The sequence below is a fragment of the Amblyomma maculatum genome, chromosome 1 (assembly GCF_055883805.1).
Source record: "Amblyomma maculatum isolate TAMU_Amacu chromosome 1, ASM5588380v1, whole genome shotgun sequence".
Taxonomy (NCBI): domain Eukaryota; kingdom Metazoa; phylum Arthropoda; class Arachnida; order Ixodida; family Ixodidae; genus Amblyomma; species Amblyomma maculatum.
In genome coordinates, this window is record NC_139344.1 from 22,728,161 (window position 1) to 22,800,249 (window position 72,089).

Sequence of the window (72,089 nt, forward strand, 5' to 3'; positions counted from 1 at the left end):
CCGGGCAAACAATGCCCCCGCCATCAGAATATGCGCCGAAAAGAAGAGCTGCTTTCATGTGGCCCGGATTCCGGGCGTGTGTTTTGGAATTCGCTGGCATGTCTCAACATGAAGCTCGCCGAAACTTCTTTCCAGTGCACATCTTGTCTTGCGGCGCAACACCGAGGCTTGCAAAAATGGCGTTACCCGGAGAAGCTTGACGTTCGGCTCAGCCGGAATTCAGCTGGCTTGCCCGGGCACAACTAGAGGGAACGCGTAAATACGTAGACAGAGAGAGAGAGAGAGCACGGGAGTAGTAAAACACTTGCTTTTCAAAACTCGATCACTTTTTCTCTCGCATAATCAACTCGACCCACATTCTGTCGAGTCCATGCATTCTCTGAACTTGAAAACGTAAGATAACATTGCAGAAGAGCATTTTGTCGTAGTGACATTTTGCACTGAGAAACACCGCATCGCGATATACTTAGCAGTATTATGTGCAGTAATATGTAAGCATGGCAGCCAGTCACAAATGTAGTGTCCCTGGTTGACAATGAACACAATTTCATGAAATTTTTCATTTATAGATGAAAACTGGCTGTTGGCGCTCTCTCTGGGTATGTTGAAAAGGCGCATTCATGGCTGAGAAATTGAAATTTAATTAATTTCCCGTGCGCAATTCAAACTCGCGATCCGTTCACAGGAAAGACTGGTTGCTATTGTATTGAAGTGGTTAGCCGTGTAACTTATGCTGCGGGATCAGCATCCTTAAATTTGTGTCCACACATGAATTTTACATGTGCAATCTGCTGGTAAAAGAGATACCTGTATTTCGTTCTCTCACTTTTTCTATCTTACAAAACCTCTGTTTTCGGAGAGTATTGACCTATCTGCTATTAGAGTGCTGCATCACATTGATACAGGCAAAAGTCACTTTGTCATCATTGTCCCTTTGTATCGGCAAATGACGCCCGTTTTGCGTCAGCTCGTTTCAGACAGTTGAGAGGACTGCCTGACCCTTCTTGGCACTGCAAATAGCGGCACACCTCGCGGAATATAACAGTTTGGACGAGATACAAAAGACAGCTCAAAGCCTCCGACATGGTCCGCGTCATCAACAAGCTACGAGTAGCATTTACGCAGGTAATTCTGTTAAACTTATCAGCAATTGGTAACAATGGTTTTTACTATTCTGTTCTGTATTTGCACAGTTAATGTTTACTGCTTGTTCTCACTCCGTTGGCATGCTTCAACAAGGCTATTAAATCCGCAACTAGGTGACGAAATCAATATTGCTCCAATTGTGTTATTAAGTTGTATACCGGCAGTTCAAAAATCTGCCACAGTGGCCTAGTGCTTAGAGCGCTCGTCTGTGAACGGGAGTATATGGGTTCGAAGCCGGGTGCGGCGGCCGATTTTCGAGGGAGGCAAAACGTAATAGACGGCCTTCTGTGATGCGATGCCAGCGCAAAGTAAAGATCCCATGCGGTACAAATTGTTACAGCACCCTTATCTACGGTACCTCTTTCTCGCCTCTTTCCCTCCCGCCTTCCTCTAATCTCTCAAGGAACGGTTCAGGTACCCTCCGACATGTGAGAAAGTTACTTTTCAGAAATTTTTGACCACTTCTTTAACCTCCTGTTTTGTTCAGCATCTCTCACTGTGGATAGACCGCTATTTCGCTTGCGGTCTATCGGTTTCATCTTCAAGAAGTGAAGGCGCAACAAATGTCGAAATATTATTTCTGCTAAGTACATGCACAACGGCACCTTCGTTCCTCTTCCTAGCTGCTGCGCCATCTTTCCGTGGTCACCTCATTCAACAAGGCTTCGCAGCCAGCGCCACCTACATAAAAGCAACCAAGAAGACTCAATAATGAATAAGCCTTACACCTCAGTTCCTTTCTCTTCACAACTGGGCTCGTTCCGGTCTTCAACTCTCCGACAACAACCAAACATAAAGTCTGCAGCGTTTAGTTAACGTTCTCACCAGGACCTAATGCATCGTGCTTACGTGGTCGAACAACGCTCACAACAGACGCCAATACGGAGACTGAAATAGAATGCTGCTACTTCTAATCACAGTTCTTGCGACTGAAGAAAGCACGAACGCGAAAGTGAAAGTGAACGGTTGTGTCAACTGGCTCCTACTGAGTCGCTACCACTGTCAAGTGTACAGATGAGAGTTTAAAGATGTGAGAGAACGGGTTAAAAGAAGAGACGCGCATAGCAACAGCCGCATGCGCTGAAACGATGCGGATGACTGCGGCTTTAACAAGAGATATCGAGTAGCCTTTCTCTTGATTTAGTGTCGACATCTTATAGAAACCGCAAATAGCGCTAAACAAACAAATACAACGCTGCGTACTTAACTTCAGTCAACACATGCTTATGTTTAGCTTTTTTTTCTTGAAAGTGAATCATTGCATGCAGTCACTGTACCTAAGCTTACGTAAATCAGGCCGCACCCAGATAGGCCTGGTGAAACCGCAGCCATGCTACTTTACGATTTAAAGCCGCCTGTGTATCCTCCCCTAAAAAACGAGTTGTTGTTGTTGTTGTTGTTACTGTTGTTACATGTAGTGTCTGCAATGTGCTATTCTTTTTCAATTCTCAAATGTTTTATTTTTGTACTACTTTTTTTATGGCATAATCAAAATGTGACACTGGCGCAGTAGCTAAAGGCAAGAATTACCCAGAAAAGTTCCTTAGAGCAATCACTTTCAAACTCAAGATGACAGCGACAAGGCAAAAAATAACAGAAAAAAATCTGACTAAACCGCATTCACTGACTTCTGAATTAGAACAGCGTGCTATCAGCCAAATATTATCTCAAGATATGAGAACCAAACTATATAAAACTATGCCAGCTTTCCTCGAGCACTAACATGACGCACGAAATGATGCTCACGAAGATTATAACAAAAAGTAATATCCGAAATATCTAAGCAATCAGCCACAATCTATCTGCTGTGATCAGCACTTCCCTGTGCATTCGGTGCAATCAATCTCTCAGTGGATGCTAGCTCCCCTAGAAGTGGAAGATAATCTGGTTTTACAGGATTTCTGTGCTTCAAAAACTTTTATGAGCACCTGTACTGTCCACAGCCAACGTGAATACTTTCCTCGGATGGCAGCTTGTGCCATGGACTGTTAAACAGGATGCCCAGAATTCTGCGCTCGCTAGGTTGAGTTTGCATGACGACTATCAGTGAGCGAAGGATAGCACGGAGCGCGTGAAAGCAGCAAACAAAAAAATTACAGAGCACTGCAGAATCTGCATTGGAGTAATGCGAAAGCACGGATGCTACTGTTGGTTACTTCTGGTTGCTTCTAGTTGTTTAATTCACTTCTTGTTTACCCATTTTAGTCTTTGGTACTTTCAAATAGCGCGCCAATATCTTCCTATGTCCTTCTTCGGCTCTGCTTCCGGTTGCGTGACGTCACATCATCTACGTCATATTAAGTCACTTCTTGTTTATTCATTTTAGTCTGGTACTTTCCAATTGCGCGCCAATCCCTTCCTATGCTCTTTTTCGGCTCTACTTCCGGTTGCGTGACGTCACATTCTCTACGTCATATTAAGTCACTTCTTGTTTATTCATTTTAGTCTGGTACTTTCAAATTGCGCGCCTATCCCTTCCTATGCCCTTTTTTGGCTTGACTTCAGGTTGCGTGACGTCATATACTTGAAGTCACCCTAGCTGACTGATTTAATTAACTATTTTAGTATTTGATACATTCAAATGTGGCGCCAGGCCATTGGCTAATGAAACCGTTTTCGCATTTAATTTAGCATTTTTTGCCTCTAAATATTTACCTAATTAACTTATTGACCTAATTATTTTTCGTACACATCACGTCACCCTCTATTGATTGACACCACTCATTAACATCTACGACTTCTCAATAACTCACAACTGCTGCAGACACGATTTTGCAAATTGCGCGCCAATCCCTTCCTATGCCCTTTTGCGGCTCTACTTCCGGTTGCGTGACGTCACATCATCTACGTCACATTAATTCACTTGTTTATTCCTTTTAGTCTTTGAGACTTTGAAATTGCGCGCCAATTCCTTCCTACGCCCTTTTTCGGCTTTACTTCCGGTTGCGTGACGTCACGTCCTTAACGCCACCCTAATTGACTGCCTTAATTAACTACTTTAGTCATTGGTACTTTGAAATTGGGCTCCAATCCCTTCCTATGCCCTTTTCTGGCTCGACTTCAGGTTGCGTGACGTCACATCCTTGACGTTACCTTAATTGAGTGATTTATTAAATATTTTAGTATTTGAAATATTAAAATGTGGCGCCAAGCCATTGACTAATGAAACCATTTTCGCCTTTAATTTATCATTTTGTGCCTCTAATTATTTACCTAATTAACTTATTGACCTAATAATTTTTTCGTAAACATCACGTCACCCTCTATCGACTGACACCCCTCATTAACCTCTATGACTTCTCAATTACTCACAACTGGTGCTGACACAATTTTGCGTGTTTTGCTTCAAGTTAACTACCTAATTACCTTATTGGCCTAATTATAATTTCGGACAGAACATTACGTCACCCTCTATCGATTGACACCACTCATTAACCTCTACCACTTCTCAATTACAACTGCTGCGGACAACTTTTACATTTTCTGCCTGTACGTAATTGCCTAATTAACTTATTGGCCTAATTATTTTTTCTGCAGCAACATTGCGTCAGCCTCTATCGATTGACACCACTCATTAACCTCTACCACTCCTCAATTACCCGCAACTGCTGCGGACACAATTTTGAGGCCGCGGTCTGCGGACACGGTCTGCGGACAGAAATCTGTGAACATAGCGAAGTAACGCTCTCGCGTTAAAAAATGTCAAGATGTCAAATATACCCACTCATGTCAAATGTCAAATATGCACACTCGAGCGCACCCTGAGTGGGCCGGGCCGCTTTCAAGTTTCAAACGCAGCGCATACTGAGCAGTGCAATGCGCCAGCGCAGCCTTTCTTAATCAACAAAATAGCGGATATCGCAATGACATCACTTATCCACTATCTTCTCATACACTCGCCGGAAAGAGTTCGCCACGCTTTTTCCGGCAGAGTCAAGTTGGTCTCCCCCGTTTCGAGCATTGCATATCCATCCGTAGTGCGAGGCTGATATAGCACACGCGATGAATTTATGTGCCAACTTTCTCCCTTCTTTCGAATACGTTAATTGATAACATGTAATAATATGAATATTTCATTTAAGTAACTAAGTGATTTTAGTTTCCAATGCCATAAAGCTTCAATGCTTCATGCGAAGCATGTGCGATTGTCAAAAATTGAGCATTTCTTATATGAGTAGCGAAGTGACCCCCATAAATGCACAACTTCTTTTACAACTTACTTTCACACCTAAGACACTCGGCAGAACGATAAACAAAAGAAAATAAGGCGCAAAGGGTGTGACTTGTACATACTTCATCGACCGCCCATGACTCCCGCGAGTTGGCGCCCAAATGATTATAGCCAAAAACACAATGAAACTGGAGGCAAGCTGAAGACTGATTTTAGTGCTGATGCCCTTTCATTTATATGAGTCCGTCGCCAGAACACTGGCACATCCCTAGTTTCGCCAAACTCGGGCCACCCTGCATAGCCCCCTTGGTCTCGTTTATGTCAAGGCAGTGTGAACTTGATCACACCTATTGGAATCAATCATGTTCCGAAACAGTGTGCGGAGTGTTAAAATCTCCATGTATTAGCCATGGAATACCAAGGTATCACTGACGAGTATGACCCATCCGAGATTAACTACTGTGTTTCTGGGATGATCGAACACAGACACTGGTATCAGGCACGTTTTGTTTCTTAGCGCGAGTACCGCAACTGCTTCCTGCTGAGTGTTGCACCACTTTCTCAAGACAAGGGGAGTTTGGGAAAAGTTGGCCATAAAATCCACGTCAGCTTTTCCTAAAGTTTTCGTCTCTGTTACTGCTCTTTTACCCTGCAGGAATGGAAGGGCTCTAGTAGCATATTCTGTAATTGGACACAACCAGTTATGTTCCTGTAATAAAAATGTTCATGAATGTAGCATGTCGTATAATATTTTCTTCATTTCCCCAACTTTATTAGAAAGCCCTCCGACATTTCATTGGGTAATCTGTTGCCATTTTTTTTTTCGACTTTTTCTAGCAACGATGTACACTGCAGTAATGAGTTGCGTCAGTTGCATAATGGTGTCGTGTACCGAATCCCATATCATTGTATTAAGGGAGGTTTACATTTCGGAACATCCACTAACCTTGCTGCCGCACTGCCTACAAGCGTGTCTGCTTTTATGAACTTTCCGATTACCGTTCAGCAACACACGCTTTCTTCTGTCGCAGCAGTGCAATTCGCGCTGCAAGCATCGCAATTTCTTCCTATATAGCATCCTGCTAGCGTGTGCATTCTTCAGGTTACGGAAATTCATCGAAAGCGAATGCCGGCGTCATGAGTTTCTTGCATCGACCAGACGTCAGCGCTGAAGAAAACCATGCGCTGGTCTATGCATCCGCCGTGACAGGTTCGCCTTCTTCAGTCCTATCATCAAACAGCTCTTCCCACCGAGCAGCAAATCTGTTTTTAACTACAACCGGCGTATATTGTTTCCGTCGCCCTGTCCTTGCTAGCTCGAGCAGATTTTTCGTAGGAAACTGAGATGGTTTGGTTTCGTTTATGGGATTTAACGTCCCAAAGCGACTGGCGCTATGAAAGACGCCGTAGTAGAGAACTCCGGAAATGTTGACCACTTGGAGTGCTTTAACGTGCACTGATATCGCACAGAACACAGGGCCTTGCGTTTCGCCTCCATCAAAAAGCGGCCGCCGCGGCTGTGATTCGATCCCGCATCCTTGGGCACAGAGTCGATCGCCCTAAGCACCGCGCCAACGCGGCGGGATTCGGACTCTGAGAGGAAGTGATATCATGATCATTAGAACTGCATAGGTCCCATTTCAATTTCGTCTCGTCCGATTCAGTTACACAGTCTGGGTAAACTCCGTGCGGAAAGTTTATCCAAATCAGTATTTCTCTAGCGCCTGTGTTAGAGAGCCGGTCTAGGTTTGTACGTTTGAGGTCGCACTATGACCATTGTTGTATAACTTATCCGCAAAAGTGTATGGCCCCTGTACTGCGGCCAGAAAAGAGCCTCTGTTCATGTCATGCGGCGTGCGGACAACATAGTATGCATGCCTGATATGAGGTCTCTTGCCGTCGTCTTCGGGGAATCATGTAGTTCTAGGTCATAGATGACACTTCGCTGAGTGTTTCGACTTAACGCAAAGTCCGTAGCGGAAGATACTCCTGGGCGGTGACTAGAATTTGTGTTGCTGCACACACGTGCATCCTCAAGTGTGGCTAAATGCACTATGATAGTGTTAGACGAACTGTATCATACAAATCCCTGGTAGCCTATGGTACCAAGTCCGGCCTCTATCACTCTCTGCGTGGTTCTGACGGGTACATGGGTATCTTTGTGATACCCAACTGCACTGTTAGTCTGAAACGTACTCTGAAATATTGCTTCAAGGGGGTGTTGGATAAGAAGAAACTGGCCTATCCCAGACAACCCTTACCTTTGCCGCAGCCCAGGTAGTTTTACCGGCCGGGATGTCCGTTTCGAAGTGTCAGTGATAACTTGGTCCATAGCACAGGCTCGAGTGACTGCTCGTATTCGAAGCGACATCCACGTTGCTCGCTCCAGGTATAGGCTCGTTGCCGCATCCTGCAGTAATAATGTAAATGCATGATCCGATGCTTGCCGTTGTGCATGCAGAGGTTGTATCGACGACCCTAGGGTCAGTGGAGTCCTTATATTCGGCACCTCATCAGCGCTGAGACTCATGCAGCCCCAGTAAGTCTAGCAGCAAAGCCGCGTCGACATTTGACAGCTCCCACATGGACGGTAGCGTCCTTGGCGGTTTTCCTGCCACGCACGGATTGTTGGGCCTTTGTGCTCTACATCAGGAGTTTGATGGCCACTGTCCGGACGCGGACGACAGAAGAAGCTCGAAATCTTGCTGGGTGCGATGTAGCCACCAATGTTTGTACTCTCCAAGAAAGTAAAAAAAAATGATAAGGGTTCGACGCTGCTGAACCGAATATGGAGCGAAAGGATTAGCTGCGGGTGACCGAGCGTTCTTCTTCTTCTTCTTCTTCTTCGCGGCTGTTCAAGGTCATTCGTGACTGCGACCACGGACTACGCGACGGGCCGAAACCTGGCGTAGTATTGCTTTCGCAATAAAATCATGTCACACCTCATCAAAAGCTCTCATCAGATTCCACTTGCTATTCTTCTCTAACACTGTCTCCAGCAATGAACGTGTAATATGGATATAGTTTTGGATACTGCTTCTTCTGATTCCAGACATTTCGGTGCGGCCCTAATAAATCTAATACTTCAAGACGCTTGTGTGTGTGTGTGTGTGTGTGTGTGTGTGTGTGTGTGTGTGTGTGTGTGTGTGTGTGTGTGTGTGTGTGTGTGTGTGTGTGTGTGTGTGTGTGTGTGTGTGTGTGTGTGTGTGTGTGTGTGTGTGTGTGTGTGTGTGTGTGTGTGTGTGTGTGTGTGTGTGTGTGTGTGTGTGTGTGTGTGTGTGTGTGTGTGTGTGTGTGTGTGTGTGTGTGTGTGTGTGTGTGTGTGTGTGTGTGTGTGTGTGTGTGTGTGTGTGTGTGTGTGTGTGTGTGTGTGTGTGTGTGTGTGTGTGTGTGTGTGTGTGTGTGTGTGTGTGTGTGTGTGTGTGTGTGTGTGTGTGTGTGTGTGTGTGTGTGTGTGTGTGTGTGTGTGTGTGTGTGTGTGTGTGTGTGAGAGAGAGAGAGAGAGAGAGAGAGAGAGAGAGACTGGGTTTCGAGCCCTGGGCGGTGCGAGCTGACCCGCTTCGCCGGTGAGGGCTCTGTGATAACGCCACTGTGATGATCGGCTGCGGGGATATCACACTGCTAAATAGACTGTATTATCACCGCAGCTGATCATCTCGCATTTGTAACTATCACTCTCTCGTGCTGGGCACTGCATGTCGTCGTCATCACATTTCATCTGTGCGAAATTAATCCGAACACACTGTTACCTCATTGCCCTCATAAGGTCCGATGAGCGGGTAAAAAATTGCATAATGCGCTACCATTATACACCGACTCACAGACTATTTGGAACACTGCAGAACCTACGGGTAACCTGCGTCATTCAGGATTGTGCGCACTGAGCACTATAAAATCGTGTTCCCACACGGATGTCGCTTCTGTCAGTTTGGCAGTTTGCTCGATCTATGCCATAAAAAGTGTACTTTAACTATAATTTCTCATTTGGCATCTTTATCTTTGTAGCAGGTGGTTCTTGCCATCCTTTTATTCTTTTCTTTCTATTTTTGGACGCATGGACTGCCACCAGTCTAAAGAGACTGATCCTAATTTTGTATTTATTTTTTTGCCAATACCTGGTTGCATCAGCTCATTCGCTGCCTCGTCACAGTTGGGTTCAATGTTTCTGCGATGTGCAAATACTTGATTTACTCAAATGCAGTCACATACCAAAGAAAGTGGATGGAGTACAGGCCTTGACAGTTGTATGCGATGGAAGTGAAATGGAAGACAAGTTTGTGTTTCCTGTGATTATGAATGCACAACACAAGCGGTCAAAATCATCCAGAGTCCTCCGTTATTGCATCTGGAATAGCTCATGAGAGACGTTTCCATCTTTATTTTCGCCGTTCTTGCTGCGGCAGTACTAAATGATGCCGATTTCAACGCACACATTTCATGCGCACGCGTTAGCACGTTACAAGGTACTTTCAAATTGCGCGCCAATATCTTCCTACGTCCTTCTTCGGCTCTGCTTCCGGTTGCGTGACGTCACATCATCTACGTCATATTAAGTCACTGCTTGTTTATTCATTTTAGTATGGTACTTTCCAATTGCGCGCCAATCCCTTCCTATCCATCGTCCGGGCACGTCCTCATGATACCTCTAATGGTTGTCGTCCTCCACGTTGACTAAAACTAATTATCGTTAGTCAACAAGATTGTAGATGATGTAATCATGGATAGGAGCCGCTCAATAGAAACACGAACACAAGGCACACGGAAAAACAGGAGTTGTGTCTTGTGTCCGTGATTCCATTGTGCTGCTCCTATCCATGTGTCTCACCGACTGGGCCACAGGAAGGTATTAATTAGTAAATGATGTGGTCCAGTTTCCTAATTTCTTCTTCGTGGCTGAGAGCGTGCTGCACATAAGTCTTTCATCTTTAGGCGGTCACTTTCTGACGTCTTTCCAAACCACAGGCTAGGCATCTTGAAGCTTGAACGTCTAGCTGGCACCTGCCACAAAACCTTTCACGTCACACCATACGAGCTTTGTCTGGTTCAGTTGACAGTGGTAGAGTGGTAGCCGCACAAGCAGGTGGCCTCAGTAATGCAGTATGCGCGGTATCGCTCCCCACTACTGTTCAATTTGTCGACAAGCTTCATGAGCTCTGTCTTCACCATGTCGCTGCTCCACGCAACACCTTTCCCGCTCAACCAAGACCTTATGCCCTTCTAAAGGATACTTGTGTGCACCACTCCATCCTTTTTCACACAGTGGTATGGCGCACTGTTCACCACTATAGTGCTGCCTAGTGACAGCTTAACAGAGATAATTTTCTGCAAGAACTAGTATTCGCAGTATTTCTCGCTCGTTTACGCGCGCTAATCGCCGGAACTTTTCTTACCTCGGAAAAATTGCACTGTGTTTTCGAGCAAACCACGTTCAGTACCGCTAGCATCCCAATAAGTCTGCCGCCTTTGCTATTCAGAATCCTTTTTTTTTTTTAAGACCAGTCCGAATCGATGAGCTTTGTATGCAGATTGAATAGTGCCGTCTATCCACACTAAACCACGCGTACGGCCAGCGTTGACCCACGTTTAGTCGATTAAAAAAAAAATGGCGTATACCGTTGTAGGACGCAGTGATGAGCTAGTTAGTACATTTGAAGCGAAAGAGTAAAACTACGCAAAAAAGGGACGAAAGACACACACAAGCACAGAAAAGGCACGGACTTCCAGCTAAGTTTATATATGAATCAGGTGGCTTATAAGGCATCTGAACACAGCAAGAAAGACAATATCGCAGACAATGCTCGACGATATGACAACAGCACATACAGCAGAATCAAAGCGGCTGTGAAACCCGAACATGTCCTTCTAGAAACTCGATCTCTTTTCTTGATAGCGATATCAAAGGTGAACTGACGCAGTCGTCTCCCCTTTTGGCAATAAGAAAGGCTTCGATAACCTCCCTTTCATTTTTGGTGCACGCCTTCGAGGGGAATGTAGTTTTGTCCAGATAAGGGACGCAGCCGCAGCTACTGAAATGCGTCGGTAGACTGCTGCCTGTACTGGTGCGCATCGATCTGTTGTGTTCAAGGGCCCTCTCTATGAAGCACCGGTCAGTTTGGCCGACGTATACCCGCCCGCAAGATAAAAGGATCTGATAGATAACCTCAGAGCCACAATGCTCTGCCACGAGATACGTACAAGAGGAATCGACAGTGAACAGCTAGGCGGCAGTGTTATACGATACGGCACCAATCAGCCTACAAAGACATCCTCCCAAAATAACGTTACAATTCGTCCCGAACCAGGTGGAATTTTTCTTTAACTACGAAGTTTTTCAGAACGCTGTGTAACTTTCTTTGTTGCCGTTTGGCTGTGCTTGGGTGGATGTCAATGAGTAATTACTTCCTTATTAAAGTTCCTTCATGGTACGTTATTACCATGACACTTGAGGCTGTTGAACTTGGCCTGACGATTTATTCTGCTCGGGCTGCGCTTCCGTTTTTTTCTTTCTTTTTTTTTACAGCAGGGGACAACCTTTTTAAGCATGTTAAGCTGAAGCTGTTAAGCACCCACCATACGAGCATTTCGAATGGCAACAGTGATATTGTATTCGGGTCGAAACAGATCAACGGCAGCTTCTGTCTCTTCATCATTTGATAGTTTGGCTCTCAAATCAAAGTTCTAATCACGCTGTATCTTTCATGGCAGCGTTCAAATAGGTGATTTAACTTGTAGTGGCGCAGTCGATTCCGCAAACTTCTAACATTTACAGTAGCGACTTCAAAAGCTATGGCCCTCATCATTTTAGTGTATACTTTATTCAACTCCATTCGCCGATGCGGAGAGGACCGCCTGTGAACTGGCGGCCTTTGAGGCTGTCGTTGTTATCTCTTGAAACCCATTTTCTCTTTCCCTTCTGCCTCTTGCCCAGATCTTCGCTGACACCAGGCTCCTCATTCACAGCACACTTCAGGGACGCTGTTGTACACGGAATCCTCCAAGGCGGCTAAGGCTTCCGCACATGAGATTTTTTAACACCATATCACTGGCAGCTTCAAGGATAAAAGACAGCTCTTTGCACGCATTGATGGTTGACTCCATACACGGGACAACAACTTCCAACGACACACCACCGAAAGATAATCCTGGACGTACATCCACTGTCTTTCCGGCAGGCTCTGGTCGCAGATTTTGTGCTACTACCGCAGTTGAACGCCTCTGTCCAGCCAGCTCAAGATTAGTTATTTATGTTGAGTTTTACGGCACATAACTGTGGCTACCATGCACCAAACACAATGTTGAAGCTCAACATTAGGTGTGCCATGATCAGGTGGTTCAGAATCCGAAGGCTTCGGCTCGGGAGATTCAGAAGGTTGCGACCTTTATATACCTTGTGATTTTCCCATGGGGGTGTCGTCGCACGGAATCGCGGTGTTGAGCTCTCCAGAAGCGTCCAGAAGTTCTGAAGAGTCCATAATATGAACGCACAGTACGTCATCGTCATTGGAAAAGTGACCCTGACGCAGTCTATCAGCATACGTCATGACCTAAATGTCGTCTGTGTGACCAAAGCCACGACACTGGCTGCACCGAGGAATACGGTATACTGCCGCCGCACATCAATCCCAAGCGTCGCTTTCGACGGGCCCTGCTGCACCGAAGACGTAGTGAAGGCCTGTCTGGTATGGGGGGACCAACAAGGCCCATCCCCAAATACATTGAGAGTATGAGAAATGTTAGAAGATGAAGCCTCATCGTTCAACGTGGTGGAAACTTCACGATTATCTCTTTCCATGCGTTTCATCCCAGGTAGGCGCGACGTTTCAGACGTTTTACTATTCAATGAGCGGACAGTGCCTATAGCTTCAAAGATTTCACTGCTCGGTGCTGTTGCAGCAAATTTAGAGCTGCATATGAATGATTACGAGGTGTCACTATTTCTGGTTTGCTGTGCCTACGGCCCTAGCATAATTTTTATCTGCGAAAAAGAAAGGGCAGGTGATTTAGAGTGATTATGCCGAAAAGCAATTTAGGTAAACTAGCACTTCGACATTAACTACTGTTTCGGGTCACAATTTCTCATTATCATACAGTCGTAATCTAACAACTTATGTGAAACATAGCCTAAGGTAGATATGAAGCCCTGGTTCAACCAAGAATTACAAACGCGCCTGCATGGCTTACGAGTAGCGCGTCTGACTCAAGTTCCAAGAGTCCCGGTGAGTTTGAATCCGCAAAAGTGCTTCCCAAGTTGGCAGCTCTGACCTATTCGCGGCCATGGCATATAGTCTCGTCACGACACACAAACCACCGACGCAGACACGAGCGTGTCGCACGAGCGTCGCTACTGCACGAGGTTGGGGGCTTCATACTTTGCACAGCAGCTGAATGACTGCGTGAACCACCTAGTGCTAGCGCACTAAAATTATTTGTGCGCGTTCAGGCAACGCAGATAATTTAAAACCCTTGAAGAACAAGCAGCTGTGTATACTGTATCATCTGGATAAATGTAAAGTGAATGATTGCCGAGGCAGCGCAGAAATCTTTTTTTTTTTTTTTCAGAAATTTTTACCATGCATAGTTTTGTCCGTGACATGCGCATGAGCTGTCATAAAACACGTTGTTGCGAAAGCAACACTCCGACAGCCAAAGCGAGACCTCGGGTGGCCGCAGCTACGTCGTGAAGAGGCGTAGCTATACGGTCTCCTCAGCCTGCCATGACATTTGAATTCCCGTTACCCCTATGCCACAGGCAGAAGCTGCCAACTCGGGTCGCTCCTTTCATATGGGAGGGTGATATCAGAATCAGCCTGCCGGAACCGTTTGCATTCACAATACCCCTAGGACACGCAGGCAACTCCATAAGGCTTGGCTGAAGCGTGACTTTATATGTGGGCTAGTAGCTCACGCTATCGCGTCATACCCTTAAAGGATGAGCTTAAGTGTCCCCGATAATGTAGCACCTTACACTAATAGGGCGTGGTAGAGGAATAATTTAGCAGGCAAAAGAAGCTGCCGCCGTTGCTTTCGCAATTCAACTAGGGTTAACCAGAGCTAAAACTACAGCCAACTTTTACGGAATCTTTGCAATACAGGAAATGTACTTGAAGAAATCGCCATCTCTGTCTTTATCATCACCGCGCTTGTCATTTAGAGATATTGATCTTTTCCATGAACGAAATAAAATCAAAGTGGAGTAATATTTACAAGTCAAATTTTAATGCATGGATAAGTAAGTGGCCCTGAAGAATTACAGTGGGCTTAAAATTCATTTTCAAAACTTTCAACACGTGTTGCAACCTTTTCATGTAGAAGGGACAATTGTAATCATGTCTTTATTCAATCTCTGTTAGAACGAAAAGCAAAACTCGGAATACAAGAATACAGCTTACCAGTACTCCATGCCTGTCGTTTAAGTCTCTCCTATGAACTGACAAATTTGATTCTGTTTATAAACGCGATCTTATTTTGCAGCTAAGCCGTAATACGATATGAAGGAAAATTTTAGTGCGAACTCCTTCATGGTGTAAAACCAGGAGTACGTGGAAAGCCTCGACCCTCTTCAGAAAAGAAAAAAGTCTGTCGGAGCGGACTGGAACACAATAATTTTTCGTGAGAAGCGAGTACGAAACATCGTAGATATATATCGACGAAGCTGATCACCTTTGCGTTTAACTACCCCCCCCCTCTCTCTCTCTCTCTCTCTCTCTCTCTGCACTGCATGTTGTTTTCATCCATTGCCATCTGCCCGCAACGGATCCAAGACACACCTCTATCGCATTGCCCTCTTAATCAAGTGCTTTAAGCGGTCCCGAAATTATATGGTACGCTGCCCTGTAAGGCTCCCAGCCACCGATTTCGCCACCTTTGCCTGAAGGGTACCCTTTAACCACGAACCAACCTCGAACTGAAAGATGAAACGTCAAGTGCTTGCACATGTATTTGCATCTAGACAACTTAGCTAAATCGGCAAAAAAAAAAAAAAATCGCGCCTCTTTTTTTACACAGATGTCCATTTCACTTGCAGTGCTGAGCAGAATATTTGCAGCTAATGTTCGTTTCGAGACGTTAGACCCCACTTGTTTCTTCTTCTGATTCTTTTTTCACCTTATGCTTCGTTAGAAAAGTTTTTTTTTTTTATTTTTTACAAGACAATATTTTCCAAGCCTGCCCACTAGTAAGTGAAACTAGTAATCTTGCAGGTACAAGCAGCACGAAAAGACTTCCCGTTTATGCACAATATATAATTATGATATCATTACTACATTGGAGTTCAAAAATGTCTTGTGAATGTTATTAGTCGGTATGAAGACTATTCAGAACAAAATAAGATAATATCTTGCCGTTCGCATTAACTGGACGACCTTCGATCGAATTCTCGTGATGCGTTCATTTTCACATCGCCGCTACCTCTACGCGCACAACAAATAACTGTTTTAGCTACGAAAGCTCGTTAGCCTTGAAGTGAATAGGCACTTGTTTGTGGGCTATACTTAACCGCATTTTTATTTTCAAGCCAAATTTTGAACTCTTTCTGCTACACATATACGCAAAAAGGTATGTGATCCTTGTGTTTAGCCAAAGGAAATACAGCGCTAAAATTTTGTCGAACAAAAAAAAAAAAAAAAAAACAGGTTCGTAAAAAATTTTGTGCTGTATTTCCTTTGGTTAAACACAATGTCACACCAACTAGCCCAGCAAGAGATACTGTTGAAGTATGTGATCCCAACCATAATTTTAAGCTGCATGCTTGAAATACCCTTGCGCCTTAATCAAAGATATCCCCTGAAGCGAAAACGATAAATGCCACTTTCATCGTACCCAGAAATTTTGCACATTTTCTGAGAAAAAAAGTTTGGACGTTTTTTTTTTTTTTTTTTCACATCATTATTTCACTATTTCGCAATTGATATATCTCCGCAGACCCTGCCTCGGCAGGCTTCTGGTTCTTTTTGCTATCAATTTTTAAAAAGCCCCCCCCCCCCCCCCCCCCTTGGTTTTCTCCGGCAATCTTATTTACTCGTGAACGGAGGGCTAACTTCACAAGCAAACTTTTGGTGCACATTGGAAGCGTAAACCATTCCCATCAATATGTGCATCATAGTATTTTACAATATCCCACAGTTGCCTCTTAGTCCTTTCCAAAAACGCACTCCACTGATTTTTATGGCAATTTTTGTACTTGGTGCAGGCAGAAAAAACTTAAAAAGCAAATTTTTGCCAACGTGCGCATAGCGGTATCTCTGAGTATCCAGCATTATCATCATCATCATCATCACCACCAGCCTAACTGCGCCCACTGCAAGCCAAATAGCTCTCCCATATCCCCCCCCCCCCCCCCCCCCCCCCCCCAAATAACACGGTCATGTGCGAGCAACATCCACATCACCCCTGCGAACTTCTTAATCTCCTCCGCCCAGCTATATTTTAACTTTCTACAGCCCTTGCTACGCTTGCTTTCCCTTGAAATCCAGCCTGTCACGCTGAAAGGCCATCGGTTATCTTCCCTCCAAATTACATGACCTGCCCACGCCCATTTCTTCTTGATTTCTATTATATTATTAACTTGCGTTGGTTCCCTTACCCATTCGGCACAGTTCCTGTCCCATAACGAACATCCTACAGTTGTCTTACAATTGAATGGTGTCCCAGGATCATGGACTTGTAAAAAGAGCATAAACATTCGTGGGGAATTGCACAAACATTCTTGTTCAGTGTCGCTAGGCTAGAATTCGTAGTCGAAAAGTACAACTCCTCGAGGAGCAAGTTGCTCTGTAAGAAGCATACTTGGGCCCCTATCGTTTGCCATAGCGTTCTGAGAAACGGCAGAATTTGAAGTCGGCTGAAGAAAGTGGGCACATGAAATCCCAACAATGAGGAAAATCGCGGTTGACAGGTGCGCAACACAATGCTGACGTAAGGTTCGGCAGCTGCACAAGGCGCTTCTTCGGGAACACGGAGTGAACTCGCTGCCCTTCGGAGGGGGCCTCACCGGCTGTGCGCGCCGTAGAGGGCAACAGTGCCGAACAAGGGAAGAGCGTCGAACATGAGAACCACCGTATTGGCCGTATTCTTGGTGCTGAGCGCCATCTGCGTCGTACATGCCAGGAAAAATCGACTTCCTTCATTCTGTCGTAAGTGCTCCGTAAAGGGTGAACGAAGTTTGGCCGTAAAATCATATGACATTATTTAATTTTTAATTTTCTCTTCTATTCTATGTTTTTTTTTTTGTGTGTGTGTGTGTGATTCTACATTCATTTCACCTCGACCTGTACGCTGTTCTCATATGATATGGAATAAGAAAGCTGATATATTGCCATATTCCCTGCAAAACGTGCAGCGAGGAGAATGATGATGCCAACACAAAAATTCAATTTCACGAGCGTTGTGCATACGTATATACGAACGGCCAGTGACTGATCAACGCCCGTGCTGTCTGACGTATTCTTTACTGCGGCATTAACCTCTACCCGGGCGGGGACAGACCACGAACCGTTCTTGCGCATGAACAGCTCTCGAGGCCGTGGTTAACTCAGTTAGTCTTAGCTTCCAAACGCTGCTTGATGTCAGGGGCAAAGTAAGCAACGTTATGCTTTGAACGAAGGTGGCTGACTTCAGTTTTAATTACCAAACTTCCGAGAGTGATTGCATCGTCGTCCGCTGACCCCTATACCGTTATCCCTATTACCAGTTTCTGAATCAATCTAAGCGGCTAGGCTTTGTTTGGTAGGCCTAGTGGCCACCCTTGCAACGAATGCCAGAAGTCTTCCAGGATTGTTGCTGCTGATATAGCCATGCTCAAAGCGTTTGAACACAGGGCATAAAGTCATAGAGTTCGCCTTCTACAAGGCAGGGGAGCGAGTATGGCATCCCGCTGCGACTATACTTTTTTTTTCTCTCACAAGATGTTTGCAGCACTGTGAAAGGCAGGGGCACCCCAGTCCAATCAAGGCTACGCGTACTACAGTAGGCAATTGTGCTCCTAAGCGCCCCTCGCCCCCCAAATTGGCAGGGGTGACAGTAGGAGCACAATTCTCTATTTTAATGCGCAGGGGCGAGAAGCACTTCGGAGCACAATTCCAAGGGCTCCTCTGCCTTTTGCATTGCTGCAGATATCTTGTGAGACGAAGTATACTTTCTGCTTTATATCATGTACTTCCTTTAGAGCACGGAGGCACTTCGCAGAAACTTTATCAGTATTTGTCGAATGTTCTAATGGGAATGTCCCAAGGTGGAGTAGATTTGGAGTAGCAAATGAGCAATTACTCCCTTATTAAATTTACTAGTAGGCACGGCATTATGGTCAGAATCCACTAAAAGTGACCTAGAAGAGCAAGATAAATAGACCTTCGCGTGGACATGTTCGCGAATCTTCTCTCCTGCCGCTGTTTGTCTCAGTAATATGGCCAATGATTCTTTTGTACAGCTCTGTGAAAATTTGTTCCAATTAAGAATCATTTGCTGCTATTACGATATTTTCTAAAGAAAATTCACAGACTCAACTTATTCGACAAGTAGCAAGAAAAAAAACGACGGTACATTTTTTTTTTTTTTTTTTTTTTTCGGGTCATGATCTGCTGCGTTTCCCCCACGGTACACTGCAGAGTCAGCCCTCGAGGGGCCGATACATCCTTGCGGAGACGCATTTAGCACATCCTGTGTTACTATATCGAGCGCAGACAGCTCAGTAAAAGTACATGAGCTGCATTTTTTCTTTCTTTTTCAGCATGTTTGTACATAATTTATGAACGAAGAACTCGCGAAAAGACGCACTCTACCATTTATCTTCGTTAAGTGCGAATAAAAAATAATAATCTTGTCATGTCATAGGTGCTATTCAGACTAGCACTTGTTCGGTAGAGCTGCTGGCAAGAGCCGCATGACCCGCTTTAGCTGTAGAGCAGTTCTCTTCTCATCAGCCGCCGGGTAACGCTTTGGAGCGCACCTTCGGTCAAGGAGGACACTCTTGAAAGTAAGCGTCGTGAAGCGAGACGTGAGCATAGCCGGTCGGACAGGCACAGGAGGGACGGAGTCGCAAATCACTCGAGGCATGTCCACAATGCATATCATTCACAGTAGCAGTCGCGCCTGCTTTGAGCACGTGGATGCAGAGGGGGGACGGACGCTCACGTGAGAGACACGACCTCACTGTACTGACTCAGGATCCTGAATGCGGACTGCCATTCACTGCGGGCCCTTTGCATTTTGTTGCCTCTTCTCCACACTTCTTTTGAGGCATAACGCTGGTTGATGTTTACTGTATAATGAAATCATGGTAATAATTCGCGAAATAATGGGCTGCCTATAGGGGTTGAACTAGAGGAAGCAGTCAATACGAGACACAGGTGAATTTTAATTCAATTTCTGTAATGAGAAATTTTATCGTTTTTCACCACTGAGTATAATAAAGAAAGTAACAAATTCTACAAACGTAAAAAAATAACTATCTAATCTGTGCTAAGCTCAGGCTGAACCCAAACGACTCCCACACGCATATCTGTGCCCGAAGTGCATGCATACATACAAAGCCAGCTTCAAGTTGTCCCTTACACTAGACATATATGAGCGAGCGAGCGGTGTTTACAAGTCTTTTTCTAATAGGATAATGATAAATATCCTTAGATTCCGGCTGTCATGTGGCGCTGGTGTCAAGAAGCAAATGTCACCTTCTACACTAAAACCCCCTGGGTTTTTGTCCGCGAAACTACTTTGATATTCGATTTTCATTTTGTAGGAGCAGTGCAACCGAAGTAGATACTACTGGAATGAGCTTCATTTTGGCAAACCTGTCATACAAACTAAATTCTGCAGCATTACCCGCCGAGCAGCTATTGCACCCAACAAGCGATGCGAATGTATTTCAGTTCGAGCAATTGCACACTGCGCCTTTCAGTTAAATAACCATTTTAGAAAACAATAACGCACTGCTCCGCGGTCACGACGCGTCCTTCCGGCAAACGTAGTACATGCAGCAGTTATCGTCAGTGAGGTGCAACACAACAGCATCCCCGCTGCGAACGAAGCGTGCGAAATTTTTCGGTATCGTACTTCAGTTTGCGGAACTGCATGCAGGATACCGTGTCGGCTTCAAGTTTATACGTAGTTGGCTCGCAGCTTGAGTGGTAGCTATACCCACGGGCTAGCGCACTTGCCTTAATCGCAGTCACAGAGGCACAGTTCGATCCAAGCGACAATCGCGTCTTCTGCAGCGGTGCAGTGACTTTCGCTTTTAATGTGCCGAGAAGTGCACTACTGGGATCAACCAATCCGAGAATCGGGATTGCATGTGCCGTCACTCTGATTGGCTAAGCTGTTTCATGATGTCGCAACCACGTGGCCGCAAGCGGGTAATTCAAACAAAATCCGGTATACCCTAGCCCATGACTGACCGATGACTGACCATGACTTGACCTTTGACCTAAACCACGTGCCAAACTAATGCTTTTAAACAGCTGTCTTTGGCGTAACCGGGTTAAGCATTTGCTAATTTTCGCGCACAACACAAATGCGGAAGGAAAACCTCTTGCAATATACAATAAACGAAATATATGCAAAAAAAAATAGAATTCGGCCAGCAATTGGTGCGCATTGTAAAAGAACGTGTAACTGGTCCTTCGTGTCAACCTACAGTATCCAGAGAGGGGATAAAGAAGGCACCCGTGACTGCCTATCTCGGTCTTAAAAACCTAAAGAGGCTGTGCGGTAGACAATTAAGGCAAACATAGGCGGATATTTATAGAATACGATCACTGTAATTTATCAGATGTGCTATTAAGTACCCGATACACGCCTGCAGTTTGATGCAGGCGTGTATTAAGTGAAATCAATGCTCAGAAACTTTTAAATGCCTGATTATTTCTCCGGTTTACAAAGCAAACATTCATTTAAGCAAGTGTTTCCTTAAACTGTAACGAAGCTTTTCAAGTGTTACTTCACTGTATTAGGTGACGTCCTTGATCGTTTTTAGATACGTAGCACCTGTCTCAACAACTAAAAATTCGAGAATCTAGTTGGTTGAAGACAAAAAAATATGTTCCGCTTGCGATGGATCACATTTATGTCACACAATTTTCGTTCGTCGACTTCACTAAATGCATTCAAATTCAGGGCAGTAAATCGTAATCACCATTCAATCATAAGCGCAGCCGCAAGGATGCACAGTAAAGTTACAGAGCTTTCTCAAGTTTTTCCACTAGGAGAAAAAACTCATTCCAGTTCGAGATTCTACTAACTGAGCTAACCAGGCCTACATCTGAACGCGTGTCCCTTTTTCGCCATGCGGCAAGTTGTCAAGGAGTGAAAGCATGACAGATAAGAGACATCTGTCCTGGTATGGGGCTCTAATCCGACTCCGCAACCTATTCGGAGCAGTCGCTGTAGGTACAAAGCTAACCAGGGCAGCGAAACAAACGACAGTGCGGTAAAATTTACGAACACTTGGAAGAAAGAGCTACTCTGAACACATAGGGCTAAAAGCAATGCACGTAGATACAAAGCTTTCAGATTTCCACAAGCTTGTCGGCTTCAAAATTAGTCTGAATGCCATCACAGCTTCCATTTGAAGCGAGCCCTAATGTATCACTGTAGAATTTACTGCAAGCTATGGAGGCAGCGCGTAGTACTACCAAAGGTGCACCTTTCACCTCACTTAATAACCCTTCTCCTAAAACCGAGATGCATACAAGGCGTCCAAAATTAAACTGACCAGTACGACCTTTCACTGAGCAAGTTGATTCTCCTGACATAAGGTGCTAAAGGCGAAAATTTCTCGACACAAAAAAACAATGTTGGCGTTTCCAAGTTGCTCTAATAGCATTTTTGTAGCATGAGCGATGCAGGTGCGAAATTAAGCAGTCATTGCAAGAATTTTTATTTATTTATTTATTTATTTATTTATTTATTTATTTATTTATTTATTTATTTATTTATTTATTTATTTATTTATTTATTTATTTATTTATTTATTTATTTATTTATTTGGCCTATCTAGGACGCCAGTTGGGCATTATTGTAAGTAGGTTAATTAAAACCACAGAAGGCCAAAGAGAAAATACCTCAATATAGTTACACCACTAAAGCACAATAAACTCCTATTTTCATTAAAAGGAATACCAACACAATTAGTACAAAGAATAAAATACCTAATTAGAAATTACATTACACGTCAATGCAAAGGAAAGCTGGAAGTATCGTGTAAAAGATTCATGTAAAATTTTCTATGGCAAATGGAGAATTGATTGCACACACTATCTCATCCGGTTGCAAATTCCATTCTGCATTAGTTCGCGGTAAGAATGAGAATTTAAACACATCGAGACGACTTTGGTATGGTCTAATCGTATTTGAATTGTCGCTTCTCCGTGAGCAATAATTAGGCTGTTTAAATACATGCTTTTGTCGATTCCTGTGTTTCGTTATCATGGCAACGCTCAATACTTGCCGTATGCCCTTCTTCAGGCTTACATCAAGGCACACCCGACTTTAGGAAGCGCACTCAAAAATTAATTGCCTTCGTTTGCTGCTTTGTTTTCGTATAATTGTTACATAATGATAAAAAATAAAAACTAAGAAAACAACGCAGTTCTTAAATTTTGCACTCGAGCGATACGTTGCACACTTCGCGACATTCTTCGCTATGTTTCGTTTTTATTCTGCCGTAATTAAGAACATTTATTCATCGCTTAACGATTACAAGCTAAGCATAGCATTAATTGCGCAAGGCAGTTTAAAGCGGTGTGCTATATTCGCATTTGCCGGTTGCACCAATATTATTTTCCGAGACGTTCCACCTCTTTAAAGGAGTATAGACACCAATTTTTGAAGCGTCGGAAGGAATACGGTTGCTTTCCACAGAGATGCTCCCCAAGTAATCCCAACTTCTCATTTTGCCATGAACATATTTTGATTTTAAATACTAGCCAGGCCAAGACTCCGTTTTTCAATACCCAGCAACAGTGACATCTCCGTGACGAAAACGTGTATATAGGTAAACATAATGACGTCATCAACCAACTGTGACGTGCAGTAAGCAGAGCAAAGAGCAGTGACGACACAGGATAGCTCACCGTGTCTGCCCTGTCTGTATCGACTGGGCACACCAGGGAAAGCTCTGCGTTTCTGCTCGCTTGACTCGATGGCTTTTCACACTGTCTTCGTTGCTGCATGTTACAATTACTTCACTTGGCGTCGATTTCAAGGTCGGCGTGTTTTTCAAGCGAAATGCTTGGGTACACTTTGTGCGCGCGCACGGACACACAGATCGGACTCCGAAAAGGGGGAGCACAATTTATTTACTCGTTTCATTCACGCCGCACTCGTGCAACTTGAACCTGGTGTACGTTAAGGCCACCTTCTGTACTCGGATTCCAAGAGCATTCCTGCACAAGTGCACAGTTGTCGGCAACGGCGCCGCCCGCTGGCGCTCCGGGCGACGTCACGTCACTAGACGTCACTGGGCCTAGCTGGTTTCACGTTGAAGCGGCAGCGGACGGCACTTTGGAATGTGTTAACGCTATAATAAACGTTGGACTTTCGCGCGGCTTTACTGGGAAGCCTATCGAATAAAAGATACATTCTTGATTCGCAAGACGCCTTCAGCAACGGAGCTAGCAGACGCCAGGCGAGTCGCACCGGACAGCAGCAGCAAAGTGAATGTGGAAAAAAAGCTAGCATGTATCGCTGTAATCACTCTACCAGTACCTCAGTATTGGTCAAACAGTCCTCCCAATTTATTCGTTACTCATAATCCTTTGTATGCAGTTGTTATGCACGTGAATAAACAGTGATCCTCATGAGATTACCGATTACGGCTTTGCATGCCCAGATCGCTTTTACAGCTCCAGATGGCGCCACATGCTTGAACGCGTATGTCGGGACCAATCAGAGCGTGATCAGGCGTGAGCATGGGCACCATGAGAGTCGCGCCTAGTCACGGTGGCTGACGTCTGATCGGGCCATGCTTTTTGTTTTACTGCTAAAACTATTTTTAGCGCGTAGCACTACTAGGCGCAATCACGGATTTCGCCAATGTCTGTCCGAAGCCGCTCACTCTCTCTCTTTGTGAACTTGAAGTGGAGAAGGAGAAGGTGGCGACGCGCGCGCGCTCAGCATTGAGGAGACGGAGCGGCCGCACCGCAGCAGCAGAAGCCGCTCTCTCTCTCTCTGTCCATCCGTCTCAGCGTAAATTAGAAGACGATGAAGGGAAAGTGGCGACACCCGCATCATGCGATTTAACACTAAGGGGGTCGAGCGGCGCATAGATGCACCCAGTGAGAGAGTAAGACAGTGAGAAAGGGGCGTGACTGTTGCGGGAGTGGCGGCCGTCACTGAGCAGCGTTACACAAGCTTGTGTTACTCCGGAGTGACACAAGCTTTCGTGGCTGGTGCTGGTTCCTACTTTTTCACTTGAGTCGCTGGCGAGCTGGTCGAAATCAAAGTGCGAGGCAATGTCAATAACAACCGCGCCTTCGGGCGAAACAACATCGGAGAACTAATTATGCTAAGCTGAAACACTGCTCGACGGCGATATTATCTTGCACGTGCGATCGCAAGTAGATGAAAAACGCTACCCGTGTGCGTCATTATATTGTGTGTGTACGTGTCGCCAGCCTTGCCAGCAGGAGGCGCTCGTGTGGCGCGCGTTCTGTTGCTAAAGCTAAAGTGTTTAAATACCTGTACTTAAAAAGCATGGACTCACAATTGAGAAAAAGAACTAGGAAACTAACTAGTAAGTATGCTAGTCAAAAGGACGGAGAAATAAAGAGCGTTAAGCAACAGGTGAAAAACACAGAAGGTGAAAATTGGATAAATTCGATGGAAAAGAAACAGAGTGTGGAATTATACCGTAAGCGGAAAATGCAGATCAGGAAGGAAGATTTCTTTGATAACTCAAGAGGCAGTGCCCTACTTTTGTGATCTAGACCAGGGTGCCTAGAACATGCAGCTACAAAAAGAAATTTAACAATGGAGATGACGCATGTGCTATATGTGGAAACTCCAGTGAAACAATTGACCGTATTATACTCGAATGTAATGGTATCCATCCGGAAGTTGATGCAGACGCAATCACTGTTCCTGAAGCTCTGGGGTTTAGAGATACCAGTGGCCGGGTGAATAAACCGGCGGTGGAAACTAGCAAAAAACGACTGGAAGATTGGTGGCTTAAAAGAAGAGAAGTGACATAATGTTAGTAATGTAGGAACAAAAATTTAATAAATAGAATGTCGGTTTAGGTAACCATTCTAAATCAATAATTAAGATATATGGAGAAAAATGAGCATGATAGCTACTGCTACCACCCCGTTTCAAAGGGGACGCTCCTATATTTCATCCATCCATCCATCCATCCATTCTTGCGCATTGGCTTAAAAGCAGAAACGGGACATAATGTCAGTAATGTAGAAACAAAAATTAAATAAATAGAATGATGGTATAGTTAACTGATCTAAAACAATAATTAAGATACAAGGGAAAACACGAGCATAATAGCAACTGCTACTACCCCGTATCAAAGGGGACGCTTCCATATTCCATCCATCCATCCTTCTGCCTCTTTGACGTCATCGCACGCTCGTGCTCGAAGAGCTCGAAACCGAAACTGGCCCTGATAAATGCGCTGATAATTAATTAATTGAGGCGTATTGGGACCTTTTGGGTCGCAGTCCCTCTGTTTTGGAACATCGTGGATCATTTAAAGCAAAAATTCCGAAACAGAAAATGTACGTGCCTATACTCCTTTCAGTTGGCTGTTTTTTACATGCAGGTTTTCTGAAATAAAAGAGGCAGCCAACTTTACGGGGTTGAGCATTTGGGAAATTAATATCGGTACGACCTGCAAATGCGAATATATAGCACACCGCTTTAAACTGCCTTGCCCAATTACTGCTGCGCTTAGTTTGCAATCGTTAAGCAATAAATAAATAAATGAATAGAATAAAAAGACGCACTAAAGCTAACTAGTCTCAGCACGAATAGTGTTCAGTCGATTGTCAACTGGTGTTGCTTATAATAACCGTGTTTGTTTTCTATGTGTCTTGTTTCAAAGGAAGGAAGAACCGTCCTGGTTTTATATGAGCTCAGTAAAGTTTATAAGCTATTCAATTAGAGTGTTCTTTAAGGTGCCGAAGAATGTCAAAAAGCGCTTGCAGCAACGTATATTCTGCATATCTTTTCCGCGGGTGAAATTGAAATTAAAAACCTTCGAAGCATTAAGAGTACCGCGACAAAGTGTCTCCATACTAGGACTGCACAGCAAGTCTTGCAAACTTCCAATAACAGGCGCATTACCTTGCAAGAACCCTTTCGCTTTTTAGTTATCTACAGGCGTGATACTGTCTGTTATTTGTTATTCTTGAGGCGAGCTCGAAGAATTTGCATAATGTTTGATTTAAGACAGAATGTTGGAAGTATTAGTAATCGGCTTTTCTACACAGCGCCGGGTTTCATTGGACCGAATATAATACTGTATTCAATGTTGTTTGTTTGTTCTTCAGTGTTACAATACGCGCCGCCAGTTCTCTTATACTCTTGAAATGCCCCTAACACTGACCCGCAGCGGTGCCTCAATGGCTTAGGTACTTGGTTCCTGGTCCCAATGAAGTTTGGTCGAATTCTGGCTGTGGCAGTCGCATTTCGATCGAGGCGCAGTGCAGAAACATTCGTGAGCTTTGCGTTCTAAGCGCACAAAAAATAACATGTATGGGGGGGTTAAATTACTCGAGATCGCTCCATTGCGGCGTTTCTCATTGTCCATATGTTGCCTACACAATCAACCTTCATAATGCTAACATAACGGGAACAGGTCGGGAGGCGGCCCTGTCCATCTCCGACCTCGCGACTCAAAGGGTCTTGGTCGAGGGAACGCAGGCGCGGCCTCAGCCCACAGAGTCTCGGACTGAGGACTCTGCCAACCCCGCCCTTACCGCCTCACCCATTATCATTCAATAAATATTTTGTACGACTACAATATATTCGCGGACAGCTTTCTGTGGTTGTGGGGCGAAGGCTACGGGGGCGTAGCTTTCCCTGCGATGTTGCTACACCAAACAGTTGGGGCTGCACAAGAATGCAGAATTGGGCGAGTTGGTGCGGTTTCATTTTAGGAAACGCAGCGCAACGAAGACAAGGACAAAATAAGGAATACAAACGTAAGCGCTCGTTCTTGTCTTTTTATTCTTGTCTTCTTCGCGCTATACGTTTCCTAAGTTGGGGCATATCTGGCCTGAGTTGCGGTTTCGATTTCTGCTCTGCCTTGATGGTGAATTATTAGTTTTCTAGCAGCCAACTACGCAGAAATATGATCCTTTAGGTCCCCGAAGGCCAATTTGAGCGTAAATTCGCGACTACACAAATCAGTAGTTGACACGACGTACGTTGTGAAAACAAGAGCATGTTTGGAAAGCTATACTAAAAGATACGACCACAGAAGTCAAAGCGCCATTTTGTCACCGAGCTAAAAGCCTGTTCTTCAAGTTTTCCAGGTTCCACTGAAACTTCTTTTTGTTTTTACTCGTTATGATGTTAATAAAAAGACATTAAGGGTTGACAAACTTTCAAGGAAAATTTTTGGAGAAATCTCACCTTTGTTTCGTTCCCTTCCAGCACTGAGACTCAGGCAGAGAATGAGAATACTGAAATGCATGCTAGACTCCGCGAATCCACATGTGAGTATAACGCTTTAAGCTATATATGCCATAAATATCTGTTTGAGCCTCGAGCTACTGAGTGCATAATTCGTCAATAAAAATCTGCTCGTAGGCGTCCCTGCCGGGACACGTGCTATTGGCGTTAACAACCCTGTGAAAGTAATTTAAACTTTAATGTTTCAGCTTATGGATCGCCTCAAGAAGGTCATGAGATACAACCGCTTGAATCTACGAGGGCTAGCACGATATGTCTGCTCTCCGGTGAGTTCTAACGTTATGCTACTTTATAGCAGTTCAGGGCTGTCTCCAGTCATAATAAGGTCATAATTCTTCCTAATGACACAAGCGTGAGAAAAAACGGGGAAAATCTGTTATCAGACTCACATGAACAGAAAAAGGCTTCATGTAAAGTGACACGACTTCGTACCGATTGTTTAGTGCAACGACATTTCTTAGCATGAGAAACGGCCTTTTCTCGCGACAATGTCAAGCTGAGGCCGGTGGCGGCGCGGCGTTGAGCAATCCTGGCGCAAGTTGGAAAAATGCGTCCGTTTTGAGCAGTGATTAAAATGGAAGTGACTGTTCAGGTGCCCCACTTTCGCTGTCAGCAACGTTTTCGACCAATATTATTATATTATGTTCGGATGCGCGCTAGTCATGGACGGCGTACACTGCAGTTAATGTACCGTAAGTGATTTATTTTAGCACAATCCATATCGAGAATGACACAGGCGCAGATTCGAACACTACTGCGCACCGAGTCCTAAAGGTACTTCACCCACATTGTTTTGTTTTTTCTTTACGTCTACGGCAAGCTGAACAAAGTGGGAATTCGCAATGCACCTGTATCAAGGTCGGTTTTCCTTCCAATTCAAATGAAAAGTTCTGCACAACCGAAGGCAAAGCGAACGGTAATCCATCAGAAGTTTGTCTTCGCGGGTTTCGTGAAAAACAATGCGCTTTCAGACAGGCGAAGGCAAAGTAACCTGTCCGGAGAGAAAAGACAGTTTTACCCATCTCTCCTGGGTCGTACAAAGCTGAAGTCGTTTCACGTCCTTAGCATGACGACACGGTGGTAACTGGAGGGAGAGGTACTTTAGATGGTGGTACGTTTCCCATGCCGTCAATGAGAAAATTATTTCTTTGACCATTACCAAATCACTGTACCAACTCGTCTATAACAAACTTCGATTATAGCCAATCATACCTTGTAGACCCTTCATCCGCAAAATCAGTAGTTCTCAATCTAAAATGGATTGCATGTGATGAATAGGATGGTGTATACATCATACACGGAGCGCGTGCGGATGCCATCAAATGATGACCATCACGGTCTAGACGGGGCACCTGTGACGAGGCACGAGTGAGGCTATAGTGCTTTTGCGAACAGTTTTTGTAGAATTACACTTAATTTTCAAATGCAAGATCTAATTGCGTTTTGTGGCGTTAGGACTACTTCCTATGTTTTTTTTTTTTTTTTTTTCATTCGAGAGTGCAAAAGAATAAATGAAAGAAAAGAAATGGTCGGTTCGTTTATCTCGACCATGCAAGAGGAACTCTTTCGAAGAATTTTAGATCGATGCCACTCACCACAAAGCATTTGTGCAGCGGAAAAAATTAACAAACTGCATATCACTTTACCAAGTACCAAGCGGCTTTAGAAGTTGGCCCTCTACGGTCACATGAATTTTATTTATTTATTTTTTTTGCAAAGTTATGCGCTGTTATATTCCGCCGTGGCGATGAATTGCAGTAACTACGCACGCCTTTTAAAATATCTTGTAATGTGCGTACACGAGCAAGAACTCAATGAATTTCTTACACTTCCAGATTATTATATTGCCTAAAAGGCGGTTTGCGCGCAGTTGCCCTATTCCTTATTGTTAGTAAACATTACAACCAAGACGTATAATGCAATGTAAGACCAGTGTATGCAACAGTTGTTTTTTTGTTTTTTTTCTCCGATCCTATCAGCATATTGTCATCCCCTCGTCTGACTACCTGGCGCCAGTGACGCTGGGTGTGCGCGTTATCAGAAAATGGAGCGAAAAGAATGAAGTCAAATTCAGAAAATGTCCATTCCGGCTGCGACCGTGATGCAATGTTGCGACCGTTTCGACCGTTTTCGCCACAAATGGGAATGTCCCGTCCATGCACATAAGACGCCTTATGTTTATTTATATTCTAACTCCAGACAACTCATCTCTTTATAAATATACTTACCCTGTGACCAGAGTAACTCGGTTGTATTTTTTGCAATGTGCAATAATATTGTTTACGAGTTTTATAGTGACACTTCGGGTATAAGGACGCCGTTTCACATCGGTTATCTGTGGTTTTTAGCATGAAACGAAATATCAGTACTAGCCGTCGCGGCCGAAGTCGAGCCTGTTACCATCAGTTCAGCCGCAGAACGCGATGGCTTCAAGCCAACGCGGCTTCTGCGACTTTACAAAAGAAATAAAAAAATATACGTGAGGAAATCTGTTCAGCGGTAAGGTTCGCAACAGACGTCCCAAGTAAAGCGATTCTTTGACTGTACGCACGACTGTACACTGTACACATGTTCAAATTTAAAATTTAAATAATTTTTAAACAGATGTGAAGGGTGAGTAGGACACGAAACCTCTTTCGCACGCAGGTTGTGCAATCAGACGGACGAAAGTGAGAGAATAATTACTGCAGTCTATCACCTGCTTAACTGAAATCAGTTATTATCGTTTTAGTAATGCACTTAGCGGACGGCCTTGCATTGGAAAATTTATTGCAAGGGCTCACATCCGAAGCTTCATTTTCGACTTTTTCATGTAGTATAATTGTCTCGTACCACGCACCAGTTCGAGATACTATTCCCATCCAAGTTTTCAACCTAACCCACGTAACTACACACAAAAAAAAAAAAAAACAGTGACAGCTTCCTCATTTGAAAACTAAGTGATTACAAACTGGCGTAAAAATTTTCAAAAATTCGAAAATCCTAGTCATTAGCATGGTGCAACTTTCGTCAAAATGCGCAGAAAGAAAAAAAAGCAGACCGTTTTAGTTCTATCGGAAGTTTGTGTGGCGGCACTACAGCATCACCTGTCGTAGACAAATTGGGCCGAAAATTTTTCTTCCTGAAAAGGAAGAGTAGTCATGTGGCTTTCTGTGCACTTCTGTGAAAGCCGCGTCGCACTACTGCTGGTAGTGCTTTTTTCTTTTTAGTTAATGAATTTTCTTTTTTTTTTCTGCGATTTTTGGACTACTGTACATAAATGTCGTAAGATTTTTTTTTTTTTTTTTTTTTTTTTTTTACGGCGGCATTTAAAGGTTCACCCGCTGCAACTGTATCAGATGCGTCAAACCCTGGGCTTTCTTCTCAGCCTTGGATGAAGAAAGGGGCTTCAGATGAAGCATATTGCCTTAGCGGCAAAGGTACTGGCCGAATAAACGAATGCTTGCCGGTAAGCAGTGGCAGCGCAGCTCTTCGGGGCATATTTGCAGAGCGAATTAAGCCGCTGCTTACACAGGTAAAAAAAAAAAAAAAAAAAGAAAAAGAAAAAAAAAGAGGGTATTTTGAAATCAAGCTGGCCTTCCCGAAGGCCCAAGATGTATCGAAGGAAAAGTTGGAAACCTTTATATCGCATGTCGACATGCCAGGGAAATAGTTCGCCTCAGTAAACCTAAAGACCTGTGCTAACCAGGTGGGCTCACTAGACGTCAACCATCGCCGATTAGGCCAGTAAATGCGGATGGAGTAGGTGGTGCGTTATGGCAGTCACGAATGCCGTATAGGCGCGGTTGCCGGGTGGATTCCAGGACCTACGAAGGGGCACATCCATCAAGACATTTTATACTTATTCAGAAATCTATGGTCCAGTTGGATGTTTCAAATAAATACCTGCAAAAAGTCACAGGAACAAATTAAATTATTAGAGTATAATTATTGTTTTGAGATATAATAGTTTCTATGGCTCTCTCCTCCGATGGCTAGAATTTAGTTTCATTGTCCTCCGTTTAAGTCACAGGACAAGAAGCAGATGGTAGGACCGTGGGCATTCCTGTTCATACTGGGGAAAGGATCCTGTCCAAAAGCCCTAATCTGTGATCAAACAGTGTCTTTAAATGACAACTGAGACTGATTTGAAAGCATCTGCTTCTCTGCTTGCACCCTATTGCCATCAAGCCTAAGCAGTTAAGCTATGATTTATTTGCTTGTTTCACTCCTGACATCCTTTCGGCATCAAAAAAAAATTAAAAAATTTTGTTCTGCTGTCTCTACGTTCTCACTTCTCATTCGCATTTCTTTATTCAATCTGCATCGCTTTCCAGGAAGCACGGTTTCGTTTAACCAAGGTATTCAAGGTAAGTAAGAGCGCATTTACATCATTTACCCAAGTGTCAGCATGCACCAAAAATTTATGAGCTCACGTTGGAGATAGAGGGAAAACGCATAATGCAACGCTGCGTCTCATTTTAAAAATCTAGCCCTAATTTCCATCAATACCTGCGTTACTCAACGGCCTAGTGTCTATCAACTTTTAAACCCGCAACATATTAAAAGTAATCTGATTTTTTTTTATTTACCCTGCGTTCCTCAGAACCAAGGTATTACAGTAGAGAAATACGCTTCCCAATGTAACAGATAACATAAAGTAGCACAATTCAAACAATCCGTATGAAAAAGAAGGGGAATGCAGATAAATGTATGAAATTTCAAAATAGACGAAAAACAAAGTTATGGAATTACGTTTAGCTCAGCAAAGAAAAAAGTGTTGCTGTTCGCACGTGCCGCATGCACTGTCAGCGCACTGCACTCACTGATTATATTCGGAAGGAAAGCAAATTGCATGTGATTACCTTTAAAATTAATTTCGCAATTCTTCTTTCCATGGGCCCTTCTAATAAAGAGGTATTGGGGGTGGGGTTTAATGTATTTATGGCTCTCGAATTCAGTGAGATTATAATATATAAAACGCATCAACTTGGGCTTTTTTTTTTGCTTTCCTGTCCATGGTTAAATACGCTTACATTATGACCGTGCTAATCTTACTAGCCCCGCTACGCGAAACTTCGTCTGGCGTTGTTGTGGTCGTAGTTGCTGTCGCCATTATTATCCTGTTAATATGCTGGTTGAATGTAAGATATTTCGTGACCGTCACAAGTAAGCACATCTTCACATATTTTCCGAAGTGAACCCAAAGTGAGGCCTCAGCGATTGTTGGCATAACGTGAATGGCTTCATTCCTGAACTTAGAAAAGAAATAATTTTCATCCTTTACAGGACTCATTGAAAACCATTATCACTCAGAAAAATACCAGTAGTAATCTGGCTACGGTACTCCATGCAAATATAATGCCTTCGTGAATGTATATTTTTATACTAATTCAATTGAAAGCACTCGCGCTAGTCATGAAATCAATGGGCAAAATTGTTTGGCGCACGTTTTTTTTTTTTGTTTTTTTTTTTTTAAGACCGTTATACTAAAGCCATATCGACTCATTCAACTTAACGAAGGAGAGCAAACGAGAGGCTCCTTAAGGACAACTTTAGAAATGTTTTAAATATTTTGAGTTCGTAATCTCATCAAATTTTTTTAAAGTCTCTTCTCTCCACTGCAAAAAAAAAAACTATACAAAAAAAAAAAACGGAATATATACATATTTCACCAAGTACCCCTTAGAAGCATCTTAAAAGAGCAAAAGCGATGAAACAGAAACGGAAAGTAGGTTTCGGCTAACCTATGACGCCTCGACGTAACCTATGACGTCACGGGTACGGCCGCAAAAACAATCGTGCCCGCGTCAATTGACCAAACTGGCTATTGTAAGTGACAGCTGGGTTCACTATGTCTCTGATACGACCGAAAGCAAGCTCAAAATGTTTGCCTGCCGCAAACTCAGAGAGAAAATAGACGGTCATGCATCCAGCTACGTCACGCACCCAAATTTTCTCGTAGAAATCTCCTCGACTGAAGGCACGAATTGGAAATTTTTAAAATTCATTTGTGCTTCAAGACAACATTGAAGCGCTGCGAAATTTCGTGTGAATCTTCGCCTACGCAGCGTCAGCATGTCATTGCGGACAACATGACATTATCGCGTGGTCCCCTGAAGGAAGAACTTAAGCGCCTCCCTACTTTTTACGCGGTAGCATAAGGCCCACGTGTCGCAGAAAAGCCAGCGTCACCGTTCATGCTGACGTCAGTCTAGGTATGCATCAGTCAGCTCAGATACAGCCAGTCTATGATGCGAAGCGTACGCAATTGCCACAAAGCGGGCACAAACTAAGAAATTTGCAGCCCACAAATTTGGTCCCCCTCTAGGAAAAGAGAGAGAGACAACTCTTTAATGAAAAATAGAGAATTTAGTCGGCGTCTAGGATTCGCTGACATGCTACTGTGAGTAGGAAAGGGAATTGGGGCGAGAAAGGCAGAATCACAGAGGTGGGGGGGGGGGGGGGGGGATTGAATGCGACCATTAAATGCGTATTAATAATGTTCATCCTCGAGTAATATTAAATAATGAAGTGATGCGATGCATAGTCCTACAAATAGGCTACAAAATTCACAGCGTGAAAATGTGTGACAGTGACCAGCAAGCGCACAAAGTTCATAGCTTGAAAATTGCATGAAACTATAATAGCTTGTAAAGAAGACCGATGTCTTTTAAATATTCAAACAGAAAGCTCGTGGCTTGTCTCTGTGGCCCAGGGAAGGCTAAGGGACTTAAAATACTGTCCAATGTTAGATGCACTGGGGAGAACTCCTCCGTGCTATAATATTCATAGTAAGCACGCCCGTCAGCATATCTACGCGGGGCACTCAAGAAGTTTTGTACAGTTTCGATCGCGCCACAACTGTCACAATGTGGACTGCTCGTCTGACCAAAACGGTATCGCAAGTCATTTGTTAATGCACAGTTCAAGCGAGGTCGGTGGTACTGAGTCTCCAGACAGCGAGGAAATCTGAGAGGAAATCTTGATCTTAGATGTGGGTCTACTGAGTGAAGGAATTAGTGATGCGTTGATAAGCTCCAGAGCCGATGATTTTCTTCAAAAGCAAGTCTTTTTAGCCAGTTGGGATGCATCAGAATTCGTGAAGAAGGTCCGAATATATCTCTGATGTTGGTGACCTTTACGAGCAGCTTCATCTCTTTTTCCTTGGCTAGAATGCCACAGCGTGCAGGTATCCACAGAAATGTTATGTAGTGGTCTGCGGTAATTTAGCCAAATGATGTAGGTTCAAGAGCAGCCAAATGAATATCCTCTGTCTAATTAAACGACCTTATTTGCAAACAACGTGCCTTAGGTTCCGAGTTTTATCGAGCGGGTTCTCTGTTTAAATTAAATTGTTCTTTAAAATCGGGAACATGTTTTTTTTTTTTATTCGTGTGTGAATTTTTACGAGAAGCGGCCAAAACGTAGCGTGCCTTAATTTTTTTTTCTCCGTTTTCAGTATAGTCATAAAGTCTCTTAGGTCAACAAAATGATGCTTCCCGTGTATGTGGGTTAATTTTCACCTCCATCGCGCAGGTGGCCCCATTACACCAGTCCACAAAAATAGCGTCGGTGGCTGAGGTCTGTTAGAAAAAGTGTCCCTGCAATGAGCGTTTGCGCGCAGCGTATAGAAATTCTGCGACAAATGGGAACGCCGTTGTAAACAGCGGAACAGCGGTAAGGCGGTAACAGTCTCAAAAAGCCGCTCCACTAATTCGCTACGCATTTTTCTCTCCCATGACAACGCCCGGCTTAATCCCAGCCTGAAAACAAAGGGGCTCATTGCTTAACTCGGCTAGATTGTACTTCCCAGTGCTCTCTGCTTGTCACCGTAACGCCCTCATCTCTCCTAGGCATTGAAGCATGCTTTCTGCGCATCCGGATTTGAGAAGCACAAAGACGTCATTCGGGGGGGCGTAGAAAGTCTGGTTACGTAAGAAAACAATCTGTTACAAGCAAGGCATACATAAAGCCCCCAAGTTTCTAGCACAGAAAACTTCCACGGTAGAAAACGGAAAGAGAAAATTCCGAACAGAAACAGAGTACAGAAAACTCCACGAATAGAGAGCGGGAAATATGCGCTTCGCGCGTCCGGATTTGAGAAAGGCAAGAATATCATTCGTTTTAGAAAAGTCTGGTTACGTCAGAAAACAATCTGCTGCTAGGAAGGCATACATAAGACCCCTAAGTTTCTGCCGAAGAGAATTTGGAATTCTACGAATAGAGAAAAAATAGTCTGCAATCCTTTGTGAGATACATCAAATATTTATGTTTTATTTTAAGAAACGCCCCGCATACGATAAGCACACATTAATTAACATCAAACGTAGCCGTTTCAAGCCAACGCCAGGCAGCGCTTGGTATCATTTCCATTGGCATAGTGGCCCTTGCACTTGTTACACAATGCGCCGCCCCCAACACATGGGACTGAATAACCTGTCTTAATGTGTCCCGGTGCCCATCCGTGTAGTGACCTGCATAGAGCAGGCAATGAAACTCATCCCTCAGGTCACCTGATTGAGAACTCGGACTTTGCGTTATGTTTAAGGAGCTCTTCGAGAAAGTACAGCGACCTTCGCCCCTAGGCGCGCCAGCCGCTAGAAAAGGGTGGCTTTCTGAAGATATGACGCAAAAGGGCAAAGCGGAGGTTGACTGTAAGCGCGGCGAAAGTGGCGCAAGTTGTTGACGAAGAGAAGGAGAAAAATGAAAAACGCTTACTAAGTAGTTTGCTACCTTCCTGATCGGAGGCCGAAGACCAGGGCTCCGTGTTCCAATGCAGTCCTGTATTCCGCTGCAGCAGCTCTTGTTGGTCTTGCGGGTTTCTGCCAATCAAAGCGATCTCAGGTAGAATTAAGCGCTCTCAGTTCACAGCACTATTGGCCACAGAGATAAGCCGCTGAGGAAGTTGAGACCAGTAGGGAAGAGAAGCAACGGCGAACGGACGCAGGACTTTGCAGTGCAGAAACACCAAGCAGCAAGCGGAAGCTATAGCATGCGTCAACGCACTGCAGATTTTTTGCGCACGGTTGCGTCACGCTCCTTTAAAGTGTAGCCCCTTAAAAAGGATCGGCGGAGTTATACAGTCCGTAATCAGACAGAAGGTAGCGGAGGGGGGGGGGGGGGGGGGGGGGCGGCTGGATGGTAAAGTCGGCCTCAATAGACTGAGTTCGGATTATAAGCCCAAAATTATTCTTTTTCAATTTCTTTCAGGCCTAAACCTCCCCCATCTATAATACATTCGTGCAAAAGTGTCAAATTAGTACTCTTCCTATATTTTATCGTTTCTACTGATGTCCATAAGCAATAAAAGAACCATTTTTTTAACCTACACCAGCTACACTAGTCGACGAAGTCTCCTACACATCCAATGGTTTTTTTGCTACACAAGTGTAGGCGGTGTAGGTCAAGAAAATGGCCCTAACAACATAAAAAAAAATGGAATACAACTTTTAACATACAAGTATAAAATAAATTCTATAAATAAATTAAATAAATAAAGCGCTTGTCCGTTATTCTCCTCTCTGTTTGTCCCAAGTAGCCGCGCTGTTTTTTGATCTTGCAATGCACCAACTAGCTCAGATTTCCGTTATTCTCAAATCCCTGATTTTTCGCGTGATCGCGGAAACCAGGAGCCTCGAGACAGCATGATTCTGTTTCACGCTGGCGTCAAACTGCACGGTGGGCAGAGATTACGCTAAAAAACATAAGCCCTGAATGCTTGTGGCACCACTTCATGTGAATTTATGTATGTTACCCTGCTCGCAATAAAAAGGCGAAGGGCCTTATTTGCCGTTCACCCTTCGTAGTCTTTTTACGCCTGACTGCCAAGTAGAAGTCGTGACAGGCCCCTCCGAGCCAGCCTATAATCATGCAGTGTATCTGTTATGTCGTAGAACTCCCGAGCTCACAAAACTTAACGCCGCAGTCAGAACGATTGTCAACACTTCTGCGTAACGTTTTTCTTCATCTTGCAGCCACATGACATCACAGTTGCCATCAGACAAGCAGTCTTCTGCATGCACAGACTGGGCATCAGAACAGGAAACAGGCGTGGCGGGGAATGACCCATGTAACATGCTAGCTCTGCTCCTACTCTTCTGAAAATACGGAGGTCCAGCGAAACAGCTCCTACTGCTACGACGTCGCAGCCGTGAATAAAAATCAGTACAACGACAAGCACACTGACTTCCTTTATTAGTAATTCTGCTAGTACAGTGTATTTATGTGTAATTACAGGAAGAGTTATGGCGGAAAGAACTGAACAGCGTAAGAATACGCCTCGTTGACAAAACAAAACAAAAAAAAAAATGTCGTGACTTCTAAAAACCCTGTACGTAAGAGCGGTTCGTAATTTCCTTGTGCTCACTGGCTGCCCAGGCGCCCATCACTTCATTGCAAATATGCGTGCTCCGGCCAGCCACAAAGCGCTCTTATGCAAGATACGTTTCAAGAGTAAAGACTACAAACACTTTTTCCACACAAATTAGCAGTAATATACGTTTACATTTTCGCGATTATTCAAGTGCACAAACTTGGCCGACTCTCGCGTGCCTATCTACAGGGCTTCGAAGTGATTACACTTAGCATAAAAAAAAATTACCTCCTCTCACGCAGTCAAAAATAGATCAAGCATGACATGGTTACGGGCATAGAACGTTGTCAGCAGGGGCGAGCAGCCTAGTGTTGTGACGTTGACTCGGAAAGCTGATCGCTTTCCGCGAGACGCTTCCACTACTCCGTTCGTCAGGCTCTGTTGCTCGGTGACGGCACTGAAATGCAGCACGATGCAGAAGCATGAGCGGCCACGAAGAGACGTTGTCCTGACAAGAATGTGGGAGAAGCAGCGTGCTCAAGTTCTCTCAGAGCGTGTATGCATCCATCTGCTAAAGAGGTAAGCGCCATGAGCTGACGCCGCAACAGTGATAGACTTGATTCCAAACGCCCGAACACGATTCGAACGGCTGCTCCCTCGACCGCCGGCGTCAGGAGGTGTTCTACGCGAGAATGTGCGGCACCGTGGCGACAATCTTGGGGAGGTAGAGGAAGCCTTAGAGAGCGGAGAACTTATCTAATTAAATCTGGTTCGGTTCCCGGATGTTCACGTTTCGGTGCCCGGAGAATCGGTGCGCGGATGTTAATTCGCTCTCGGCGTTGGCTCGACGTCATCTCAAGGTCGGTTACACTGGGAGCTACTAAAAACATTTCATACTTAAAAACTGCCCGTATCTAAGTACATCCTGTTATCGCCACTATGAAAGAGCAGACAACTTGTTTGGTTCCTGAAGTCGGCATGGCGACAGTTGAAAGTAACAACTGGTGCCCTTATAGATACGTGTATGTGTGCTTCTACGAAGACCTAAAAAGTCGCGCGAAAGAACGCAGCTGCTAACTGCGCGTTCCCCAAATATGCAAAGGAAAACTGTCTCCCGTATTTCTAAAAAATATATATCACTTTCTTAAGATTAGACGAAAGCACCTGTTACGTACGGTGCGTACTCACACAAGCATATACCGAAACTTTTTCTTCAAGTTATCTGCATGAGAAATCGCACCTCGTATTGGATTTGAAACAATATTGAAGATAGTAAAGCGACCTTCGGCACTATACTAGCCACCTCGTTCGCTAGCAACATTTGGCCTAACGTCACGCGCATCTCGCACTTTTTCTCCTGCCCCAGCGATGGAAAGCCACGAGCCGCTCCCCTTTCTGCTGCAAACTCCACACATCCCATGTCAGTCGGTCGCCGCCACCGCGTTGTTCGTTATCAGCGCTTTCTCAACTGCTTTAACATGCTATAATTAAACCCCAGAACAGAATGGAGACTGTATATTATTTTTTGGAGAGGTAGCTAGTTCTGCTGCGCTTCGTAGTTCGCATCAACAAGCCCCATCAACGTGGAATAACCGCGGCGAAGGACATGCCTTAATTACATGACGGAAAAGCGTGTGAACGGCCGGAGTCAAGTCAACTCTCGTTTCACTCGCGAAGTTGTGTAACGAAAACTGCCAAAAGCACTGCATATTTCTTGATGCTCATGGGAAAACGGAGAAACAGCGGCTGTTCCTCGCCATGGGCGTGAACAGGTAAGAAAACGTTGCTTTTTTATTTCCCCGATGAACGAATAGCTTAATTTTCTGGCTATTTGCAGTAGTATGAACGGGCATTAGCCTTCCTTTTTATCGAAGTAGAAAAATTGAGCGCGTTTTTTTTTTTCGTTTTTTTTTTTTTATTTTTCTAAGAGCAGAAGCGTGTTCAGAGTGCTGCGAGACGAAAGAGCAAGCATGCCCGCTCAGCCCTTCATGCCAATCACCTTTCCCTGATAAATGCGCTAAGTCGCTAAGCTTTACTTTGCTAATTTTTTTTTTGTTTTTTGTGCTTAATTTCATTACCCTTTAATGAAAATTAACCATCAGTTACGTTAGAATGCCAACTCTTCGAAATGAACTTAAATAAGGCGGTATGCTCAAAAGCTCAAAACCGGTAAAGAAAGCAGCAAAGCCGGCTTTAAGTCTCTGCAGCGTGTGCCGCTGTAGCTACAGTAAAGAAAATAGGTAGCGAAGGCGGCTGTTGGTGCCGAAGCTAGGAAGCGTCGGAAGCAAGGCCCGGTGCACTAAAGCGTTTCAAAAGCAACTTCAGGAAAGCCCGTTTGGTTGCAGTTGCTGTGCTTGAGGTCATCTCTGCGCCAGAGTTGACCCGCTGTCTCACTCTAAGCTACAAGAGAGGTCTCTAACTGTCAACCAACCCAACTGCACTGCAGTTGTGCACTACCTGTCGCCGAATATCGTGTACATACACTGTGAACGTGGCTTCAATTATTTTTTTTTTACTTTTGTGAACCATTTTTTCAACCCTTGAAGGATTTCATACGAAGAAATTTTGAGCTTCCGTATTTTTTTAACAGGATTTTTTTATGAACGCAATTTTTTCGTATATCGTACAATGACACCATAGCAAAAAATGTATCTTCAAATCCACCCTCCAGACCCTTGTAGTTTTTTGTACTTCGACCTGATGGAGGCACAGAACACAAAAATGGAAAGCTTGCAAAGACAAGCGAAAGTCTCTGTACCGTTACGGGCCTCCTACGCCACGCCATAGCAGATAGCACCGGGGCTCGGGACAACTCTCTAGAAGCCGTTGTGAAGGAATGGGAGGAGAATAAAAAAAGAAAAAAAAAACAGCCATACACCAACGAAAGTGGGCCATCGGCTTCTCGCGTGTGGGGATATTCAACCAGAGACAATAGTTCCCATTCCCTCCAGGATGGTGTGATGGGAGGACGTAAGCGTGCGGGCCTAAAAGCTGTTACCGAGAAGAGCAAATAGCTAACGCCAAATATAACGCAGGGCGCGAACTCGACGCAAGCGGCGATATTCCCTGACGCAGCCTTGGACCCTGCCTCACTCACGGTAGCAGCGTTCACACCAATAGATATTACCAGGATCAAATTATATTTATTGCAGGACAGATATAGACAAACGGCGACTGTAGGAATTAGTTCCCAAGTACAATTACTAAGACTGTTCGCTGGACCAAGGTGCTTTTATACAAAGCGCCCGCAGCAGTTTTGCGCCCACGGCAGATGTCCTTTCGAGATGGCGCGTTTATATACCCCAGACACGAGACCTGAATTAAAAAGTCACCCTGGAGTTATCTGCTTTCTTGACGTGCGGCACCGGACCCCCACCGATCATTCGGAACCCGCTGTAAGACTGCCCCGACCTGGAGCCCATAAGAGCACAGTACAAATCACCACATGTTGATTTTCCGGAATAGTTCCTTCGGCACATGTCGGCGCGTGTACTGTACGTGCTTCGCTCCCTGTGGTAATTTGTCTGCAAGGATGGCTTTCTTGGCAGGCTGTAAACTGCATTTAACCATCCTATACCGAACTTTTCTCCTGGTAGGCCCAGGCCAATCAATATGAACAAAGAATTTTTCTCCTCGTATTCTTGCTATTCACTGGTAAAAACAAAACATCAGTTTCCCGTGGCATTGCTAAGGTGCGAACTTGGGAGAAAGTTTTAAAGCTAGCCTTCGGTAAGCTGGGGGTGATTGGCCATTCCCATCAATATGTTACAACCGTATCTTACAATACTGAGAAATGTCAAAAGGAGTTTCGCTACGCCACCGCTGCTGCGGTGCATGCTAGGCCCTGTAATGGGCAGTTTTACCTGCTCCGTTTACTGCATTAAACCCAAAAAGCGTCGGTCCCCTGGGCTCCGGCGCCGCTTGATGGTACCCAGAGCTGAAACTCAGCAGTGCTTATCTTTAAAAGCTTCCACAACGCTTGACAGTAACCTCACTGCATGCACTTTACTGAAACTGATGCAGGCAATGCATACTAGGAATACACGAGGTGAGCATACGGGTAGAAGCGCGATAGTGAGCAGAAAGGTAGGAACAATCGGACGAGATGCCCTACCGCAATAGTGTTCAGCAAAGCTATCTGAACCGTATCTGAAAAAGTATCCCAGTTTGCGGTGAAATCGCGCGCATAGCTTGCGCGTTGTTGACCCCTTTTTTACTCAGTAAGTTTCACAAAGGTGCTTACCTGGTTTGGCCAAGCGCGATGAGAAACCAGAGCCGTCTGCGACATGACAGAGTAGGCGCAAGACGCCAACGCCGACTTTCCGGCGAAGGGCAGTGATGGCGCAATCTGGCCAGTCGCGCGCTTTGTGGCGCTCGCCCCGGCGGCTTTCTGTCGTGGCACTTTCCTACCGCAACACCAGATGACACCACTAGTGCCTTTTGCCGACATGTCAGCGTTTGCGCCTTTCGCTCCCTCGATCCGGTAGCATGTGGCTCTGGTTTCTCATCATGCGTAACCAAACCAGGTAAGCACTATTGCCAAACTAACTACGCAATAAAAAAGTCAAAAACAGGCAAGATTTGTGCGTGGTTTCACCGCAAACGAGCGTCCGTGTGAAGCGGTTGATTGTTTTAAAACCATTCAGGGAAATTTGCAGAATGCTGATAGTAGCCCATTTAAACAGTACATTTTCAGTTCCATCCCAATCTGTAATGCCAAAGACATGCATTTGAAATATTTGCATAAACGTTAAGAATAATCCTCACGTGAACATACTCTTAAGAGTACGTACAATGTTAAGAAATTTGTCCCATTAGCGTTGAGATATCCCCATCGCGCTTGATAGTGCCCGCCTACCGCTCTTTTCGTAACGAAATAATGGTTGTCCCTTCATGTACTTAGATCAGCAGCATCATGTCAAGGCCCGCTCGCTTCACGGCGCGGTGTAAAACTTTTCACTAAGTGGTATCTCGACAAAACGCCTTCTTCTTCGACGACAGCTGTGCAGCGGCAGCTGCAATGCTTGCTTCCCGTCGGTGGCGGTGAATACGGGTAACATGGCGGTGGGGTACGTCCGGAATACGCGCGCATGCGCAGATCGCTAGGTGAAATCGGTCTATTGGTTTGCTATATCAGTCTTACTTTTTGGCTCCGGACGCAGGAAAACTTTCAAAGCAAGGTTAAGCTATGCGTCTAAGCTTAAGCCATTCCACTAAATATATTCATAGCAGTATCTGCAGTATAATACAACCATAGCTTCATAATTAAAAGTCAATTCCAAAACAAACTATACGTGTATCTCGCTAGTGAGCTCCGGAAGCCACGTTAAGACACACGTGCAACAGCCAATTACACACCGTTGGTTACAGACCGGTTTGTCTGCCACCCGCGTGCTCAGTTGTAATTTCGGGGAACCTATAGACCATTTTACGACCTTAGGAGAAACCGGTTTGACTGGGGTGTTAAGGGGGGGGTATCGTCAACTTTTTCCTTTGCTACGAAGCAGCCCAGCGCCCCAATATGGCAGCACCGTTCACCCTTCCGTAAAATCGTCTATACACAGGCAGACATTCCACGGCGAAATTCATGGTAGGGTGCTAAATCAGCTGTTATCTAGTCGCTACGCTCACCATGCTCCTCGCAAAGAACATGCCCGTCATGCGTAGTAGCGCAGTACACCTGGACGCATCACGCGCCACCAAATTATGCCGATGAGCGCTTTTCCCGTACAGCCTTTGCGTGTCAAGCCGAAAGGATGCCAGTTTATTAGTGTAGAAGAGGTAGAAAATAACGATGTTGAGGCGCGAGGGCTCGCGCGCTGTGGCTAGCCTGGCGCGGACTGTTGCGAACGCGGCCAGCTCTGAGGACGCGGCTCTGCGGCCGCTGCTGGCTTCGTCAGAGCTCCTTCCACGGTGACCTGTCTCCATCCTACACCGGCCAGCAGCGAAACAACCTCGGATCAGTGAGATGTCTGGCCTTTGTATCTAGCTCTGCCACACCAACTAAAACGTAATTTTCGTCAGAACAAGGGAGCCCTGCCGTAACGACATGTTCAGCGCCACATCGCCCAAAAGGCTTTATACTAACGCAGAGTCAAGTAGGACATCCTGCTGTGCAGCAACTGTTGTAGTTCATGCGACGGTGCAAGCGTCATCATGGATGTTTCCTGCAAAGCGACCTCTTCAAGATGTCACCCTACATCACAACAGCGGCAGTATCTGGTCTTCATTTCACCCTGCCGCTGGTGCCCCCGTCATGACTATTGCCGACCTTGATGAGAGCCCTCTCGACCAGACTACCCCGAACCAACCCCAGAGAAGCGGGATGTCCAGCTTTTGTATCCAGCTCTGCTGCGCAAGCCAAAGCATAATGTTCGTCAGGACGATGGAGCCCTGCACAGACGACGTGTTCAGCCCCACAGCATCGCCAAATGGCTTTGTCTTCACGCAGAGTCGAGTAGGACCTCCTGCAGTGCAGCACCTGTTGTGGTCCACGCAACGGCGCCAACGTCACCATAGCTGCCTCCTGCAAAGCGTTGTCTTCAAGATGTCACCTCGCGTCGCAACAACAGTGGTCTCACGTCCTCATTTCCTCCTTCTGCTGGCAGTCCCAACAACGTTGTTGCCGACCTTGACGAGAGCCCTCTCGACCCGACTACCCTGAAGCAACCCCAAGGAAGCGGGATGTCCAGCTTTTGTATACAGCTCTGCAACGCCAGCCAAAACATAATGTTCATCAGAACGATGGAGCCCTGCACAGACGACGTGTTCAGCCCCACATCATCGCCCACCTCGCTCGGCAACAGTGGTCTCACGTCCTCATTTCCCCCTTCTGCTGGCAGTCCCAACAAAGCTCTTGCCGACCTTGAAGAGAGCCCTCTCGACCCGACTATCCTGAAGCTACCCCAGGGAAGCGGGATGTCCCGCTTTTGTATCGAACTCTGCAGCGCCAGCCAAAGCAGAATGTTCATCAGAACGATGTAGCCCTGTACAGAGTTTAGCCCCACATCATCACCCAAACGGTTTTGTCTCCACGCAGAGTCAAGTAGGACCTCCTGCAGCGCAGAACCTGTTGTAGTCCACGCAACGGCTCCAACGTCCCCATCGATGTCTCCTGCAAAGCCGCCACTTCAATATGTCACCCCGCGTGGCAACAGCGGCAGGTCGTCCTCATTTCGCCGGGGCCCTGGCACTGCCATCAAGACTGTCGCCGACCATGGCGAGAGTCCGCTCGGCCCAAGTACTCCAAGGGTAAGGCTGAATATGTTATCCTGTTTGGCTGAAAGGCTTCCCTACCCAAGCTGGCACAATAGCCTGAACGATGAGTTGTACAGCCAAAAGGGCAACTCAGAAAACCAGAAGCCAGAGAGCCATAAAGACAAACCATTTGGTTTGCTCTTCCAGACATCCCTGAAGCTTAAGTCTAAGTACCCGGAATCCTCGGATGACATCCCGGCCGGTCTTGATGAAGTCGCCAAGCATTTGGGTGTGGAGAGATGACGAGTGTATGACATTGTCAATGAGCTCGATAGTGCCGGCATAGTCACCAGGGAGGCCAAGAACGAGTATGGCTGGTTTGGCAAGGGTCAGCTCATGGAGGCTCACTTCAAACTCAAAGCTCTCTCCGAGAAGAGGAACATGGCCGACAAGATCCACACAGGGATGGACTTTGAGTTTTCACGCTCGATAGAGGTGGACTGGATGTTTGCGGTACCCTCGAAAGAGGCCATCAACCTCGGGCCAGGGAACATCGGCCTTTATTCCCAAAGAGAACCTCCTAGGGAAGGGGGGGGGGGGGGGGGTGCGGAAGCGAAATCCTGGACTTGGAGGTGCGGCGGGAGAAGTCCATGGCCATCATGAGCCAGCGCTTCCTCATGCTCTTCCTGACGTCCCCCCTCCCCAAAGAGAGTGAGCCTGGACTTGGCTGCCAAGGCCGTGGTCGACGACCCAACCATTAACAATTGAGACCGAATCACTCACCTATAAGACCAAGATTCGACGCTTATATGATATTGCCACTATCCTGACCAGTTCGGGGTTGGTCGTAAGTTTACTGTCACCCAGGCCTGAGAAGAAAGAGCGCGTTCAAGTACATAGGCCCTGACATCCGATCCACTTACATAAAAGATATCCAAATTCAGACTCAGTCAATGCACTCACTTACTGACACTGGCCCATCACCCGCGAAGAAACCTGTGAAGGAAAATTTGGACGGCCATTCACCTGCCTGGTCCCCGACCAGTCCGAAAGAGTGGAGCATCGCACCGCGCAGCGTAATGGGCCTAACAATATTTATATGTATGACGCAGTCATACAATACGTGAATAACTTAGCTCAGAAAAAATTTGCCGTTGAAGAACATACACTTGTCCAGAATCCCTGCTCACAAGTTTTAACCTGTTGTATTTTTTAATATTAATATAAATTTATACTCCTGTCTAAAAGTAAAAGCAGCCCCCCCCCCCCCCCCCCCACCGTGCCCTGTACTATCAATTGCCCGTATGAAAAAGATGGAAGGCATGTAATGCTTGTGTCATGCCATGCGAGACTCTTTGTCCAATTCTATTTTACTCTCGCGATTCCTCCGCTGCCTTAGCCCAACGTCAAAAAGGAGTGGGAGCGATCGAAGGGCAACAGTAAACATAATAAAGTGCAATTCAAATGAAATCATGTTGCCCTCTGTTTACTTACAATGTATTGCAATGTACAAGATAATCACCCACACGCAAGCCATAATTAAGGCTGGCAAATCATACAGACAAGTACATAGCTATGTTTGCGCTAGAAATGAGCTCATACGTGCGTTCAGCCACGCAGCGTTTTGTAACGAAGCTCGCGTGTTTAGAGATGCCCTTCCAGCTTGCGCGGATTATTTCTTCACAGACATGGACTGGGTGTGTGATAACTGCGATCGTGTCTCAAGCGTTCACTGTACAGGGTGGAAAGATTTCTACGCACGTGTTCTCTCTCTGCAGAGCTGAGAGAGGGTGAGGTGAGCAAAATTTTTAGGCAAGTGACTCATTAAGACAATTGGCGATATAAAGCAACATTCATTAGAAGGAAGAAAAGCGGAAGTCATTTGAAATCTTTTTTTTTTCTCTTTTTTTTTTAATACTGAGAGTCACATTCCAAACTAAAAGTAAATGAAGCACACAGAATAATAAAAAAAAAAGAAACTTTTATTGTATTTCTTGCCTCTTGCTGCCTGCGTTAAGAAAATACCGCGCCGCGCTACACAAGAACTCATCTGGCCGCTTTCATGTGCCGCAACGTCTTGCTCTTAATTTTCAAGAGATTTCGCATAGTGAAGGATCTTGATTTGCCCATGTGAAATTAAAAAAAAAAAAAAGAAGTTAAATTCCGCCCTTACCTTCCAAAGCCATGGCGGCTTTTGTCTTTGCGAACTTCTTGCCTTTTCTCATTAATGCCGCGACAATGCACCACACGAGATAATAATGCCACGAGACGACATAATAACTCAGGCGCTAATTAGCCTAACAGTCCATTGAAATCAGTTGTCTTTGAGCGCCTATGCTTCTCGCACAGTGCCGTCCATTGTGAATTTTTTTTCATTATACTCAGGTTATGTCCAAAAGATGAAAACAACTTGCCCTAAAATTCGCCTTACTATTAAAGGAGCTGTGTTCAAATTCGAAAGCTTTCAATAGCCACAAGAGGTTTGGTATAGCCCCAGGAACGGGGTCTTAATTGTTAATTTTCGTGAGGTCCAAAGTTAGATTACTAGGATTCCTTAAATATATATATATATGACCAGCACAAGAAATCCATTTTCGCAGGCAGCTTGTATGACGAGGCAGTAACAATTACAGTGGATAATTGTTGCCTTACATCCCATAATGAACTATGAAAATAATTAATGATACTATATAAACTGCTGTTTGTGACCAGATCATTTGCTTGGCTGCATCATCGATAACCTTGTGCAATGGTCTTCGCTGCGGGTTCGACTTGTATACGCTCACCGTGGAGCTCCGCAGCCGCCTGATCCTGATGGCGACGAACGAGGACAACGAGCTGCGCCAAGAGCTTCGTCGCCGTTGGCGTCGGCGCATAAACGGCATAACCTCTTTTTTCATTCTATTCGCCGCGAGATCGACCTACAGGTGGCGCCACCATCACTCCGGTAGTGTGGATCGGCGGCCGGCGGCGCTCGCAGTAACGCACGCTGCGTAGGTCTGCTTCCGAGTTTACGGCGGGTTTGTTGGCGATGAAAACGTGTCTTCTGCAGCATTTCTGCAATATTGCAGAAAAAAATTCAAGGATTTCGCCAATGCAGCAGAAGAAGATCGAATTTTAGGAAAACAAAGCACGCAACCACCAGACTTCTAGATTTACTTTGCACGTTTCTTGCGCTGTACCGCGCTCACGCGCCTAATGCTTGGGCCTGCCTAATGACAGCTTTGTTTTTCTTATCGACTTTTAAACAGTTTGCGCGGGTATCATGCGAGTGAGACCGGCGAATTTAGTGTCAAGTACATGCAGATACCTACAGTACTTTAGATTGAATCGAGAAAGCCTGGTTCATTATATCGTACTTGACTCGAGGATTAAGCAGGTTAAATAGCACTGGCAGCGCACTGCATGCCGAGTTGCTTTAGACTGAGTGCACATCAACTCTGGCCCCAGCAACCACGCACAAGTATTCTCCAGAAATGAGATCACGCCGACACTATACAGGAAACCTCGCCGCAAAGGAAAGCTGATTGTTCACGTGTACAGCGCTGAGTGGATTGAATTTGCCGAGATTCTTTTTGCGGCCACTGTCAGAATGTGATAGTGTATTACTGCATGCGCCACTAACTGTAAATGATTTCCTGAAACCGAGGAAAGTATAAGGGATTTCTGATGTGTGTGATGTTAATATATAATGGTAAATTAGTAGTGTAATTATTTTGTTTTGAAATGCCAAAAAATTTCACCGTGTGAGAGAACTTTTACACACTTGACAGAATTTACAATAATCAGCGATTAATTTTCAGTAACGTTAAAGTGCAAGCTACGAATTACTCGCTGCGAAGACATCGTTATAAACTGCGCATGGGCACTGTCATGTTCTGGGAAGCAATTTTACAGGCTGAAAATTTCTTTATCACTAATTATTTAGCAGTGACTAAATCTTATGCGAAGTAAAATATTAGAGTTGCTTCCAAAACAGATGTCGGATATAAAACTATCCCGAAAGAAATGGAGGTCATCTTATCATGCGACTATAAAGATGTATTTATTCCCGAACTAAACACTGATATTTAAGCCCGCATGAAGCTGTTTTACTCCCCTTGTCAGAAACGACGAGTTTGCTCGGAAGACAGCACTTGGATGAAACGGGATTTTAATGATTATAATAGGCTACCAGTAAAGTACATTAATCCAGGTGTTTTATGTAATATTTACAATAACAATTAGGTGCAAGGAATATGTTTCCCAAATATTCGAGCATTTCTCTAAAGCAAAACGTGCTCACTAAAACTTTTACGGATGCACAGAAGCCTTTAAAAATAAAAAAAAAAATAAAAAAAGAAAAGAAATGCATATTGGCCGGGGTTTAACGCATGAAAGCGGCATCGGCTATGACGGATGACTGCAGAGGCTGGTTTTGGTGTCGTTTTTTTTTTTGTGTCATTATTAGCACCATATTTACCACGTGGGATTGTTTATTGTGCAGTCAAATCCCACAGCAGAGGAGCGCCTTTCGAAACTGTTGTGATTGAATCCCGCGTTCTCGAAATCATCAGTCGAGCGCCCTTACCATTGAGACACCGCGACAGAGGTTTAACAGAAAAAAAAAAAAAGTACTCACACAACTCTATCGTGCATACAGAAGGCATAGCAGGCATAGAGTGGCCTGTTCAAACTGCATTCTGCTATATGAAGCAGTCTGCGGTAACATAGGTTTTAGTAGCTGCGGTATACTAAACAGAAACGGGAATATGCGATTTCTGAGCGTTTGCATTAACTTTTATTGACGGCAGCGACCTGTTTTGCTTTGACACGGCGGTAACGACAGTACCACTTCGTTTGAGACATTGCATGTCAAAGGATCTCAAGCGCCGAAGACCGCGATGGATGATGTCCTTATCCAAGCATGGCATGCTCGATACGGACAAGTATATATATTTTTTTAATGAAGCGTGGGGTTATAGACTGTTGATATTTATTTTGCAAGAGGCATATAGGTAAGCAAAATCTCACAGGAACCGCGAAACAAACAAAAACACTCCTGTACACGCCGCATGTGCGCGCTTAAATCACTGCGGGCTGGCACGCGACGCGAAAACGCATCCACACTGACTAGGTTTCGCCGCTGAGCCGCAAGGTGTCGACTCTGCTCGATCTCGAGGCCAATAATCATCGAGCTCAATAAGCCACTCTTCAAACTGACAAAAAATGCATTGGATGCATCTCTATATCTCAATATAAAAGCGCTCGTATTTGCATATATATCGTTTGGTGTACCGTGTAGTCGTTTACAACAGTTGGTTGGTTGGGGACTTTGGGATAGCGGCGGCACTCTTGGTGTCCGGGGGATGGGGAAGTGGGACGTGGGGAGAGGTGGGGGGGAGATCGTCTTGGCCCGCACCAAGCAAACAGCCCGGTGAACGTCGGCAGGTCGGTAGTCCGGTGTGCAGCCTCCGGTGCAGCAGCGCTTAAGGGTGTTCCAGGTGAAGCCTGGTACTGCGCCTCTGCGAGGCACAGGAAGGACTGCTGGTGACAGCAGGACGCCACCGCGATTGGGGCAACCACCGCAGCAGGAGGGGACCGCGATGGACTGCTGCCAGGGCAGCAGCGCGGCGGGTGGCGCTGAGGAGACCGTCCGTAGACAGCGCGCCGAGGCCCGCGAGCAGGGAGCCCACGGGAAGCTGTCCCGGAGTATCGAAAGAAGCTGCTTTACGCCTCACAGCAAACGGCTGCGCGAGGGTACAGCGAGGGCCCCTTTAGACCTGCGAGCGTGACAAATCAGTGAGTGACGGATGAAAGTAGAATCACCACGGCTTCATCGCATTAACCACTGCGCCATGGAAATCGATCGACGCCATTGGCTTAAGGCCCTCTTATGAAGGGCACTTCCCTCTTGTTTCTCGAGCTGTAAAGGTTGTATCTGGCTACAGCCGCACCAGGTAAAGCTTTCGCGGACATCGATTTTACTTGTACCGCAACTGGGGAATATTGCGAGATGCTGCTATGGAAATATTGAAGGGAATAGTACAATCTTCTGACGAGCTGCGCAGTCTTCCTTTGAAATTTATCGTTCGCTAGCACCGAGTAGTTAACAGTACTTGCCGCGTAGGAAACCGGTAAAAACCATTTCCGATTAGAGCAAAAGCGTTAGGCAATAGCGAGAACTACAAGCCTCCTGAGGATATCACCGGCTGTATTGTTAGTTCCAGTAGAATTTTACGATGTGTGAAATATTTGCGCTTATGAACGATTAACTTGTTGCAAAATGTTTTTTGTCCAGAATTACTGGGTATGCACCCAAAAGAACATATTTCTGTCTGACTTGGACATATTCCGGTATTTTATTCATTTCCGGTTACATACGCACGCCAGAAATCGGATATCGGGGCGAAAGTTATTTCTAATTTGACGCGGCTGTTGAGTCAGACAGTTCTTTGGTTATTGAAGCTGAAAGGGAAAGATGGCTACCTTTACCTGCACCTGCTTCTCTATGCCGTTGGCAGGCGATGCACCGCACGCTACAGTTGCGTCACGCCCGAATGGGTTTCGTGGCGATAGTCAACGCTTCGCGAGCATAATTATACAGATTGTAACGTAAATTTTGAGGCGGATGTGAAGTAAAACGGGCATACTAGGAGAATTCTTTCAACTGGAAGAGGATTCAGAATACGACCACCTCTAAGTTTCCAATACATGCTTGCTGTCTGCAATGACCAAAAAGTTATAATTTATCTATTCACTTAGCACTGCAGCGCTGGCCTTGTGGTTTCCGCATCAAAGCTTGCGGTTACCCACTGGTGTAGAACGGGTTTTTTTTTCATTGGCCCTCTGCCCGGCTTATCTGGGCTGCATTGCTTGGGAAATGAATCGTTGACTCCACCTTCTGCGGTGGCACTCTTTACCTAAGAGCTGCATTTGTATCGTAAGAATTCATCTTCCGGATAACATGATGGCAATCCTCTGCTTGCTTGGTGTCCGCCTGGTCTCAAAGTCTATGTGCAAATACTAGGTTTATTTTTTAGTTTGTATACCGCAATCGATTGTTGTTAAAATTCTGAGTGCCTAGTTTCAGCAATAAAGGAAAATGCTGCACAAAAAAGAACGCATGCAAAAAGCCCAACAATGTGCAATTTAAAAAGGCCAAAGTTTCGGTATACCATGCACTACCAGTTACTACATCAGGGCAATTATTCACGTAACATATCGGTCAGCGACCATCGCTCAGCTCTTCATGGATGCCATCAAGTTCAGGAGAGTAGCGATCTGCTGACCGTGTGCGCCGGTTCACAAAATCAGACAGCCCAGTTGCGTCCAGGTAGTCCGCGAGGAGTTCAAGGGCTGGGAAGTATAGTTGCAGCTGGAAAACAGGAGGCGGCACCCCCATGCATAGACCGTGCGAGGTACACATTTCTCTCTTTCTGCCACTTTAATTTTGGAGTTTGCGGTGCGGCAGTAATCGCCAACGCAACAGTAGAAGTCGAGTCCATCGTCCATGCAGGTTGCGAAGCCATACAGAGCCGTTGCAGCACCTCGTGGGCTTTCCGAGCCAAAGGGCACCACGTTACCTTGAGCCAAGGAGTATGGAGGGGAGTAATATAGGTCATGCATCTGCACTGCACTCTTCTCGGCACTAAGCGATGTTCCTAGAAGCAAGATGACGTATAAAGTCAATGAAAAAATAAAAACCTTCCAATGTCTTGGCAGATCGTCACGCGCCCCGTCGTTTAAGTCGTTTTGTTCTTTTTTTTTTTTTTTTTTTGCGCTCGTACGTCCTCTTTAATGCCGCGGAAACAGCTATAGTTGGTTCCTTTGGAAACATGTCTTCTAATATAGTTATAATTCTCAGCACCAGCACAGGTCCTAGGGCGCGATAAGCAAAGCACCATCGTAACCGCCAAGCCAATATGGAGAATACCGATAAGTAGCGCGTAATTCGCTGCTTGGTTACGGTTGTTTTAGTGGATTACCGCCACAGTGTTCTCGGTCCCGGCTACAACACTTGTCTTTATGGCGTCCTTGTAAGCAAGCGGCCGCATCCTTCACTAAAGGCAATGTTGTGATTGCCTACTGCGAGATGAAGGAACAATGGGCAGTCGGCAAACGCAGGTGCAACGCACAGCCGCTGCCGTCACACGCCCAACCCTTACAAAAATAGCCGGCCAGTACATGGCTGGAAAACTCGGCCTAAACGAGGGCGCCTTTTGTCGAGGTCACCGGGAAAACTAACATGAAGCTGCTCCTGTTGCTGTGCGTGCTCGCTGCGATCGGGGAGTGCGCAAAGCCGAAACCAAGCACAAAACCATCAAGCACACCGCCCAGCTTCTGCAGTAAGTATGCAGCCCTCTACGTGACAGGGTGGTGCACGCTCTACACTTACGCGGCGTCTCGATCAGCAGTTCAATCTGCCGGAGAAGCAACGGGAAGTGTTTCGGAGAATGACACTCAGTCGCATAATTTAAAGTCGAAACGCGAATAGTTCGCGGTAGAGGATTAAGTGCGCGAGCAGCCATAGCGAGTTAAAAAGCTTGACGATCGATCGTCTTTAGTCACGGTGATCCGTTTGCTGCTTTCCTTGGACCCTTTTGACCTTATTGGTCAACAGGGCTTAGACATGCTGACGGAACGCAGAGCACGACGACACAGGCGCTAAACCTTACCTTTGTTTCAGAAGCCGGCATCTTTTGTTGTTTACCATTTGCCGCGTCACCTCTCTCCGCCACGTGTGTTCAATTTCTTAACCCTGATGGGCGTTATAGGGTATAGATGCAGTGGTTCGGCGACCTTCTGAGATAAAGCTGAAGCTAAGCTCCTGTGTCGTCGTGTTTTTTGCGTTGCGTCCGTGTATCCAAGCTCCGTTGCTTAACATGATGCAACGTCAACTAGCCCGACACATTGTCCTATTCTTTTGACCTTGCTATCATGCACGAGAAATAACGCATAGCGCTGGCATGCAAGCCGCCCGAACTTTTGGAGCGCGATCGAATGAACACCGGGACTCCTTCCCCTCATCCCCCTTTCACCTCCCTAATATCCCTGCCTTTGTCCGCTCAGCACCCTGGCATGTTTAGCTGCTCAAAGTACTAAGAACGCAGTTATATAGGGCAAAAATGGTGTAAAGCTAGAAGGGGCATGATACAAAAGCGGCCAACGCATTTAGGAGTGTTGAACACATTTATAGCACAAATACGTCAAATCTTTGCCGATACCGTTTACTGAGCCCGCCACCTGCATGTACCCTCTTTGTAAAGTAACCATGGCTACCAAGACTGCGGAGAAAGCGCGCTGCAGACGGAGCGCTGACGCCGTATAGTCGCCGTCCTCCGTCTACTGAGAGGATAATCTGCGTCATGTGAACGCACGCCATCGCTATTATATCTTGTAGATAATAATAAGTCTCCTGACCACGTAATTACTTTTGGCAAAAACTGCATGTAAGCAAGGCACAGTTTGGCACACTTGCATGGGTAGCGTGAGCACACTTCGACTACACACCAAATACGCGAGTGCTCGTTCCCTCCACAGCGCAGCTGTACTCACCTATCTGGTTACATTAGCTACACTAACCCATTCGTTGTTAGTGCAGCGAGTGTAACCAGCGATGTTAACGGGGAACCTTTCAAGGCCCCTTAGGCCTAAACTGAAAAGTTGATTCGCGGCGTGAAGCGGACGGCGGGATATCGAAAGTGCTGAGCCCATATGCGGCATGAAGCTGTCAACGCCCAGACGCCCACGTGTGCCAACGAAAAAAACAACGGGTGTTCTTCATGAAGAGCAGAATTATATCTTATGGCACGAAGTGAATGTGGAGCGATTGAAGCAAACAGCATTTCGGGCGAGTTACGGCGTTAAGAGGAGAGGAGGAGCAGGCACTCGCCATACTGAAAATTTGCCGGGAAACAGATAAGTATTCCAAGCGTTCTGTTCAGTCCCTCACCAGAAGTACAAGGGGCGATAAAAAGTAACTAGAACAAAGTGGCATCGACGCGCTCCGCTGTCGGAATTTCTTATCATCGCGCTTATGCCAAAACACACCACAGTCGCCCATTATGCAATGATGGATCATTTTGGCGTGTTTTCGTTTATTTTGCGTGTTTGGCGACGATAAGAAATTCGAAGAGTGGAGAGCTTAAGCGCAGCTTTATTCGCATCTCTTTCTATCGGCACTATGTTTCATTCGGTATAGTGCTCACTATAGCCTGCTCGCGGATGGTACATGAAACCATGACCGCAGAATTCTGTTCGTTTGTTTTGGTGTAAGCGGTGCCACACAAGGATCTAGCCTATCCAACAATTGCACCCCCCCCCCCTTCCTCCTCGCCACCTTGCCATAAACACTCTGGCACCGTCCCAGTCTTCGGCTTCTCATTATGCGCTACGCAAATAAATTTCACGGAGACGAACCGTACCGAACACAGGCGCGAACTTCGCCCGACATGTGAAAGTTTAAGTGCGCCCTTTATCTGTATCGCCGGCGCCGCTCTCACTGCTGCACCTTCGTCGCCCGCTGCACCTCGGACTCGCTCACCACCAATCGGCTTTGAACTCGGTGGCAAGAGCGACGTGGTCTTCTCTACGCCACGATCAACTGTTGCGAGCGCGACGAGTTTCTTCGGCATCACCAGTAGCACAGCGGCAAGGCAGCGGCTGTGCCATCCGCGCGCGCTGGTTTTTACGTTTAGTTCGTTTCCAAGGCCAACTGCAGGGGTAATCTTCCGTTAAAGAACTATAGACACCAAATTTTGATGGCATTTTTCTTCTTGTTAACGATGCCTAAATCATTCCTGTATATCGATCCGCACACAGTTTTCGCCTATGACCACTAAATCATTTATAATAAAATTTCTTTTCCTCACCGGTTTCGGTTTCAGCAGTCGAGAGATGGTTGTGAAGTCACAATCATGTCTTGATGCGCGTTGTGTAAAAACAGCAATATAATCGTTGACTCTTCACTTGTAGTGATTCCCGTCCTTAAGGCAGGCTGGCATTATCACTGTAGTGAATTCAAATGACGCAGCAATGAACGTATCGCTGTATTTTCATGCCTCATGTGATCTAGACTTGACTTTGACGTCACAGCTATCGCTTGGCTGTTGAAACTGAAACCGAAACCGGTGAAAAAAGAAATTCGATTATAAATTATTCAGCAGAGACGAATATGACGTGGTGATCCGTATACAGTAATGTATTAGGCATCATTACAAAGGAAGGATATAACACGAACCCAAAAATTATCTGTCTACACTCTTTTAAAGCTCACTTACCTCCGCCGCCCGACCTGCGCGACGGATGCCTCACAGCAGCGAGGGCGGTGCCAGCGACAGCGCATAGAGGGCAGACACTTTCGCAACTTTACTGTTCGCAGACCTGCAACAAAACTCAAGATGGGCTTGCCTTTCTCAAGACAGTGAGTGTCGTGAAAATATTACCCCTACGAGAATCGCTAAGGAATTTCCTCCAATGCGAGCATGTTACTCGGCCGCAGGCGTCACAAAACAAACGCGCACAAGTTTGTTCGTTTTCATGCTACCGCTGGACTTCCGTTGTGAGCCTAGCAGTTTGACGTCCCAAACCGCACCTTTCGCGTCAAGCTACGGGTTTGTTGGGTCTAGTGGCGCATAAGCAACTAAGGCAATCGCGCGGCATATATTAAGTGCGCAAACACACAAAAGCTGATCGAAGGCATTTCCTTTTGGCAGCAAGCTAGAAAACAATGGAAGCTGTTCATTATAAAATCACTTAACATTTTTTTTATTAGTTTCTCTACTTCAGAGCACAATAGTAGGATGAGTTTGATTGTCAGCTTAAATGTTTCACATTGAGGCTTTGTCTTGTTCAACAGTATCGAGTTGTATGAGAGTCCAACACAAGGCCGGCAAAATATTGCCTCCGTCAATAAAGCATGCTTGATGACTCGGCATAAAATTTGTGCAACTTTTACGCGGTATCTCTCTTTTTTTTTTCTTTTTTTTTTACTTTGGTGTTTAGAGCGCGTGCAGCATAGGGCTCAGCCCTTTCGTGCCCGCGAGGCAAGAGCACCAGCAGAATTTACAATTACATGCTCTTGTCTTCTAACCGCCAATACATTTAATGAACAAATTCGCGCTATCAGGGCCGCGATGGAAGGAGAGCACAGGAAGCGTCAGCGCGAAGCAGCTGCCGCCAGCCAGCCATCGGCCCATGTCAATTGGTTAACTAGGCCGTTGCCTAGTTTAGACATTTTTTAAATGTACAGATATATTTGAGCCGGGACACCTTATCTGCGGTTAAGTTCATAACGGCTTCTACAGAGGCAATTTATTTGCGTAGCGAACAACAAGAATGCCGTTTAACTTAGTCTACATATCGTTCTACACTCGAGTAATCGAATGCAGTTCGGCTCTCCTTGAAGAAATACGTTATATTTTTTGTGTGTTAAATCTTGATTCATTTCTGCTTGAACAGCCTGTATTCCTTGCAATATGGAGCAGAGATAAAATGCAAAACACTATGCCGCCTCTCTTATAGCGCAAAGCCCAAAGACCCAACTGGAAACATACCAGTGCGTTATTCGCCGTTCCAGACGCAGGGTACGCATGATTTTTGGTTTCATACGAATGGCGTTGAATAATAAAGCCTTTTCTCTCTTCGCTAGTAGCGTTCATGATGATCGATGGAATTGAAAGAAGTCTGCATTCAAATGAACGCTTGGCGTCTTGAACAGGGAGCATATCACTTTTTCACACTGCCGCCAAAGACGATGCATTTTTAAAACCATGCTGTACGACTGTATACTATCTTCCTGCCATCGCACAGACTGCGTGCAACTATTTTGCGTCACCCACCTTGCATGCCGGGCCTTCTGCCCTAGAACAACTGGCTGTTTTCCAAGATGAAAGAACCGATTTCACGTCCTGCGAGGAATCCATCAATGCAATGCGTTGCTGATGGCGTATACATCTGCTGTCGTTCATCGAACGCTCACAAGCCGCGGATATGCACGCGCGCCTGGATATGTGGGCATTACAAATATTCATTTGAATGCAGCATCTTTCGATGTTATTGCATCATAAATATGGTGGCAGCATTTCAATGGAGACGAAATGCAAAATCGTCTACGTAATTTTTAGCGTAGTTTATGGAATTCAGGGCGGCATAATCTGAAGCCCTCGTAAACGGCGAAACGTGTCTTTCCAACAAAAAAAAAAAAAAAAAAAAAAGAAAGAAAAAAGAAAAAACGCCATCAGCCCAGTATAGGATGTAAAACTTATTTCACGCGTCTTGTATTATCCAATTTCATTCTCCTTTTTGGTGCTCGCAAGGCTTCTTTTTTTCTTTATTGCGTGATTTATTATAAATGCAGTACACCCAGCAAGAAAAGAATACACTTCAGGGACGTACCACACATCCATTACCACATAACACTAAAACTAAAATGCAGCCAATTGTTTTTTTTTTTTTGTTTTTTTTTGCTAACTCGTATCAACACTAGCGCCACCATCCTAATGAAAATGCTCAGTTGAAACACGCTTGATATGCGCCGTACTGTAGCTATAGGCGTTCCCTGTTAAATCAGATTGACCATAATCGTACCGCCATCAACCGCAATGCTTTCCTTAAACAGCCTAATTTTATATCACAAAGACATGGCCATAACAGAAAAATATGTCAAATTTCCTGACGAAAAAAAGGTATAGCAGTCGTTTTTCTTTCCCCGTACTTCTACTCAGTGGAACAGACAGATGTCAAGGAATTAGTGAATGTGCTGAAGCGATGTCTTTGTGGTAGCGTTTAGCAAAAACTGCGACCGCTTGTTGCTTTCCGTGGTGTACATATGCAGCTTTTTTTGGTGTGTAACTATTACTTTTCGCGTTTGTAAATCTCGGGCTGTACTGCTCCTCTAGTGTCGAATTTTCGTTCATAGTGTGGTTGCCTTCTTTTCTTGCAGTGCTATACCTTGTACAACAACGCCTTTGGGCGATTTGTAGTACCTTAATAAATAAATAAATCGCTGTCCGCGAGACTACAATATAATGATATTGCTCCGTAAACGCACTTCAATATCTTTTGTTTTTCTTCTGAAGGAAGCGCGTTCCGCTACCTGCAGAAGCGATCCTTGCTTTGAGACGCCTGCCATGGTATTACCGCAGCTAGCGCTCTGATTAAGCGAATAGCAGCAATGGGTGGCGGAATTAACTCACTGAGTAAAAATCGTTCGCTGTCCGTCCCTGCCCTAACCGCCAAACTACGCTACCATTTACTTGCTCTGCATATTGTTCAGCCGTAACCAAAACACGATTTTTTTCTTCTGTGTAAGCTGTTGTTGTGTTTATGATTGTGGCTGTTACGATTACTTTAAATCGTTCAAGTCTGGTGACACTACACGCTGAGATGCTTAATAAAGTGCTTCACAGTTTCAGCAAAAAGTGAGGACGTTCAAAAGGATGTTTCACATGAACGACAGGCAGTTCATACGTGCTCTCTGCTCGACTGACATGGTAAGGTTGCATGCCAGGCGATGATGATCGTGAGGGCTTAGAAAGAGAGAGGAGTGGGGAATAGGGGTTGTGTGGCTGTGCGATCGTCACACAGCTGGTGTCATGGACTTATTTAAGGGGGATAGGGATGGGCACTATCACCCTCCCCCTGTACCCTCAAGCGAAAATTTTGCATGGCAAAACAATGCTGACACCTATTTCTTAGAACAAAAATAACCAAGAAATACACTGTTCATATAACGGGAACGCTCCCTCCAAGAGTGACCCATAAATCCACCCTAGAGTATCGTGACCTGCTCGCATAAAAGGGCTTTGCCTATATGTGCATCCTCGATACAAAGCAACTTATACAATGGCATAAAGGACATCGCCTTCGCCTTGGTTAGGTGTGTATCACTGCATCCTCTATACAAAGGCATACAAAATGTTTACGTAACTTTAGTCAAGGATTTTAATAAGACGGGATACAGCAGCTAGGTGAAACTAGGATTCCTGTATATGCTCCCGGGAGCATATACAGGAACACTAGTTGAAACCAATGATATTTATTTACCATCATATGTGACACTCCTCGTGTTACTTTTACATTCCGCTTAATTAATTATGCAATTTTTAGTATTGTTTAGGACTAAGTGCGCTTTTTAAAGTTGGGGAGTGGGTTCGGAAACAACCTATTCCCTCCTTTCTACTACCGTACCTCCTGCGTGATCCTTTTTTTTTTTTTCTTCTTTTTCAGCATATAGAAAGCCGCGATATATATAAACAAAAATCCCGTCCACTATCACTCATGCGCTGGCAGCGCTACACAAGAGTGGAATTAGCGGGGCCAGTTGGTACACCTTCGCACACAATTTAAAACTGCTCAAAACACGGGACAGAGGAGGCAGACACGAGCGCTGATTATAGCAACTGGACGCAACTTTATTGTTGCATCGGCAATATAAACCACGGGCCATGCCTACACCTTCAAAAATTAGAACGACAAAAACATAAATATCAGCGATATTCTCCGGCGCGTAACACTCGGGTCACGTGCCGAGAGATGCTCCGAACAGGATTTCAGCGGTTGTTGCACTGTCGACGGAGTCGAGACTTGCTATGCTTACTAAAAGAACGCACATGCTTCTTCAGAACATCACAAGCGTTCGCGGAAAAAACGCCACGGCCCGCAGAGAACGTGGAGATGAGATGAAGCGTCGACGCCGGTTTGCTAGCCGCTAGAAGTTTCTAGTCATTCAACTCCTCCCATCTAGACGCCGCTCACTCGTCGGACACCGGAGACGCTTTGCGACACCATCCCGCTATACAGCCAGGGCTCGGGTTTCACTGATGCCGGCGTACTGCTACCGACGAACAGCTGGCTTTTGGTACCGCGAACCCCGGTACCGTGATCCCCGGTACCGGCGGGCCGGTCGACGACGGCTTGGTGAGCGGAGTGCTGATGTCGTCTGCTTCTATCGCTGTGCACTGGCAAGCAGCATTTGTGTTTTGAAGCGAAAGCTTCACTACGCCAGGTTTTCGAGCCGTCAGCGCCATGGAGGTTTCCACCTGGAAAAGCCTTGAAGGTCAAACTCCCCCTTCCTTCTCTCAAGTCTGACAGGTACTGCGCATTTCCTTTGTTATAAACCAAGGTACAATATACAAGAAAAAAATATGAAAACCTAATATTGACGTGGTTAGTTTTAGGTGTCCACAATTCCAAGGCGTCCACTCAAAGGTATAAGGCTCCTGCCTTCCTCAAAACCTAATTTAAATAAAAATTATGAAAAAAAAAAACACGGATTGAAAAACGTCAACACCCACAGCTTTCGCTCTATCACTAAGTTCAAGTCATGCTCAAACCTCCTTAATTTTTTTTCGTTCCTCGTTTTGACGTAGCATGAGGAACTCTCATTGAACTCAGTAACATTTAGACTTTGTGAAGGCAAATATAGAAATAACCATACATAGTTATCGCTCAAGACCAGTTTTGTTTTTAGATATACGCGGAGTGCCACTTGTTTAAAAAGTACGCGTAATTGCAGCCGTCTGGAGAAAGATTTGATGTTGGGAAAGGTTGAGGGTCGCCGGAGAAGGGGTAGGCAGCGAACGCGATGGTTAGATGGCATCCTCGAGGCACTGCAGATTAAGTTATGTTAGGAAGATAGTGAGAGACCGAAAAGCGTGGCGTGACATGGTCCATAGGGTCACGAAGAGTCGGACACGACTGAACGACTGAACGGAACGGAGCTAACCGGAACGTTAGCAGAGGATATATAAATTTAAAGATTCATGCTCCTTATACAGCCTTGTTTGATCCAACAATCCATAAATTTCCAATAATTTAGCTTCTTGTGATTGTGATACAAACACGCAAGCACAACTGTGTCATACGTGTACAGTACATGTATACGTGCCTTAAAGGGTGAAGCACGATTCAGAGCGTCTTGTTAGGAGCCGTACGCGTTTTGAAACATGCAAAAACGTGTACACTGTGGAATATGTTTGTGCACTTGAAATTCATGTTCTTTTAATTTGTGGGAGATCGACAAAAAAAAACTTCTTGGAAAACGAATACACAGGCACACAAAAAAATAGCAGCACACAAAAGACGGCACGCACGCACGCACGCACGCACGCACGCACGCACGCACGCACGCACGCACACACACACACACACACACACACACACACACACACACACACACACACACACACACACACACATCTGCAAATTGGACTTAATTCATTAACGAAGCATCCTTTTTGGTTGCCGATATATTTGGTGTTAGTGAAGCTAGCTTTAAAATTGGCGCACTGCAGAAATGTCTGATGGTTCGTGCGCGTTTTCTAGCTTTAGTACATGTTTTTTTTTTTTTGTAATCCCTTTTACCGCCATTGCAGCCCCTCAAGCGAAAATACGCAGCTAATTGTTTGCCACGTACCGAATGAACAGATGAAGTGCAACGCTGAAGGTGGGTCTACAAATGACTCACGCGCACTTATACTGCGCCAGGTTAAACCAGTATTGCTCACAACATAAGCCCACCCCACCCCTGTAAGGAATGCTCGCACCAAAGATGCGAAGTTCAGCAGGCTTAACTAAAGTTTTATTGTGCTGGCGGCCAGGCCGAACATGTCATATGTACTCGGCTTGGTGGCCGCGTTTCTCTCCAACTTCGATTCTCGCTTTGACCCATAGGTCGATGAAAAGGGATGCTGAAGCCGCTCATAACACCCATAGTTGATTTAGAAAAGGGGGCCCGGGCCAATGCACATGGAGGACCACTCGCCATTTTTGAAGCGGAAGCTTCACTACGCCAGCCAGCTCGAGCCTTCAGCGTCAGTGTCGGTGGGTGCCTGAAAGAGCGCCAACTCTGGCCTCTCCTTTCATGTGGGAGGGTGATATCAGAATCAGCCTGCCATGACATTTTAATTCACGTTACCCCTATGTCACGGGCAGGAGCTCGCGGGTCGTTCCTTTCACATGAGAGGGTGCCATCAGAATCTACCTGCCAGAACCCTTTGCATTCGCGTTACCCTTAGGACACGCAGGCACGTCCGTACGGCTTTGTTAAAGCGGGAACTTACAAGTGGGCTGGTAGCAATTACGCTCTCGCGTCATACCCTTAAAGGGCAACTCCGGAGGTTTTTTGACATTCGAATATTCTAATAAAAATTTTACTGTATATTCTCTTCTCCGTCCTGACGCATTCTACAAAATTTGGGCGCCGTACGATAATCCGCTCGCACGCAACACGACTTTAAAATATGCTGTTTTCATGGCCTAAGTTGAGACTATTTCTGCCGGCAACACTGAGTTTCTGACGTCACAAACAGTATACCGGCGTTACTGTCCACTTCCCGCATGATTATGAAATTGTGAGGCTTATATTGAACTGCCTCAGACATTTTATGCAGTGCGTCATGATTTCCATACTTTATTTTCACCATCCAATGCACGTACGAGTGTTTTTCTAATACTGAGTGTGACGTCACCATTTCGTCACCTGGGACGTCGTTTCTGGCCGTGAAAGCAGTTTCGGTTTCGATTTGCTGTTTTTCTTTTATAAAATACTTCTAATTGGAATTTCGAAAAACAGTTTTTTGTGTTGGAGTCAGGACGTGCCGAGGAATGTAATTCAATGAAAAACAGAAAATGATGGATGATGGAAAAACCACCGGAGTTGACCTTTAAAGGATGAGCTTAAGTGCCCCCAATAACGTAACGCCCTGTACTGATAGGGCGTGATAAGGGGAATAATGCAGCAGGCAAAAGGAGCTTCCGCTTCCATCCAGCTTTAACCAGAGCTAACAACATTTTTTGGGGGGCAGTTTCCCCATCCCCCTACACTTGGAAGAAAAAAAGTTTTTTTTTTCGCCATGCGCACCCCTACACCACGCGTCATTTTAACTGAACGTACAGAAACCGTTTTTCGTTTGAGGCAGTACTACCAGATGGCGCGACCATCGCCACGCCTCGTCCGCCATGTCGGTGGTCGCCGGCGGCATCGGTGCGCGTCGGCTCGCGCAGTATCAGGTTCTCTGTCAGGTGCCCGCCGTATATTGGAAGCGATTCGTAAAGTTTTACCAAGTCGTTAAATACTTCCACATCCACTTTTCGTTGTGAGGCTCTTTATGCGCATGGAGTCTGCAGCGGTATTTTCGTGCTACGGGACATAACACTGCCTGTTCAGTGTTGCAACTAGGCATTCACCCGTGCAACAGTTCTACAGCAAAAGTGGCCGGGTGTCCATTGCGCGTAATACGACTTAAAGCTCAAAAAATCCATTATTAGTTGCCAAGAACATATCTTGAAGAGAGAGCGCATTTATACCCCAGTTCAAAAACTGGCATGGCTGCGAAACGCACATTTCTAGTGGCGGTAGTCGGCTTGCACGGGCGTTTTTCCAGGAGCGAAGCCATGCAGTTGCTTAATTTGGGTGACAGGAGGAGCAAATACTGCAACGCGCTCGCAGCATAAACTTCACGCACAGCGAGCATGTTTTGCAAATATAAGAGTCGGCAGCGTAGCTCTGCTTGAAATGCATATAACCCATAGAGCATATAGGTCCGCAACAATGCGATGTGTAGCGATAACCCTTGATACAGTTGTAACACGTCACTTGCAAGTCGGCAGAGGTGACACTTCGCGCTAACTATAGACACGTCGCATCCTCTAAAAACGGCCCGCCGGCCATCCACGCCCTCACGCACGTGTGGCTCTTGGCTTCACTTGCTTGATAAATAATTAAAATGCTTTCAAAGATTTGTACGTTTTAATTTCTTCACCTGTCGCGAAACTTAAAACCGCACTTCACAAGGCAGGCCCCGATGTCGGGGAATTCACCGCGGAGAAGTGGTCTTATATTACGCCGTACTCTATGACGAAGTTACCGCAGTCGTACGAGCTGATGCTTTCACAAAGTCGAACCTGTTATCGCGACCGTCGTTTTTATAGTTCCACGTTGTCCACAGGCGTATCCACTCACTCGCACGGTTTTCGCTGCCGCACGCATAAATTCCGACAAGGCGCGAAAGGCGCACCCCGGAAAGGCGCCCGCACACGCGACCACACATATGGCGAATGCCAAGCCAAGCGCCCCTTGCGGATGACTTCACGTACCGTCTTTGCCAAAAGTAACCAGGCTGCTCCGAAGGCTGGTGGAGCAAGTGCGCGGCCGTGTGGCGGCGTTGCGCTCGCTGTGGCTTATCGGAGCTGACGAGCACCGATAAGCCACAGCGAGCGCAACGCCGCCACACGGCCGCGCACTTGCTCCGCCAGCCTTCGGAGTAGCCTGGTTACTTTTGGCAAAGACGGTACATACCTCTTATACATAAAATCAGGCTGGGTTCCCTTCCTGAAGGCCCCACAGTCGCACTAAGAATGTTCTAGCAGCGACCGGGGAAAAGAAACGCTCATATAGGTCATCAGCTTATATGAAGTCTTCAATCCTGCTCTTCGGGGAATACGAGAATAGCAGAATTTATTACACGGCTTTGCATAATAAATTCCCAAAAATAAACGCGCCAAAAATCGCTGCCGACGCTTGTGCCTGAAGAAATCCGATCTTTTTTCGCTATCAGCCCGCACTACGTTCTTCGTTCTGAAACTGCATGCGTAAAAAGCGCGCATTTTATCGACCTGCAGCATCCCATGCAACTTTTCAATTTGTTGTATGCAAATGAATGTGTAGTGGCAGGATTTTCATCCTGGTTCCATTATGCTAAAGAGTGGAGTAATTAAAACCTAAAAAATCCTTAATTACCTTATTGATAAGTTAACGAGTGCTTCCTTTTACAAGTGCATCTCGGAGCGCTCAATAACACGGGTACTTGCCTCCAGGAAGCTAGCATAGCCTTTTTAAAAATTTGGTATAGCTGAAAAAAAAAAAATAAAGCCCCCACTATTACTATTAAAAGGAAAATGAGAAATTATATCTAAACATTTGCTGTTGGAAACACCAAAACCTATGTTTACTTTATGAGCTCAATTTTTCTGCACTGTTTTCCGAAAATGCTTGGCCTTGTTTCGACCACTAAATCTAATCTTGTGAGGAGACGTGTATGTATCCAAGACATTCATTAAAATTCAGCAACAGCATTAGTGTGCAAGAATCATTATGCGCTACAAAATAAATACAGAATACATCTGTGATGTGCTTAGTATTTTAGGCAACATAAATATATAAAGTGGACACTAGCTAAGCTCAAGATGAAAATTACCAACTACAAAAAATGTTTGAAATGCATTTACTGAAAATGAGACAAGCTAGGACGACATCAAATAAAAGTGGTACGTGCTGGGGGATGCTCTTTGCAATAAGCTAAAAAGAAAACAAATACAATTGATTACAGACATGCTTAGTATACTCCACAAGAAACAAAAAATTTATTAACACAAAAACAAAAAGATTTATGTTTTCTTCATTTACCATAACTTAGTGTTTCGATGACAGCTTGGAGGCTGGTTTATGAAACAACAAACTCACTGGGAAATTTCACATATTGCAAAAACAGTCCTATTCTAAAATGGCATGTTTTGTACCTTCACTTTGGCAAAATACATTATAATGTATAGACGATTTTACGGAAGGGTGCTGCCATATTGGGCGCTGGGCTGCTTCCGTAGTAAAGGAAAGAGTTGACGACACCCTTTCTTAACCATCGGATCTAGAAACGTTGCTCTTAACAGCCCAGTCAAACCGGTTTCTCCGAGGGCCGTAAAATGGCCTATATATAGACCTTTGCATCCGGCGAGGGAGTTGTCGAATTAAATTCCTCCTCTCTACACAGTCGGAAACTGGTTTCGCTGCAGCTTCCACAGTACTTACGCGCGGTGCACACGACTGTCCAGTGAACAATATGGCAGCGCCCAGGGAGCCCAAAATGGAAAGGTCTTCGTTTTGCCGAGAGCAAGCAGGAGAGGAGGAAAATACTCTCTAACCAGATTCATTGCGCCGGCCCATTGTTGCCAGTACCGAGTGGGCTGTGCATTCGCACGCTTCATGCATAGCAGAGCGGCCTTGCACCTCGGTATATTGTCGTTTGAAAGCATTAAACACCTTTACTAGCGCCCATTTTAGTGGCAATGTCATCTGGACAGCAATGCGTGATCCTGGAATGCACAAAGAATGAAAAAAAAAATCGCAAGATGATCGCCGAGAGCATATGCGGGAAGAATGCATCGAAACTCCGAGTTCGGCTGTGATATGTGTCTGCTTCACCGCTTTCCAGTCTATCCTGATTAATTTCTCCTATGAACGTTTTATGTAAGTCAGATAGACTTAGTACAAATGACGGACTCACGAATATGATGCCCATTTCACTTCCTACGCCGTAGTAACCACGCACGCCGGGCAGGCTGTGCCTCCCCCAAGCCCTCCGCGCCAACGATACGGTGGATCTCTTCCGCCAGCGCAAGAAGAGCGTGCTAAAATCTGTTCTTCACTTAAACAATAAGCCAACAGCAAAAAAAAAAAAATCTTTCTTGCGGATTTCTGACCCCTACCATGTTATTGATAATTGCAATACAAATACATTACGCAACACATTGCCGCTGATGCAGCGTGCGGGTCATCGTCTGCACACTGGCTCCGCTGCTAAGTCGTCACCGAAATTTACACCTTTCTTTTACTGATACTATGGGATCGGCGGTAAGAGTTCCATGAGAGACCATTTACTCTAGCGCAGAGCAATTACAAAGCGCCTTCAGATGTGCCTTCCATGCGAAACAATTTAGGCCTAGCGACGACTAGGGAGTAGCGCTTGACGAGAGTCCGCCGCGCCAGCGGGCGGCACCGCTTTCGTAAGCGCTGCTATATGTGCTGCGAATTTGTGGTCTTCGTTCATGGTGCAGCTGAGAGCGCAAGTTTTTCAACGTTTTGCTTAACAATACGCCGTGCAAACGATGCTGCTACGACGTACGCGACGGGGGTATACGATGTTGTTGCGCTGCAGGACGAACACTAAGGCTGCATAAAAATGTCGACGGATGGTACTTTAGACACTACTTCTTTTATGTGCTGGTCTTGAACCGTGGTTTAACTTGAAAGTATACATTGTTGAAGCACGACAGCTCGATCGTATATCGAAATGGGTCGCACGTCACATTAAATCAATGCGGCGGTAACTGAAAGTGTCTTTCATATCTACATTCCGCGTTCGGTAGCTGCCCGTACGGTTCAATCGCTGTGTGTTTGTATGTACAGTTACCATTACGATTATAAAATATAATTGAAAATACATGAATCGTGAAAGATACAACGGATACACCTTCACTGCGGAAGTGAAGCGCAGTCCTTCGCAGTCACTCCGGCCGCTAGTGCTGTTTTCAACAGCTGCCGCTATGCCAAACGGATGGTATACGGTTTGTTCGCGCGCTCAAGCAAAGCACAAATAGCTCCAAGGTGTCGGATAGCTTTCACGAGCACCGCGAAACAGCACTTTTACACTACCGCACCGCAGCGTCAACACGAACAGCACAGCCCAAGATGGCGTCAGGGGGAGCCAGAGCGGACTTTCCCAGTTTGGCTCATACGGGGCATCAGCATCAAACTAAGATGGCTGCACCCAGGCATCGAAACTAAAAAGTCTCTCTCTCTCAACACACACACACACATACACCGGGTGTCCAAGTTAACTTTAGCTAAGGGTTAAAAAATGAAACATTTGAAGTAGGCCAGAGAAACCACTTGCATACAGCTGCCAGCCATCTCGCGCACCACAGAGAATCTTTTATTTTGCAATTGACTGATGAGTAATTAAAATATTTTTTTGTAATTTACCAAGTATTACCTCTAGACAATAAATGATTTGCAAAGTTGGAAAGCACCTTCTGGAATCCCCATTCCATTTATTTAACGAAAGCCTCACGTGTATCGTTTTTCCAAGATCTTAAGAAAGGCCGCGAAATACAAAAATATCACGCGACTAACGCATTCGTGTGCCATTATTGTGGTGCTCTCAACCGCGGTTTGAGTGAACGAAAACAGCTACGGCCGTGACGCGACAGCCCAGTCCCAGCGGTACGCTGATACGTTGGCGATGGTTTCAGCCAGCGCGGTGAGCTCACTGTGCAGCGTCACGTGCGCCGACTGCCTGAAGCGAAGAAACCATCACCGACATATAGCGGCCTGCCGCTGCAACGGAGTCGTGGAGCCAAGGCAGCAGCCGATTTCGTTTACTGAAACTCTGGTTGGGAGCAGCACGTGGCGCACGAACATGGAGGAAGGAAAAGCTAGGAAGGAGCGCGCGGCAATATCCGTGAAGCCTAGTCATAAAAAATAAAAGGGAGCGAGTCGGCCCCTACGTGTAAGACCACGTGATAGCGTGCGGTGATATCTACACTTGCGCGCATGCGCGAATCGGCGCCGCGCGGGTAGCGCGGAGTCCGCCGCGCGCGCAGCACCTTCCTCCATGCCATAGAGTTTCTTACTCTTACCTAGAGGGAAAGCTGTGCTGCCGTCTATGGGCGTTTACATGAAGTTACCAGACAGCCAGTTCAGCCACCATGGGCGCTCAAAGCATCATGGGCCGGAGAGCTACCGAGTGCAGAACTATAGCAGAACTACAACTTTTGGCCAAAACTAATGCAAAGATAAACGTTGTTCTACCGTAAATAATGTCCTAAGATTGAATATTGTGACTATAAATTACAAGAAGGGAGAGAAACAGAATGCCAGTGCGACATTTATCCAATATAAGCGATGGCTCTTCCTCCTATTGGCTTAGTTTTGAGCAGCACAAATACCAAAATTTCGCACTTAATAGGCAAACTTTAAAATCAAAAAAACGTTATGAAATTATTTATGGTTGCGCAACCACTTAAGGAAGTTTTTAGTGGCATTCCGGGAAACAGAAACCATTTATTGGCGACGTCTGCTTTTGCGCCTTCGCTACTATGGCTTTCGCGGTCTATGTACGCACCTTCAAATGATGATGATGACGAAAAAGAAACATCGTAGTAACGCCACTCCACGTACTCGAGAAAAACCGACTGTCCCGCAACAAGTAGCACACAGGCCCATGATTCTTAGCGCGCCCATGATGGCTGAAGTGCAGCGCCCTCAGCTTTCCCTCTAGTTAGTGTAAGGAACTCTATGCTCCATGCGCAGCACCAGCTCACTTTAACCCAGCAGCCCACACAGCAGACAGCCGCGCGCCCTCGCCATGTTTTGATGTCGGTGTGTTTTAGTGCGCGCGTCTGCCATGGCAGACGCGCGCACTAAAATGCACTGACATCAAAACATAGGGTGTAACTAGGAGAGCGAAAAAGCGGGGGAGGGAGCGGCTTCATCGGCACTTGGCTTGCGGAGGTTGGCCGCGTGACGTCATGCTCCCTCCTAGCTTTTCCTTCCTCCATGCGCACGAATGCGCCAGTGACGTGATAATATGTATTGTTACTTAGCGGTATTCGCTAGTCCTGCTAAGGATGATGAAGTGCAACATACTCCGAGAAGATAACGACGCTGAGGGTGGTGAAATCGGTGCTGTCATCAACGTTAGTTGTGCGGACAGCTTTCGGACTGTACATCTTCGTGCAACAATATATATGGATGTGTTCAGATAAGAAAGATAATTGACCCCATGACCCTTTTTTGTTTTCAATTAAATTTTATATGTGTGAGCAAATGTCTCGACACAAAGGAATAAACTTAGTTTTGCAAGATATGCAGTAGATTTCTTGGAAAAAAAATATAGTAATATCTCCAGAAACGCCGGTTTTGCCATTTCAAAAAATTGCAAGTTTGGAGCCCGGTTGCATACACACAATATTTCTCGTGAATTATTTTTTTCTTAGCTAATAAGTTTACGCAACTTGTACTCATAAAAACACTAAAAAGAAAGCATCTTGATGCAATAGGTGTTTTATTAAAAAATCGTGAACTTTGATTCAGGAGCAGCGCACTGCACAAAAGTCAATTTTCAGCCCTTTATTCTGGCATATGCTCCTAAATTTTTGTGTTGAAACTTTTTCCCTGCAATATGGAGGTTATATTCTATACTTTAAGCAAAAAGTGCAGTTATATACATATCTATACGTGTGATGTTCTTAGGTGGCGATGTGTGTGTGCGTGTGAGAGATGATCTTAGGTGGCGATATGTGTGTGTGTGTGTGTGTATATTATATATATATATATATATATATATATATATATATATATATATATATATATATATATATATATACACACTATATACATATATAGCATTTTAAAGAAGCGAACAGTCTGAGTGCAAAGCCAACATTTTTTTTCATACTGTTGACATTCACAGGAATTTATCTTATAGTGATTATCAAAGCGGAAAGAAAAACAACGCACCATCGGCGCGTTGTGAATGCAAACAGCATAAAAAAAAATGTTTGCTTTGCACTCATAGACTGTTCGCTCCTTTAAAATGCTTTATTAACGAGCCCCTCATTTCCCTTTCAACTGTCTGCTATACATATATATATATATATATATATATATAAATATATTATATTAATGCAGAAAGATACATAAAAGGCCGATTGCTCTGTATCTAGAAGATCAAAGAAATAAAGGGTGAAAAGGAAGGAAGGAATAAGCATATTTATTGAGAGAGACAGATGAAGAAGGTGGCTAGAGCAAAGCAGGTGGACCCTTCAATCTAAGGCCCCAGTGCCTCTTGCCAACGCTGTCGACATGGTGATGAGCGCTCCCCTGGA

General features: G+C 45.3%; 2 protein-coding genes and 1 pseudogene across 2 annotated transcripts in view; all 3 read left to right on the forward strand.

Annotated features, from left to right (window-relative positions):
• Positions 1-1,083: 1,083 nt before the first annotated feature.
• Positions 1,084-38,104, forward strand: LOC146201929 (uncharacterized). Its single transcript, XM_084599737.1, has 6 exons — positions 1,084-1,125; positions 17,297-17,448; positions 27,914-27,975; positions 28,141-28,218; positions 32,269-32,301; positions 37,909-38,104. The coding sequence occupies exons 1-6, from the start codon at positions 1,084-1,086 to the stop codon at positions 37,914-37,916; spliced, it is 375 nt and encodes a 124-aa protein (XP_084455863.1). The 3' UTR covers positions 37,917-38,104.
• A 7,249-nt stretch (positions 38,105-45,353) lies between these two features.
• On the forward strand, positions 45,354-46,570 carry LOC146201930 (transcription factor E2F7-like; annotated as a pseudogene).
• Positions 46,571-53,591: 7,021 nt separating this feature from the next.
• LOC146201931 (uncharacterized) overlaps positions 53,592-72,089 on the forward strand; it is a 21,281-nt gene continuing 2,783 nt past the window's right edge. Inside the window, exons 1-3 of the mRNA XM_084583692.1 lie at positions 53,592-53,770; positions 57,948-58,009; positions 59,834-59,917. Of these exons, the coding sequence (XP_084439818.1) occupies positions 53,671-53,770; positions 57,948-58,009; positions 59,834-59,917 (246 nt within the window). The 5' untranslated portion in view covers positions 53,592-53,670. The remainder of the gene's footprint in view (positions 53,771-57,947; positions 58,010-59,833; positions 59,918-72,089) is intronic.

Excerpts from the sequence above, each read along its gene's own strand:
- LOC146201929 (XM_084599737.1), top strand. The coding sequence starts at position 1,084 with ATGGTCCGCGTCATCAACAAGCTACGAGTAGCATTTACGCAG. Across the intron at positions 1,126-17,296 it reads TACGAGTAGCATTTACGCAG|GGGGCCTCACCGGCTGTGCG; the intron begins GTAATTCTGTTA and ends TGCCCTTCGGAG. Across the intron at positions 17,449-27,913 it reads TCGACTTCCTTCATTCTGTC|CACTGAGACTCAGGCAGAGA; the intron begins GTAAGTGCTCCG and ends GTTCCCTTCCAG.